We start from the raw sequence: 72089 nt of genomic DNA on the forward strand, positions 1-72089 counted from the left end.
ATACACATTATCACAACATTTGTGCCTTCACACAGGAGGGTTCGAATGAACTAACCAGCTAACTAATTGAAGCTAAACTAATTAAATAGTTATTACAAACCCAAATGAATAATTTAGCTAAACTACTTAATTAATTATTACAACAAATTAATTAACTATTCTAGCTAACTAACTATTACAACAAATCAAAATGAACAAATTATTTACATGAAAACAACATAAAAAGGGTGCTAAGCTAGTTATTCTAATTACTCCGCCTCGGGAAATCAGGAATCCTCATGCATGCACAAACTTTCCATCCAAAAAAGCCACTGTTTCTACTGTCAAATGCCTCTGTTGCACAGTAGAACACTTGCACTAATTTTCACCTCAGAACCAACTATGTTATTCTTCAAAAGTACACTGCTAGATTTTGCACTAGTGGCCGGCATGCTAGTAGTGATGGCCTGCCGGCCACAGAAGGTGGCCAGCAAGTGGCTTGCCAGCCATTGATGACTGGACTTTCCTGCTGAAACAGAGAGCAAATTGAGTAGGAACAGGGTATTCTCAAGGGTTTGTTTGCATAACTCACCCCTCATTATCATCAAATAGCTCAAAAGAATAGTAAGTTTGATTCACAAACCACCAATAGATACAATTTCATTGCATGATGGCTTATGAAACAAGTGTGTAAGTTCAATGAATACAACAAAATAAGACTCTCAAAACCACCTCCCTATCATAAAAGATCAAGGGAAGTAGTTGACAATGAATCTTGAATCGTTTTCATCACTAATGAGTATAAAACGACTCAAGACTCAAGGGTTCAATTAACGTCCGATTGAACCCTAACCAAATTATTATCTTGCACCTTTTTATTCACCAATTTTATTACTCCATTTTAGTTACCTTTCAATTCTTTAATCAATTAAGTCCAAAAGTGAGTTTAAGTCCTCTAATGGAAAGAGGGCTCAAACCAAGTGTTGCTTTAGGCATGAAAGAGACATCATACCATTGGTAATGAACCTCCAAAGGGATTAAACCATTAAGCATGACACCTTAATCTCATGCTTTAAACAAGCAACTAGTTTAAACTAACTTTCAAAGCAAAGCAAAGCAAAGCAAAAGCCAAGAAATGAGGGAGGTTGCAAAAGTGATTAGGGGTGAAACAAGTATGGAAAACCATAAACAAATGTATTAACTCGAATAGGTTGGTGGCTAAAGCCTGAACCACCAAGCCTGTGAGGATAATCACACTATAAGCATGCAATACAAGGCTCAAATGCAATGAATCACTAAAAACAGTCCTAAAATAGTACTAAATAGTCCTAAAACATCCTGGAATTAACTAGAATAATAAGCTAAAACATAAATCATGCTAGGCTAGTAAGCAAAACACAAGGAGGGGTGGCTAACCCCTCTAATTTTGGACTTCAAAACAATATTTTAACCACTGAAATAATTCTGAAAATTAGTGTTTAAAAGCTCAAAAAAAGATAGTGTAAAGATGGAAAACACAAGGGTAAAGGCCTTGAGAGCAAGGTGTAAAGAAAGGTGAACCACCCCTCAACCCTTATTGGCCTTAAAACCCAAGTTTCAGCCCAAAAATACAGAGTTTATACAGCCCAAAAACAGTAGGAAAAAGAGTGATTAAAGCAAGTAGAGAAGTAAGGCTTTATACATCTTGAAGAGAAGACCAATTCTTGGCAACAAATCAAAGCAAATACACCCTCGAGAGCTCAAACAAGGCTCAAAAGTACCTCAGCTCAAAGATGGAGAGGTTTGATTAAGAGTGTATAGGCAAAAGCTTGCAAAAAGCTAAGAAATTGTAAGAGAGAGAGAGAGAGAGAGAGAGAGAGAGAGAGAGAGAGAATTTTTGCTCTAAAAATTCCAACCTTGAAGATAAAAGGGGAGGCCTCCTATTTATAGAAAATCATGCAACTCCCTCAGAAATATCAATACATACACGTGTAAGAAAGTACATACATCTGTGCCAACTGCCGGCACAGTTGACAGAAAAATATCTACAAAAACACATTTGTGGCCGGCAACCAGAAGCAGTGGCCGGCAGGCCACAAGAGGTTGCAGGTTTGAAAATCTATGGTGTTGGTCCAAAAATAAGGCAACAGGTGTGTAGGGTTTAAAAGGCTCAAAACTGTGACATTCCGCTGAGGACTTCGAGCACTTAAACGAGCATATATACTCATCATTGGGTGTGCAAGCGCTGACGTCCAAGTCGCAAGGGCGGTCAAAAATTGGGTGTCTACAATTAGCAACTGTGTTTTGAAGTTCAAGAAGGAAAATAAATATGAGTCATAGGAGGTGTTTGGCATAGATTATTTTGGCCAACTTATAGATTTTAGCTTTAAAAAAATTATTTTGGACTGTTTGGATAAATTTATTTCAAATAATTTTTGATTTAGCTACTTATTTTAACTCAATAAATCTAACTCTAAGAAATTGGTCACCCCCTACTTTTGATTGTCAGTTTCTGTCGTGGACATGTTAATTTATAATTATACCTTTAGTGTTTTTTTTTTTTTTTAATATAAAAGATCCAAAATGGACCATAGATTATTATTTTTTAAAATGGGAAATGTGTAATATGAGTAAATAACAAAAAATAAAAATTAATTCAATTTATAACTAATAAATGTTAATTCAATTTATAATTAACAATGGGTAAAAATGCATTTACACATCAAAAAATTATTTTACAACTTATTTACCAAACACTATTTAACAATTTAAATCTATAATTAAGCAGCTTCACCAAATAGAACAATAACTTATGACTAAAGCTATAATTTTATAATCCGTTAAGTTATAATTTATAATTTGTTCTAACAGCTATACCAAATACCCCTATAATTTAATAAGATTTACTGTAATTTATCCTAAAATAAATTATAAGCAACTGATTTAAGTTACACCAAACAGCTTCCATGATAAGAGAATTTGGGACTTACATGGTAAATTCGGAGAAACATTTTAGGAGTCTTAATTTTTTATTTTTTATTTTTGTTATTTGGGTAATTAAAATTTGGAAAAGAAAAATCAACAAATTTTAAGCAACCTTAACAACTTAGGTCACGTTGGTTTGGTTTTATAAGATAGAAGAGATTAAAAATATGGTGGAATTAACTGAAAAAATTATTAATATGGTGGTATTAGGTTAGAGATATAGGATAAAAAATGTTTATTTGTACACCATTAGATTAGTAATACTATATATAATATTAATATATAAAATTAATATTTTTTTAAGTTTTAGTATTTTTTCCCTTACTCAATTTATAGTCTCAAGGCTTCCATGGCTTTGTTAGTCGTACTACATGGGGGGTTATTAGTACAAGGGAATAGTTAATCATCTCACTCATGTTCTCAACAAAACACTTTTTAAGTGAATTTCACAGACTATTAATTCAATCATCTTTCTCAAATAGTCAAACAAACCTAACCTTAGGATAATTTCGTAATTGCACATTCCATTTCAATTTTTTTCAAGTGATTCTACTTATATCACTACTTTACCTCTTTACACCCTCCATATGAGATTTTCCCCCCTCCAATTTTACCTATGTGTGAAATTACCTTTAAGGACAAAATACTAAAATTAAACATATTTTATTATCTCTTTACACCTCTTAGTCTTCAATGCCTACTCCTCTTCTTCCTTTCTTATTTTTTTTTCTCTATTACACATCTATTTTCAAAAAGTGAGAATCATAGTGTTTTGATCATAAAAGAAAGTAATGAATGAAAAAATAGTGGTGAAGAACCATGAAAAAAGTGAAATATTGAGTTTTTTTTATTATTTATTTGGTAGATTTTTGTTTCATTTTTCTGGACTGTTCTTCGACTTTTGTTCGGTATTTCGAAATCGAACAAATTAAAATAGTCCAACATTACATTGCCGAACAAAAAATATATGTCTGGTAACCAATTGCCGAATAAAAGGCACATTTCCGATAATCCAAGGCTGAATGTTTTTAATTTGTCCAGCTATTCATTACCATGTATCTCTAGTTTTATTTTTTATATTATTTATTTTTTTGATTGAAAGGATTATGATTATGCTTATACTCATTGTAATAATGTAAGTATTGTATCATTAGTGGACTCCAGTCATAAATTCATTACAAACAAGATTTGTTAAGCTTTTTTATGAATACGATTTTTTTCTTATTTTTAATTTGTATTGAGTTTTATTAATAATTTGACATATAAATATATTTATTATTTTTAGATTTTTAGTAGTAGTCAAGTATTAATTAAATGGGTTTCTGACGTTGGGAATAATACTAGATTTGATATTGTTATAAAGACATCAGATGTCAAACAACTGGATTTGTTTTCATCACCCACACGCTAGTGGATGGGAGAAAACTTATACTACTTGTATTCATCAATTCCGTGCGCTTGTCGATCCTGATGTAGTAACTATCGAAACCATCGATATAGACGAATTGTGATAACATGTTTGATTGATAGATGCAAACAATGACAGATTTTATGGATGTTTATACACTTGATATTTTTATGAATATTTTTATAGATACTTTTTATATATGGTTTTATGGATGCGTATTTGATTTATGGATTTTTTTTATATGCTTGAAGGAAAAAGTAAACATTTCAACATATAGCGATAAGTGGCTAAACAAATCTATTATAATTTGACAACATAACATTAGAGTAATCTAATTTATATAGCAACATATCACCGAATAGACACTTCACAAGTGATCTCGAATTAATTTATTGTTATCATCCAATCGAACGGCAACATATTGCTTGGAAAAAAAGTTTGTTTGGTAACATGACATTGGATTAATTCAAATTTGTTAGCATTGTATTAGCGAACAGGCCTGACACAAATTAAAAATCATTTTTTGGAGAAAAAAAATGGCTCTGTAAATGTATAGCAACAAAACGTTGGAGAAATTTATTTTTTCTGGCAACATAACACCTGAGGAATGTAAATTGTTTAGCATTGTGTGACCGAACAGGCACTTCGTTGTGGGCTCCACTCAGTATCTTCCCTGCATCTTTCTCTTTCCCTTTGTTGCGTCTTTCTCTGTTCTCTTATTTTCCCTTAAAAAACTATTAGTGTAAAGAGATGAAAGAGTTTTGAAGAGTCTTACTTTAGGGTTAATTTTGGTAATATAATAAGGCCTCATTTGGGAATAGGTTATTTTAGTAACTTTTTTATTTTTTTAGCTAAAATATGAGGTATAAAATTAGTATGTTCGGAATGAATTTTTATAGAGAGAAAAAAGAATCATTAACTTTTTTATATATATTGTTGATTTTTTAATTTTTTAATTTTTTGAGTGACTTTTAAAATTTTAAATTAAAATATTAAGTTGTCAAACGAAATCTAAAGTGTAATAAAAATCATATTTTGCTTTCGCCAATCACAAAACAGCAACAGAAGTGTATGTAACGTACTTGCTGAATAATACTTCGTTACTCGAAAACGGTGGCTCGAAATTGGCTTGAATATACAAAACAACGTCGTTTTGTATTTTTATTTTTTTTTCTTTTCTTTTTCCTGGTTTCAAATACAAACAGACAGAGGGAAGAGAAGAGAAGAGGTGAGAGAGAGAGAGAGAGAAGAGAAGAGAAGAGGAAGAGAGAAGAGGCGATGGTGGTGATGGCGGAGGAGGAAGAGAAGGAAGATCGACGGTGATGCCGGTAGGTATCACCGATCGCCTCCTCTATTTTCTCTACTTTCTTTTTTCTTTTTCTTTTTCTTTTTCTTTTTTCCCCTTTCTAGTAGATCTGAATCTGGATCTTGATCTTATTGTTGATGATGATGATGTGTTGATGAAGATGTTGTTGTTGATGATGATGATAATGTTGATGAAGATGTTGATTCTCTCTCTCTGTGTATTGATGTTTGTTGAAGATGATGATGTGTTGATTATCTCTCTTTCTTGTCTCCTCTTCTTATTCTTATTCTTCTTCTCTGCTGCTGCTTCTTTCTTCACCTTCATCTTCTTCATCTTCAGTAAAACGGGAAAGAAAAGTGAAAAAAATAAAAAATCACAACAATCAGTTTGTTTGGTTTGAGTTTTTTGAATTAAGTTTTTTAAAAATTGAATTTTTTGGTTTTCGTATTTTTTTGTTTTTAGTGAATATTTTTAAAATTTTAAACATTTTTTTTTACCTTTTTAGATGCACCTTACTTAGATGTATCAAAAAAGTAAAAAAATTGTGAATTTTTTTTAGAAAAATTAATAAATACATAAAAATACAAAAAATGTACTGAATTCTTGTATTTATTTTTGTATTTTTGGTATTTAGTGAATTTTTAAAAGGTTTTTTTTAATTTTTTTTTACTTTTTAGATATATTTATGTTAGGTATATCTAAAAATTAAAAAAATTGCTCAAAATATTAAAAAAATTAAGTAAAAATAAAAAAACACGAAAAATAAGAAAGTAAAATTTTCTGAAAAGTATTTTTAAAAAGTAGTAACCAAGCAATATGAATGTCATTTTGGACTTGGGGGCCTTCGAGCAATCCATTTTTCGAGCTACCAACCGGAGTTGGTACTTGCTGACCAATCAGAATCAACGTGTGACTTCAACTTTTAACTCGGTGACGTAATCATCGGTCACCAACACAAACAGTACCCGGCGAGTATCTTTAATGTTTCCCCGCAAGTTACACTACACTGTAAGCGCAACTTAGAACAGTCCGGCGCACACAATCCCGCGAGCTCTAAACCGCCTTTTTTCTTCAGGTTTCGAAATCCATGCCCACCAAAATCGAACCTCTCATTCCTCTCTGTTTTGTCTTCGAAGATCGATCAAAACCCTAACCCTAGGCGAAAATTATCGTCGTCTTCAGGTTAGCAACTAGCTATTACGAATTTCAAATTTTCGTTTTGGGTCTGTAATTGCAGGTAGTTTTTGTTTGTGGGGTTTGCCTGTAAATGTATGAATTATGGGTTTTGTAGTTCAGATATGAAATGATTGAAGAATTATTATGATTTGGGGTCAGTATGAGGGACATCAAGCATTTGCCTGAGGCTGTTCGCAGCTCGGTTCGTTCTGGCATTGTCTTGTTCAACTTGACCAGAGTCGGGGAAGAGCTGATTTTCAACAGTCTTGATGCTCGTGCAACCAAGGTAAAATTTTGAAATGTATTTTTATAAGATTGTAAAATGTATGAATTTGAAATCTGAAAACTGAAATGAATTTGGAAAAATCAGAAGTTCCAAAAAAAAAAAAAAAAAAACTGAATTTAGGGTATAAATGGCCATGTAACTGCTGTAGGGATATTTTGGGAAAACCCAAAAAATGAGACATCAATACCAACTCACGCCTTCCCTTTATGATAGTATAGATAGATGTTGGTAGATAGACATAGAAGATAGAAGATAGAAGATAGAATATAGAAGATAGATAGATAGATATAGATAGCAGAAGAAGATAGATTATATCTGTGTGCATATGTAAATCATGATTTAGCTACAATTTTGTTTGATAACTCAAACGTCTTGATCTTTTATCCCTTTTAGAGGAATAAGATTTCTGCGGCGGGCGTTTATTTTATTAATGGCAAAATATTCAACACCTACCTGGACAATTGGTAGACTCTTTGATGACAAAATATGCCTAGAATAAGCAGTTTATGTTAACCTGTGTAGTGATCAAGTTGGTTTTTACCCTGTGCTAGGATTGCCCATCCTTAGAGCTAATAGGTTGAATTCAGGAGAGTTATACTTATTAAGGAAAGATAGGAGTGGGGTACCTCTTTGGAACATGGATCAATGTGAAACCAAAATAATTTCCACTTCGTACTTTTTAGTACTTTTGATGCCATGTGTTGCTTTAATGTCTATTGAAGTATTCACTTTGAAACCCTTTCAATAGAATTTCTTTTTTCAAAGGGTCTGGTTCTATACTGTTATAAATAAGGACAACCGATGTAATCAAAGGATGTAGGCTATATAAAAGAATCATGTGACCTGTGAACCTAACCAACCCAATGTCTGGTTCCAACCATGGGGTTGTGTTGGGTTCATTTGATCATGGGAGAGGCTCGGCTTGGTTCTGGGTTCATTCCTTGAGTAACCTGAACAAAACCAAGATCCGCTCCTGTATGTATTTTGTTAAAAGACTTGTATGATGTACAACTGTAAATGTGATATTTTCAAGTTATTAGTAAAAAATGTTATCATCACATATAAGAGAATTATTGTAAAAATAGAATTTTCAAATTACAATGGACATCTATCAAGCCTTATAAAAATTTACTTATAGCTTGAATTGTGGGTTACCCCGAACGACACCAAGGTTTCTTGGTTTGGTTTAATTAAGTTCCATTTGTTTTTTGACATCCATTTGTTGTTTGGTTTAATTAAACAATTGTATAGATGAAAAAAGGGGTAATTACATTTCACTCTCATGTGGTTATGCCAAAAAACATAGCGCCCCTTGAAGTTTTAATTTGTGATATTAATTCCCCCTAGGTCAATATCAAAATGAAAAAAATGACTATTTCCATCTAAATTAACAGTACCAAGGCGTGCCGTGTCAAATATTGTTTTAATTTTAAATTGAATTATTCAAATTTTGAAATGATATTTATGCCTTCTTTCCCCCAATTATTCCTTTGTTTAACCTTAAACATGCCATTCTTTAAGCTTCAATTCTGCCATTCTGAAGGGCTCAAAGCTGCATATTGGCTAGGGGTGAGGAGGGAGAACATGGTTGGGGGGAATAGGGCAATGATTGGCTTGGGGTGGGGGGCGAGGGGAAGGGGTTAACGACTAGCTTAAGGTGTAGGAGGGAGTAAGGGGGCAATAATTGGTTTATGGTAGGATGAGGAAAGAGGTGGTGGATAGAGATGAAGCATGCAGTGGATTAGGTTGGCTTAGGGAGGAGGGTAGTAGGGGACATGGCTAGCTGATTGGCCCTAGTGCAGAAGGATGATGATGGTGGGGGAGAGGATAGTTGACTATGTTGTCATGGGAGGAAGGAGGACAATGGTGGAGGAATGGTAACTGACTAAGTTGGGGTGGGAGGAGGGAGGACAGTGGTGGGTGAGGGGGAAGCCAACTGGTTGGGGTTGTAAGAAAGGAGAACAGGTGGAGAAGTTGGGAAAGGAGGCAATTGATTGGTTGGGAATATGAAGGAGGTAGATCAAAGGTTGGGGAAAAGGGAAAGGGGCAACCAACTTATTTTGGTGGGGAGCAGGGAGATTGGGGGTGGGTGGAAAGGGAAGAGGTCAAGCGATGTGGTGGTGGTGGTGATGGGTGTAAACTACAAACTGAGTTGGCTAGGGTATAGAGCTGCTGTCAATGTTGTTAGTGGCAATGTCAAAGGTGAATGATAGATGATGAAGTTGTTGTAAGAAGAATCAAAGGATAAGGTAAGGTGGAGGAGGGAGAATGGGGGTTAGGAGAATGGGGAAGGGGGAATGAGGTAGCCTATGTGGTTGTGGTGATTTTGGGTGGTGGTGATGAGTGGTGATAGTGGTTTTGGGTGGAGGCGATTGGTAGTGGTGGATGGTAATTGTGATTTTGGTGGTCGTGGAGGGTGTTAGTGATGCCAATGGATGGTGATGGTGGTGAGATGAGGCAAAGAAAGATAAAAAGAGGATACAAGCAAAAGAGAGGATATAAGCAAAAGAGAAGAAATAAGAGGGTTATTTTTGTCTTTTTAACTATTCTATCAACCATTCATTTTTTCAATATGGTATTGAACCTAAGAGGGTTGTGTCACAAATTAAACTTGGAGGGGGCACCCTGTTTTTTGACCATTATCCAAACATAAAATAAATTGATTTTGGTATATGTTATACAATAGTTCTTATATAAGGACGTGATTACATTGTCTAATTGTAAGCGATATAAGTACAAATCCCATCAACCATAAAAGTATTTAAAAATCATAATATATTATCCTTTGATATTCAAAAATGGACCTAAAAACCCTAAATAGCATAGAATGAGAAGAAAAAATAAGTTGAAACCTTTTATTTTAAAACCTAAAACATTTTAAAATTGTTTATACTTGTTAAAAGAAAGTTAAAAAAAAAAAAAAAAGTTGTGGAATCGTTGTGTCCAATTGGCTTGTCTCATACCATATTAAACCATGTTTATTTTACCAAATTAGCAATAGATAATTCATGGGTGCAAGTTACTTTAGCCTTAATCATCTAGATGTATTTTGACATTTTTCATATTGGATCCTATTAAACCCTGTGATCACTAAAATAACAACAAATCATGATTAAATATTGATTATTTTTGTACTAAACACTTTGAGAAGTTGTATTATGACATATTTACAAAAAAAAAAAAAAAAAAAGAAAAAGAAAAAAAAAGAGGAAAATGAGGTTGCCATTTGTGGGGCCTGATAGTTTCAAGAGTCACATGAATTGAATTGTGAATGGTCATATTTTGATAACAAAGGTTTTCGGTTTGGTTTTGGGTCCTAAAAATGATAATTGAATAGGTTGGTTCAGTTTTGGATTTGGCACTAACTCGGACCAAATCAACCCATGCACACCCCTAACAAGAATTGTGTATCCCTTTAGTTGAAATTAGACCGTTGCTAAACCACTACGTAAGTTTTACCATTATATAGTTGTTCTATGCATGATTTTTACATTTGGTTTTTTTTTTTTTTTTTTCACTGAGGACTGATTTGTTCTTTCAGGTATCTGTTGCAGTTGGTGTTGGGACCCACTACATTAAAGTAGTGGACAATGGTTAGTTGTATTTTCCCCCTTCTCAATAGTTAACTCACATTGCACCCTGAGCTCTCTAGTTTATTTTTTGCATTTTATGTCTGTTTACTTGCAGGATGTGGTATTACTTGGGATGGGTTGGTGTTGTTGGGAGAAAGATACGGTAACTGAATATCTTTCTTCTTCTGAAAAACTTTTATTTTGGCTGCTGAGATTCTTGACACGATGCAAACAAGTAGATCCATACAAGCTTGTTGGATGCATGCCCAACTATACATGTCAGACCTTTGTTCCATACCCTTAACCATGTGTTGAGTGTCCGGCATTGGTATTTTGCACATTTAGAATAGTCCATGTAACATAGGAAATAATAGTGAGGGATAAGAATTTATACTTTGTTGATCATAGGACGTGTCATAAATCTTAGAGGGAACCAATCTCGCAATTTCAGATGTAAAAATTCTCAATATGAATTGGGATTTTTAGCAAAAACCTGTTTTAAGTCATCATGGAACACCTAATAGTGCTCATTCCAATAGGGACACTTGCCTTAAATTTTGAGTTTCACATACTCTTTTGTTGTCCTTGTTTATTTATTTTTTCTAGATGGAATGCATGTGAAAATCAACTAATAAGCTAACGAGTGTGTTTTTTTTTTGGTTGTGTGTGTGTGTGTGTGTGTGTGTGTTTGCTTGTTGGATGTGGACATGGAGGGGATACGGCAATTTTTTGTTTATTTATTTATTATATATATGAATATAAATTTAGAATGTATAGATACGAGAAGCATCGATATATATTTGGGTGTATTTTTATTTTTTATATTTTTATTTTCCATTATTTTACTTTGACCCCAAATCATCTTTCTAAAATTATAAAAAAATAAATAAATCTACAAAGGTGTCTTGAGACATGTCCAAACACAGGACACGTGTGTTCATGAAGAATCCCCACATGCCCTACAAAAAAAATAATAAAAAAAAAAATTTGACATGCCACGTGGTGCGTCGGACACAAGGACACACATCCCCGTCGTGGCACATATGAACACAGCACCAATCTTGGAGTATCTGTGCTTCTTAGCTGCCTATATATGGCTGTCTCGTATATGAATGCCAGTTGGAATAAAATTCTCTCTTCTTTTAAGAAAACTGGTCAATCCCATGTGTTGGTGAAAAGAAAGAGTATATCTATTGCACGACCCATAGCATTTCTTCTGTTGAATATGCTATTATAGAACATTGAATAAGCACAGGGAAATCTTATACATTGGAAAGTGTGGCATTATTTTACTTTTGAAAGTATTGATGACTGATAGCCTACTTCTTAGTTTTTGGAATGTAGGTGCTTAGTTGGACTGTTTAACCATTGCTATCATGTGGGGATAACTACAAATACAATTTATTTATTGACCATGTTATCTAATGATTTGTGTGTTTACTATGAGACCAGCAACGTCAAAAGTTGATCAGCTAGCTAATACTAATGCTATTAGTGGAAGCTTTGGCTATTGAGGAGAAGCATTGAGCTCCATTTCTGATGTTTCATTGTTAGAAGTCATTACAAAAGCTCATGGGAGGCCAAATGGATATCGTAAAGTCATGAAGGCATGGATTGTTCTTCAATGTTTCGAATTTAATTTTTCATTTGTCAATTTTGAGCGTCTTTACTGCCATTTTTCCTAGTATCCTGGTGGTTGACTTCCCATCATTCTTTTCAGGGATGCAAATGTTTGTATCTTGGAATTGATGATGGTAGGCAAGATGTAGGCACAACAGGTAAAAATTGTTGTGTAGTCACTATTGGCAAGCAAGTCATTATTATTTCTCCCATTTGGAAGATCTGTTTGTGCTTTTTTTGCCTGTTGTTTTCTTCTCTTTCTCGACTCTGTTAAATGTTTGATAACAAGTTTAAATAAAACAAAAATTGGATTCGTAAGTAACAAGAACCTGCACAAGTATATTATGGTGGAGAGCATTATTCTGTTTGGTAGAAGGTAAGCAAATAGATTGGAGCTGGTCTTATGTGTGCACAAGTAAAGTTTGCTTCTTTAGCATTACAAGAACAGCACTGGAACTTCACCTGAAAACAAAATGATAAGCCGCTTTTAATCACCGTTCCTTTTCTTTGTTTTGAATTGTTTGGAACAGGGAGTTTCTGGCTTAATTAGCTCAGTGTTGAAAATGAACAAATTCAGGATTGGATCAGCCTTCCAGAAATTCCACTTAGAAGCCTCCTCTTAATAACATCTAATTAGCGTCTTTCTAGTGTCGCATGACTGCTTTTCATCACATTATTGTTTCCAAATTTTATATAAATAACTATTTTTGTTTTAATCTGCCATAACATTGTTCTCTTCACATTACATTGAGAAATTGTCCTTTATAAAAGGTTACTTTGGTAGATTGTCTAGTGAAAAGGAGAGATGGAATTTATAAACACACTTTGTGTCAATGCCTTACAAGTTTGTTTAAACTGATCAGCAAAGCATCAATGTTTGCAGCGTGAATCCATTTTTGTAGCTTATTTTGAGGAAGTCAAACAACACAAAAATCAAATCAATGGGCAAGAGTTACCAAAGTACTGTTGGATTTGTCCATTAAAATTGTAAAGTTGGGTCACTTTGTGCTTCTTGTATGAACTACTCTGAGTATTTGTCCCAGTTTTCTTATATCTTTCTTTCAAATGATATTGGCTTTTAAGAATGCTAGAGTGTATGTGAATTGTAGGCTTGTAACTGCTTTATATGGTGAATAAATTTGCCTTTCCTTTTTCCTGTTGATTATGATGCAGATAAGCTTTGATTTGTTTTCTAAGAATAGTCTTGGGTCCTTGCAGTCATTGTTCGGGATTTATTTTACAACCAACCAGTTCGGAGGAAGCATATCCAATCTAGGTTCCTCTTACTTTGCACATATTTTGCTTTGGGTTTAAATTTATTAATGATAGCCAACTACCTTAGCTGATATGATCATTTTACTCGTGATGATGTGCACTAACTTGATTTGGTTGTGATTTGCATAATGAAATTGGAAGCCCGAAGAAGGTCTTGCACTCAGTCAAAAAATGTGTTCTTAGAATTGCGATTGTTCATCCAAAAGTATTCTTCGAAGTTGTTGATATTGAGAGGTGTTCCTGCTCTACATTTGTCAATATAGCACTTGGAGGGTCATATATGTGTTTGCTTACATTTTGTTTTACCTGCATGCAGTGAGGATGAGTTGTTCTGCACGACTCCTTCCTCATCTCCTTTGTCACTGTTGACGAGTGGTTTTGGAATTGAGATTTTCAGCTCTCTACATGAATTAAATGTCTCTGATGGTGTATTAAAGCTTTCTGGATATATGTCTAGTCCTCGTGATACTTCATTTGTGAAGGTATACTTCATTTGATGATATAACTATTTAACTGTTTTGATATGCTTTACTGATTCCCCACTGTCAATAGTGCTAATTGAGGGTCCTTTGTCTTGCAGGCCTGTCAATTTGTCTGTATCCGTGAAGTTGATTATCTTGTTAGTGTGCAAAGGTTATATTGCACTAGATAGATTAGCAATTAAGATACTGATAAAACAAAAAGATCGGCAATTGAGATAATTGAGAATTGTGATTTTCTTGACCTTCACTTATGTAGACATCAACTCTCTTTATATCTGCAAGGGCCCAATTCATAAACTGCTGAATGAGTTGGTCACTAGGTTCAACTCTTCGGATCTGCAAGAGGCTAACATGAAGTTACAAAATGGGAAGCGAAGTAGGTCTCAAACATATGAAACATACATTTTGAATTTAAGTTGCCCAAGATCTTGGTATGATATAACTTTTGAACCATCAAAGACTTCTGTTGAATTCAAGGTAACATTTCTTCTTGTTTGATCATGAACTGTGATATATATAATTAGCTAATTGATTGAGAATTTTCCTGGCTTATGAAGTTTGTTTGCCCTTTGTCAATTAGATTGTTTTGAGTGGAAAAGTGATTTTTGTCATTTCTCAAAAAGTTGAAATATTGGAGACTTCAGTAAAATGTGCCTAGAAACGGAAAAGGGGTTGGGGGGGTGGTGAATTATGTTTATTAGCCCTATTTTAGCCTTTTAATCAAAATTTACCACAGTAAATAGCAATCACACGATAACACAGATTTTACGTGGAAAGCCCAAAAGGGAAAAACCATGGCCACAACACCCAACAAAAATCCACCAAACGATGATAGAATACAGGACACAGTCGAGAAAACTTACAACCGTATACCTAGGTTTATCTACAACTCTAATGACTTGTGGTTACTCCACGAGCATAGCTTGACTCAGTCAGCCTTTTTGATCTTCTGGACACTACGAAGCAACAGCCTCGATCTCTATTCTTGAACGGATCCAATTACCCAATCAACTCTGTGTGCAAAACACAACAATGCAAAGATATGTAAGGTTTTTGGAAAACTATCTCGAGAAAATTCTCTCACAATGATCAAAATATTTGCTCAGAATTTTTCTAGTGTTTACAGAATTTTGACTGTGAAAAAACAATGGTTGGGATATAGAAAACCAAGTTATAGAGGTGTTTATATTGAAACTCAACTTCCAAAGCCAATTTACGAAGGATTTGTGAAAACTAGGGTGGCAATCGATCACAACTAATAAGGGATCGATCACTTTCAAAGTGAGGGATCGATTTCACAGATCACTGTTGATCGCATGCTTCTGTTGAAACAGGGATTGTTTGGGGATTGATGCTTCTGTTGAAAAAATTTCATTTGTGCATTACACTTGATATAGCAGTATATATACATATATTTTCCTTCCTTCTGTCAATTTTGGATGATTGGTGTTGTTTCTTCCTCCTTGTGTGTGATTCATTCGCCTAAATGCTGTAGATGGCTTGTCTACCTCATTCTTCTCACTTACAGTGTGCTAGTATTTCCTTCAGGGCTTTAGTCTTACTAATTTAATTTGTTTGGTTATCACTCTGTTGTGAAGTAATTTAGGAATCCAATTGTTCCCTTGATCCTCTCTCTCTCTCTCTCTCTCTCTCTCTCTCTGAGGATTGGTCTCCCATTATTAATTTTATTGAAAAGGCCATCACACACTTGTGGACTGAAAAATTTTCTCATGGTAAACTGCTAAATTTGTGAATAATCTTTTTGCTGTCTGTTAACATTATTTTTGTTAATTCATTTCTTAAACTTGTCTTGACTTTTGATATGTTTCAAGGAAATTCCTCCAGCCGTGGTACTGTTATGTCAGAAGAAGACAATACCTGGAGGGAAGGTGATGATGTTTCATCACCAGAAAAAGGTAGGATCTATATTTTATTATTAAATGTCTTGCTTCTGATGATTCTGTATATGGAGTTTGAATACCCTGATCTAGTTGTTTCAATAGTTACATTCCTCAAAACTATTTGGAGAAGAGAGAACACATTTCCAGAGTAACAAAATTTCATGAATGATGTTTATATAGCTTGCTTGTGAACTGGCAAAAAATCTGTTTGGGTAAATTATACTGTTGGTCCCTCTAGGTCCAGTGAAGTTTTCACTTCGGTCCCTGTAGTTTCAATTTCATCAATTTAAACCTCATACTTTCAATTACGTTTCAATGTGGTTCCTCTGTTCATTGTGGTTAGCATTTTGGACGGAAAAAGGCAACATGTGGAAATTTTAGCAATTCCTGCACAAAAAGAAAAATGAATAGGTTACACCTGTGGTCCTATAGTTCTTTTGAATTCTACTGTTGTCCCTCTAGTTTCGCACATGTTTTCCATCCAAAATGTTAATGACAGCTGACCACATTGGTACGGAATTGAAAGTATGAGGTTTAAATTGATGAAATTGAAGCTATAGGGACTAAACTGAAATTTGGCTCAAACAAGGAGCAAAGGTGTAATTTACCCGATCGATTTCCTTCATGTGTATCCTAAGATTTCTTTTGTTGCCAAACATTGGCAGATTTGCCAGAAAAATATGAAATTGCAAAAAGGAGGTGCAGGATGTACAATCACCGTGCTTCTTTTGGCCTTCTCTCCCCCCAGCTGGAGATGCCAACTGAAGAAAGTGACCATATGTTTCACTGGAAAGACAATAGATTTTCTTGTCAAGATGCTTCAGAACACCAGATCAGGTTGGGATCTTTGTATCAAACTGACTACTCATTCCAGTTGTGTGATGGATTGCTTGCCCCATCCAGAGTAACTGTAAACCAAAAGAGTGCTAGCTATCTGCAGGCAACTGACCATAATATTTTCTCTTCTGAAGACCATTTCTTGGGGAATAAGTTCTTTGGGGAAAAAAGATCCAGTGAGCACACAGACTATATTTTGGGTTCTAGATTGGAGGATGCACATTTCAATGTGGATGCCAGCATAAGTAATGGATTTAATGGGAGTGCATTATCTCCTGATTGTTTTGAAATAGGTGATGATGTGGACAAGATCAGCGAGGATCTAAAGCCCTTTCTGCATAATTGCTCCTGTAGGAGAAGCCTTCCAGTTGATGGGGCATCACCTGCAAGCTCTGAAGGATTTGACTTTCGGATTAATGGTTTTGGAGCCAAAAGAAAGAGTCTTGAACCTAATGATTGGGTTTGTGTTGGAGAAATTGATGACAATAACCAGAGGTTTGATTTCCTTCCAGGGACTCTATGGCAGGATGAGGCAGCAAGTGCTTGGTCTTCCCCCGGACCCTTGTCTAAGTGTGACGTGCTTACAGGTCTGGATTTTTTGTCAAGGGATTCAATAGAGTCTTCTGCAATAGGTGGAGAATGTTTAGCTGGAGAGAATGACCTTCCAACAGACTCAATTGCATGTGTTGGAGAATTTTTCTCAAGTCGTCAGCCTCTTAAATCTGAATGGTCTTCTGTAATGTCAGATCCATTATTTAGGACCAAATCTCAGAATGTGGATAATTTCTTTGATGAGAATGCACTTGAGAGGCGTATCAAATATGACAATAGTTCTAGATATGACTATTTAGCGGAAAGGGTTGTTAAGGACCGTGGTTTTTATTTTGATGATTCTTTGCGAAAAAGCTCAAGCCAAGAAGACTTCTCAACAAGTTTTGCAAACATGTGCTCAGGTTTTGAAAGTTGTGTTCGTTCCAAGGAAGATAATTGTAGATTTATCCAACAACATAATCTAGATGATGTTCTCTTTTCAAAATGTCCTGATATATTTATTGATGAAACAGAGTGGTTATGTTTAGACTCGCATGGTAAATATAATGCCAACTGTTCTGCAGTAACGTCACACCATATTTCTTCAGCAATTTATGATGTTATGGATGAAGGCCTAAAGGATCCGATTATATATCAACAAGAAGGATATGTTTGTAAGAGAAGGCCAAAAAGAAGCCATTCAACTCCACCTTTTTACAGAGGCAAGAAAAAATTCTTCACCTTAAATACCCATTTGGCCATGGAAGCAAAAAAACTCAAAGCCCAGGCCATCAATAATGCCCCTACTTCACAAGGTGTTGCTTTAATACAAACTGTTTGTAGGACTTGGTGGTGGTGCAAATAAGCTAGACCAGTTAAGATTTATGTGTATTGTGCAGAAACGAGTGGGTTGAAGCATCCTCAACAATCATCTGGTGAATGTCAACTATATTCTGAGCCAAATTCTGTGGAAGATCCATTGATCTACACCAGGTATAATTACTTTTAGTATTTCCATGTCAAGCTTAAAATGCTAGATCAAATCTGATAGTTGCTAACTTCACTGAGGTTTTGCTTTCAGACCGGATAAGAAGAAAGCACATGACATGAAGGACATTAAAAAATGTGATACGCAAAAATCTGAGGATCTTAACATTTACAGTAAGGATTTGGTTGAAGGTAATGCTGTTGTTATGTGTTGGCAAAAGTTACGTTTCCCATTGATCTATGGGAGAAGCTACCATGTTTTTTAGGCAGGTGTCCATCTATTATGATTATGGTAGTATTATGTAGCATCGTAAGACATAACTGACGTTCAAAAATTTAAAATGCAAAAAGTCAGAGCGCCTCCACATTTACGGCATGGATTCAGTTGAAAATAATTCTGTTATGTGTAGGCAAAAGTTATGCTTCCCATTGATCTATGGGTGAGTACCAGAGTTTTTTAGGTAGATTTCCATCTGTTAAGATTATGTAGCGTTATGTGGGATTGTAGATTGAACAGTTAATATTATTTTGCCTATTCTCCCACAATATGGAAGCATTTATGAATCATGTATTATAGAATGAAGGATTAGTTACCTTTTTAGTCCCCAAAGAATGTGATGTGTCATTGTGATCCCAAATTTTAAATTGTGTCAATTAAGGCCTAGTTTGGGAACAAGCTATTTTAGTAACTTTTTTGCTTTTTACGAAAAGATGTGCAGAAAAGTAGAGGGAGTGATATGACAACTTATAGTGACTTTTTGACCAAAATAGTTACTCCCCAAGTGAGGCCTAAGCCCTCAATGTATAAAAAGTGTTTCATTTTGGTCCCCCAACTTAACTTTGTCTGTAGACTTCATTAAATTCAGGGGTAAATGCAGAAACTCAATTAAAAAAAATACACTTTTAGCTCCCAAAGTAGTGATTCGTGTCATTTTGGACCCCCATGTTTAAATTGTGTTAATTTACTACCCAATTTATAAAAAGTGTTTCAATTTGGTCCCCTAACATAATTAAAATCATAATTACATATCAGCTAAAAACAAAAAAAAGAACCAACATCTTTAGAAGGAAATATTCCTGCCATCCAACATGTATATATATGTTGCTTCCGACATTTGCGAGCCCTATAGATGTGTGTATAGAGAAATTAGGGTTTAGGTTTTCATCCAAAAGAGTAATTTGTTTGAGGGACAAAATTGTAATAAAAAAATTAGAAGATGGCTTGGGCACTGAGAAAATGAGGGGTGTGCAAATAGAATTAACTGGACTAAAAATGTATTTTTATTAATTGAGTTTCCACATTTACCCTTGACTTTAACAACACTTCCAGATAGAGTTAGGTTGGGGGACTAAAGTGAAACACTTTTTTATACATTAGGGACAAATTTTAGACATTTGTGACCAAATGACAAATTGCATACTTCAGGGACTAAAAAAGTAAAAAACCCTAGAATAAATTTAACTTTGTTTTTTTTTTCTTCACCATTATTTGATTATCACTTTTGTTGCTTATCACTTTATACCTTCATCATACCCATATAAATGATATACTTCTGATTTTATGCTCTCTTAACCTTCAGACTGCACATTGAAGGAATCTCATGATCCATTAGATTCTGGGCTAAAATGGCAGAAGAGCTGTCTACGGACTGCAGTTGAGTACCTTAGTGTTTTTTCTTTTCTTTTTGAAATCACATTCTATCATGATTACCAGTTTGTCAAAAGAACTTGGGGTTGTCAAGTTATGAAATTAGTGGTTACAAAGTGATTTTGTTTTCTATACAGAGGGGAGACAAATTACATAATCTTCACAATGAGAGTAATATACTTGATGTCTCTTCTGGGATCTTGCATCTGGCTGGTGATTCATTAGTTCCTGAATCTATCAATAAGAATTGTCTGGAGGATGCCAAAGTTCTCCAACAGGTGGATAAGAAGTTCATTCCAATTGTGGGTGGTGGAGTGCTTGCTATTATTGACCAGGTTTAAGCACTGCTCTTCTTTCTTTCTTTTTTTCTTCTTGAGATCCATCTCTCATGTTTTTAAATTTTTGAAAGACCGTAGCCAAATGATATATTTAGGTAGTGTTCTATTCACTGGAATAGAATGGAATGGAATTATCATTCCATCAAAATATCCATTCCCATGTTTGATTGACTAAAAAATATATTGCAAATGGAATCATCATTCATCATTGTAATGGACTGATCATTCCATAGGGGAGCCTAAGGAATGATTATTCCATTCCATTCCATCTTATTCTAGTGAGCCAAGTAGAACATTAGTTCACAAGTTAAAACATTATGCTATGGACGTTGTAATTGTGGACTATTTAGTACCTCTGTTACATGGACTCGCTGGTTTAGGGCAGAGTACCGTGTCGACACGATACGACATGGGTGCGGGTGTGAGATATGTGTCAGATTCGGCATGGGTTTCTTGGACATGGCTGACATGAGAGGAGAAAGAAGGGTTGTTGAGAGAAACTTACAGTGGAGCAGTGGTAGCAACAGGGTGAAGATCTATGTCGATTTGTGTCTCTGTGTCGTCTTGTCTCTGTCTTCATCTATGTCGATCTCCTCTTCTCTCTCTCTGTCTTCTCTTCTTCATCATCTCCTCCTCTTCTTCTTCTTCTTCTTCTTCTTCTCTCTCTCTCTCTCTCTCTCTCTCTCTCGTCGATTTGTGTTCTCTATCTCTCCCCCCTCCCGTTTTTAACATATAATAAATAATATAATTTGTTATATAATAATAAATCTAATTAAATCATATATAATAATAAAAAAAAAATCTATAAAAATCTATAAAATAAATCATCCAAATTTTATTTTTTATTTATTTTAACATATTTTGTTATTCTTTATTTGTTATATTTTTTTTATTTATAATATATATATCAATTAAAAATAAAAAAAAATAAATTATATAAATAAATTAAAAATATTATCAATAAAAATAATACACAAGATAAAAATAATAAATATATTTAAAAATAACTATTTAACTCATCTTTATATAATAAATATATTTAAAAAATAACTATTTACCGTATTCCCGTACTCGTATCCAAATTTGGATCCATATTTATGTATTTTCAATTTTTAATTTTGAAGTATCCGACCCCTATATGTACCTGCACCTGCGCCTGCACCCAATATCTACACCCTAGTCCGTGTAACATAGTTTAGTACTGCTTCTCATGATTCTCAGTCGAGGCCTATTTTATCTCGGCAGAATGTTCAATGACACCAATTGTTGAGATGTACATAGCACAGGAAATCTTAGTAGTGGATTGAGGACATGGAATGGTTAACAGTTTCTCATATGAGAATCTTGTAACTGGGAAATCGTGTCAGCATTAGCCAGTAGATGCCTGGTGGTATATATACATCTACATGCAAACATGTGTGGGCTTGATTCGTGTACATACCAACACACATAATCATATTTATTGGCTTAGGGTTTTGGAGTCTGCTTCCAGCATTTGGCTGCATTTCTTATTTTGCAAGTGATTGTCTTTTACAGCACGCTACAGATGAAAGGATCCGTTTGGAAGAACTACGTCAGAAGGTAAAATGCTTTTGTAGTTCAAACTTTTTAAAATGACAAATCCAGTGTGACTAATAGACTAGTGAAATTCGTAGGTGCTATCTGGAGAAATGAAGACAGTCACTTACCTAGATACTGAGCAAAAATTGGTATTTCCATTTCACAATATATGTCGGGGTTCTATTACAGCCCTAGATGCTGTGCCAAGTTAAACATTTATCTGAAAATGTTTAGATCTTCACTATTGATTTTTATTGTTTTCGAAACTGTAAACAGGCCCTGCCTGAAATAGGGTATCAGTTGTTGCACAACTATGCTGATCAGATTCAAAATTGGGGTTGGCTCTGCAACATTCGTTCTCCGGGTTCAAGGTCTTTTAAAAAGTAATTTTTCTGTGTTCTGTGTCTAGAAAATCTTTAATTAGTACTGTTGATCTATGTGTCAATCATTGTGTGAATGACCTTCAAAGATATTAACCCCATACCAATGTTGGTGAACAAGTCTGTCAGATTTTTGTTTGTGCTGATGACTTTGGAGAACCTTTTGGATCTCCTGCTTCATATCTTTCGTTAAGGATTTGCTGGGATGATTTTTTTTTTCCCCGCTAAATGGATGGTGTTAGAGAATGCATGATATATTGCATTTGTCTTGTTATACAATTCATCTTTTAAATTCTGAGATTTTTTTGGTGTACACCCTTTTGTGTTTTTACAGGAATCTGAATCTTCTACATTGGCAGCCAACTATTGTCACACTTAATGCGGTGAAGAACATTCCTGCCCCTCTCTCTCTTTCTCTCTCTCAGCCATTGAACTTCTTTTACAAGCTTAAATTTTTTATTTATTTATTTTTTTTCTTGATTGTATTACTAGTTAGTCTGTCAACTACGTACGTATACATGCATATATAGAGGAAAATATTATTGCCAGAGAAGTTATTATTATTACTTCCATAGACATACACATTGACCAACCAGGTGCTTTAAATGTTTAAGTGTCCTCAATGTTGTATATTTACTCAAGATGTATAACATTATTGACATAGTTCAGAGATCCGCAATCTCTATTTTGTCTCATTATTGAATATCACAATTACTTTAATGTGCAGGTGCCATGTATTGTAGGAGTCAATTTGACTGATGTAGATCTCTTGGAATTTCTTCAACAGGTAATGCAGAGAAGTTTTTACAGTTCCATTTCCATGATTTTTCTGGACTTTATTGATTCATCATTCATTATCTAAAATTTTCCCAAACTATATTTGTTGATTTTCTCACTCCAGTTTGTATTTGTGATCAACAGCTTGCTGATACAGATGGATCATCAACTATACCGCCATCCGTTCATCGGGTCCTTAACTCCAAAGCATGTAGAGGTATAATAACCTCAATCTTTAGGAAAAATGCTAGTCTGTGTAAAAGTTGCATTAGTTACCAATCATCCACAAATTAAGTTATTTAATGCTTTATGCGAGGTGATGCTTGTCCACAAAATATTCTCATATGGACTAGTGTCATTTGCCATTTGCCGTTTGCCGTGGTTTTTCTTTCTTGCTTCCTGATACATCTCAAATTTCCAGCAAGTTAGCAACTTTTTAGCTGCACCGGAGTTGTATTTCCTGCTCTTAAAAGGGTGAAAGCTTCTTTCTTGGGGATTATGTTCTTAATTTTGCTTATTGGTTTTACTATTTAGGTGCAACACATTGCTACCTTCAGAGTGTTCCCTAATTGTTGAAGAGCTGAAGCAAACATCATTGTGTTTCCAAGTGAGTTGACAGTACCCTAGTCTATTTGTCAATCAATACAAAAAATTGAGAGTTTGTTTTGCTTAGCTGAGAGAGAGAGAGAGATTGCTTAGCTGCATTGTTGATAATTCTGGAGAGTTTGTTTTGCAGTGTGCTCACGGGCGACCAACAACTGTCCCTCTTGTCAACTTGGAGGCATTGCATAAGCAGATAGCTAAGCTTCGATTGTGGAATGGTGGTTCTAATGAATTGTGGCATGGGTTACATCAGCATGAACCCAGTTTAGAACGTGCAGAACGTGCAGCACAGCGTTTGAGCTCTGCCAGAGGTCTGTCTTGATGAGTAACCAGTTGGTTTTCCAGATTCAGTGGTGGCTGTGGTTCTCCACCAACGCGCCTTTTTTCCTTGCCATTGTGAACCCATTCTTTCAATTTGTTATGTATAGTTCTCATTCTGACCGCTGAAGTACCAATAATATGTTGTACCAGTGTAACAGAGTCGCTTGTAGTTTGTAACGACAGTTATTTGCACACAATAAAATCACACCTTATTTTTTCACCTCTTTTTTAAAATCATTTAAGGCAAAGCTACTTGGCAGATGTGTGATCAAAACAGCTAGATATAGTTGCTTCTTCTCTTGCCCCTTTCTTTTTTTTTTTTTTTTTCTCTCTTTGTCCAGCAAATATACTAAAATTATGAGTGCTAAAATCATACATGGACTATGTCAAAATTTGAAGTAAATACCTCCAGATAACCCCATTACTGTGAATGAAGTTGGACAACAAAAAAAATAAAAATAAAAATTCCCAATGCATATCATCCAGAACACAATAGACGTTAAATCAACACAGCACGGCAGCTGGACAGAAGATATAATTGAATGAAAAAATTTGACAACCATCTTTCTCAAAGAAGCAGCAATTCAATCATCCAACAACCAGGTGGGCTTAATCTACTGCATGCTAATGATGTCCATGCAGGTATTCCCTAACGATTTACATATTTTGAAGTGCAGTGACCAGTAAAAGGATTAAAGCAGACACTATATTGATTCTTCTAATGAATAGATTGGTAAAATCAATTTCTTAAAATTTCCCATCTTCCGTTTACAGAATATGAAATGTATATCAATTCAATAATGTACAAAACACTCAGTTGAGGGAACAAAATTTAGCACAATCGCCAATCTCATAATGATGTTATATTATATCAGGTACCATTGACCAGGAACTGTCCAAGAAGGTAGATTGTGGTGCATCATAGCTCTTTATTCGAAACAGTTTAACACCATTGATTATTTTATCTACTTGGAACTTGAGTGACCGGGTTGTCAGTGGCAGCACATAACGCCTTCTAGATTGGGATTAACATTTTCACTGGTGGGTGAAGTTCCTGGACAAGAATTCAAGCCCTATTTGAGTCAGTACAAAGCGGGAGAGTGGGGGCTGAATGGAAATAACAAGGGGCAACATCTTTGCAAAAAATAGTTCCTTATTTATTAAACAATAAATCACCCTATTCAACTGCTTTAGCAATCAGCTGTTCTTCACAGAATGGGACATAGGATGGGTCCCACATGTGGGGTGTGAAAATCCTCTATGCACTATAATATGCACTTCAAGGCTCACTTGTTCTTTGTGACTTTTTAAGTTATAATCATCATTAGGTTTTTCCGAAAAGCATAGAAAGTACAAATGAGAAAACATCATTTTACCTTGAAAACTAACTCAAGTTCTTCTTCCTCACGTACAATCAGAGACAAGTTCCAATAACGAGTGACTGGGGTCACACATTCATTCAGGACAGGTTTCAAAATCTTTTCAATGGGAATGAAGCGGTGGATTATTCTCCCACTATGTGAGGAAAAAAAGAGTAGTATTAGTGAAGCCGATGATTAGAAATGACGAAAGGAGAAAAAATACATATAACAGGCAAAACAAAATATTATTCTTCGTGATTGTTTGAACTGGTGAATAGAAGGGAGATCCTAAGCATAAACTACTCTAGTGGTGCTATTGAGCAGCTAAAGGCAAGGTTGGCCATGTTCTTTTTTAGGCTAGAAAAACTGGAGAATGTTTTGGGTTATGGAAAAAAAGGGAAGGAGAGATACTCCAACCAGTGCTCTTTTGTAACTGTTGCTTCAGTTTGATAGATATGATTTTTAAGTTTAATATCACAAATATACTTACGAATGGATAAGTTCCATAGCTTTTGTTTTGTTTAAAAACAAGCATCCTAAGATATAGGCACTAGGGCTGCAAACGAGCCGAGCTGAGCCAAGAGCTCAGCTCATTTGCTTATCGAGCTCGTTTATTGAGCTCTAGCTCGGCTTGATAAGTAACTGGACTCAGGCTCGGCTCGATAAATAACTGGGCTCGAGCTCAACTCGATAAGATATTTTTTAATATTATTTATATTATTTAAATAAAAAATACTATTTATATATTATTGAATATATAAATATTTATTATATAATTTAAATAAAGATAAACGAGCCGAACTTATTCGAGCTCGGCTCGTTTATTAAACGAGCTGAGCCGAGCCTATTCATGAACAGTTTGGTTCATTTGCAGTCCCAATAGGCACCAATCAATATCCATATATTTTTTTTTGGACATTGCTATTCAAAGAACCAGCAGAGACATTCTAATAAACAGAGTGTACCATTGAACCAACTTTTCCTTTCTCCAGTTTGACACCTAACATATATTTGCAAATGGGAGTTAGATCCACTCTCTCAATAAATGAAAAATTCTCATACATAAAAAAAATAAGAAAGTACCTGTTGTAGTGAGTTTCAAGCTGGACTCCAAAAGCTGGCATGATTATGATGGACTCTGAAACATTAAGACATAAAACAAAGTGAACAGGTAATGAAAATACCTCCCCAAAATGAAACAAATAAACAACTAGCTTATCTTGCGGGGAAGTAAAAAAAAGGAAAAAATATAAGGGAAGCTAAGTAACAGCCGCAATCTTGCATCATAAAAAACCAGCTATCAACTGCACGTAACATAATGAAGATATAATTTAGGACAACAAGCATTCTTATCCTCATACTACTTGTTTGGGAATTACTCTAATTTGTTTGTAGACTATCTTTTTTTTAGGGGGGAGAGAGAGAGAGAGTGGATAAATATCAGAGAATGTTATCCAACTTGTTCTCATAACCACTTTTTAATAGTCCACATATCAAAAACATAGATACAATTCAGAAAAAATGGCCGGTGTAATAGTCTAAATTTGTGGAAAAAAATATGTAATTACCAAATGGCTTGTGTTTTCAAGAATTAGAGAACCTTATGCTGTGAAGACCAAAAGAGAGAGAGAGAGAGAGAGAGAGAACCTTATGCTGCAAGACAGTATACATGTTCACAAATGCTCTTTCCCTTGTAGGCTTGTATGGTATATGTATGCTTGTTTATGTTTGTGTTTTCTTTGTGTTGCTTAGAAGGATAATAGAGTTATCATTAGTCAATTTTAAAAATAGCAGACAAATATTATAAATAATACACGTGCTGCTCAGCAATGTGTTTCAATATGTCCTCAACAATTAAATACTGAAGAATATAATTTCACAAAAGTTGTGAAATAGACAGGATAATACAAATGAACTTACACACAGTTTTGAAGCAAATAAAGATAGACTAATGTGAGCGCCTAAATTGGTGATGGACAAGCCTGATTACATATGATCTGTCAATAAGTTTTAGACATGTCAATTCTTGGTAGGGAAACCATAACACAGAACTCTGCAGTTGTAACTTTTTCAACAAAGTGCAATATGTTAATTAAAGGGATTGGTCCAGCACTTCATGTTACATGTAAAAAAATTGTTAATGTTTTTTAAACAACTCAGCTGACTCTCATATCTTGATCATATGGTCCGAATAGTGCAATAACTTTGGCGAACTAAACCATTTTCACAAGAAAATGATGATAGACAAGGAGAATGCAGGATAAATAAACTTATGATAATGACAAAGAAATGCCCTCTGCTTTTGCAATGCCTCCAAACAAGGGTAACAGTTAGTGTCATCATCCAAATTAACTTGAAGCTATTACTAATAATATAAACCAAACAAATTAAATCCTGCAAACAGAAGTTCAGAGCAAAGAAACCCTTTTTGCTAGCTTCTCACCTTTCTCAACAGGCTTCCAAATAAATTGTTTGACAAGGAATGCACTTAAAAATAAGCTCCAAAGAAGTACATGAATTGATCCATCCTGTTGTTTGTTGGATCATCAGGTCAGAGTTTATCACACATAACTCGGGTCTCATAACAAAAACATTTTGTGATATTCTTCAAATAGTACACACACATACACACTCCACAAGTAAAATCTTGTAAATCATCATTCCGGCATTAAGATAAATTGAATATCTTTAGCAGAGTTTCCAAGATTTACATGTATGTTGATGATACCCAGAAATTTAAACACCCTTTTTACTGTTATAATTTCCCAAGATTGTTGCATTGCATCAAATAGGTACACCCATGAACACAAAACAGTTGCTCAAACAAAGTAGCAACAAAAAAGCTTTCTTTCACTAAACCCACAAGCAGAAAGTGAAAACTTTGCACTATTAGATATGAAGAATAAAAAATCAGCATAGAATATATATTATCAATATACTATGTATGTATACCTGTAGGAGAAAGAGAGAGAAGGCAGTTGTTGTGAGAAGAAGAGCAGAGAGGTATACAATGAATGCCTTTGCACTGCTTTTTCGAACAACAACATGGTGTGAATTGAGGGTTTCTAGTGATCCCTTATGATTGTCATGTATATATGTATATTTTGCATTCGCAACACAGGACTCAGCTGCCATTTTTAAAAATTGAAGCTCACAACTTTAGGATGCATTCGGATCAGACCATTGCTGCATATCTATACCTGCTTTCAAGGGTTCATCCCAATTGTTGAGAAATTGGATTTAGGGTTTATATTTTTAGGAAAATTATATTCTTTTGATATAACTTCTGATTGACTATCTCATCTATTTCTAATTTGTCCTTTTTTTAAAAAAAAAAATCTCAAACGGTTGTTAATTTATAATTATTTTAAATTACAATTGTTACATTATTGGATGATAATGATAATGTAATCACAATTGATAAATTTTTAGACATCCATTTATGAGAAAATTAGTCTAAAGTCTCTCTTCCATTTTTAGTAGTGGAAAATATCCACAATATTATTTTTTGATGTCATCCCTAAACCCACACCCATATATCATACCAGAGAAATTTGACTCTCTTCTGAAAGAACAAAGCTCTTCTTCGATGCCCAACTCTTAAAATCATCAACCCTAAACTCAAATCCAAAAAAACCCTCATCTCTCTCCTCTATCTCTCCTCTCAAAACCATTACTAGATAAAAACTTCTTCGATACCCCCCAATCATCAACCTCATCAGCCGGAAACGACCCTAATTCTTGGTTCGAATCTCCATTCCTACGCGGCTTTACTGTGATTTCGAAGACTCATCGCCATATGATCTGAACCCACCGCCAAGCCTAGACTGGTCGAGCACCTCGGCGGTTCGCTCGCGTGGACTGGTAGGAAACAACATCAAATATACGTTGCCGCCATTGTTTCTCTCTCTCTCTCTTTGAAATCTCAAACTCTCTCTCTAGAATCTCTTTCTCCCTCTCTAATAGCTCTTGTTGTTTGAGCTGCGTATGTATGTCGGCCATTGGTAGTGCGAAATGTATGAATTTGAGCAATTTATTTTCAGTAACTTTTCAAATCAATAGAAGACGTATTTTCTCTGTGTTTTAGTCTCTGGTCCAGAATTTCATCTAGTTAGTACTTTACTTTGGTTGTGTACTATTAGTATATATATATATATATTACACATCTCATTCTTTCTTTTCTATTCAATTGATAAAGATTTAATTGGTAAAGGATTTAGAATTTTTTCTGGTTTCAATTTTCTCTGGTATAAGATTTTGAATTTTCTTTGATAAAGGATTCTACAAAAGCAAATAATTTTGTTCAGGAAACTTTTAATTTTCTCTGGAGAGAAGGGAAATTTTTCTGGAGGGGAAGGAAGGCCAGAGAAATTCTCTAGAGAGTGGGTTAGAGAAATTTGAAAGTTTAGAGAAATTTTGTTTCTTGGTTGTACTCAGTTCTCTGGTACAAGATTTTGAATTTTCTCTAGTAAAGGATTTGAATTTTCTCTAGTTTCACAGAGAAATAATTCTATAAAAGCAAATAATTTTGTTCATAGAAATTTCAATTTTCCCTGGAGAGAAGGGAAATTTCTCTGGAGAGGAGGGAAGGTCAGAGAAATTCTCTGGAGGGAAGGTCAGAGAAATTCTCTGGAGAGTAGGTCAGAGAAATTTGAAAGTTCAAAGAAATTTTGTTTCTTAGTTGTACTCAGTGTAATAATTTTGTGCATGATCTGTCTGGTGTGCACATTTCTCTTTGCATCAGTGTTGATGGTGGTTTTGTTGTTCCCCCCCCCCTCTTTTTTTTTAGTTAAAATCCATAGCTGTTAGTTCTTTACATAATCTGAAATTTTTTCTAGAGAGAAACAGAGAATTTCTCTGGGTCAGAATTTCTCTGGATAGAATTTCTTTGGGAAGTCTAGAGAAATTATCTGGATTAAATTTCTCTGGATCAAATTGAGGGACCTTAGACATTATGAAAAGATTAGATGTCATTTATGCTATAAAATCTTAATACCAGGGACCCTAAAAAAAAACCCCCTTTATTTATTTTATTTTTTTACCAAATTAATATTTATTATGTGTTTAGATAATGATCATGTAATTTGCCCTTAAAAATTCCTAAGCTATAGAAACCGTTAGTATAATTTACCTTTAAAAATATGTAATGAACCGAAGTGTAGGTTTCGTTTGGGAAGTGGGTTGGGTTTTTGGACTTTTTGGATATTTTAGTCTGGGGGTAAAAAGCCTGATTTTGGAAGGACTTTTGGCTTTTTTAATTTTTTTGTAAGATAAAGAATGTAATGATTATAAACTGAATGTGATGTTTTGTCTTATTGAGTTAAAAAACCTATTTTATTTTTTATGACTATTTTAGCAAAAAAAGTCACAAAATCTTCTTCCCAAACATAGGCTTGTAATTTTCTCCAATTGATTCATGATTAAGGAAGGTTAAGAATGCAAATACCAAATACAGATATTCAGAAAGGGTAAATTTTAGAAGCCACCCCTTATGAGATATCAGTGTAGCATTTTGTGTTTGACTTACATGCACATAGTCTTATCGCTCGGGATTAGATCAATGAAAATATGGAAAAGGAAAAAGATCAAATCAAAATGAAAAATGTTAGGAACCACTTTTACGAAGATTGAAAATATGAAAAAGGAAAAAGAATAAATGAAAATGAAGAATGTATTTGTGTAGTGAAGATTGAATTAATGAAGTGTGGAGTTCACATATGAAATGAATTTGAGCCATTAATTTATTTTTTTAAGTAAATTTTGAATTGATAAAGGTGAATTTGTAATATTATTGAATCAAAATTTATTAACCATATCCAAATTTTCATCAAACACCACTTATTATATTTTTAATCTATGGCGTTTACATACATAAATTTCTTATGAGATTAAAAAAAAAAAATACAATTACTTTCATATTTTTAACTTAATTATATTAATTTTTTTAGTAAAATTAAATGGGTTAAATTAACACAAATAGTGAGTAGATATTAAAATATATAAAAATAAACATACATTTTAGTTTAAAAAAGATGATAATATTATTTTTTTATTCATACAACTAATAAATTATAGATTAATTTTTTTTAATTATTATGTAAATTAAAATTTCAAAGGATATTAATATAATATAATTATATCGACTAACTATTTTTTTTTTTCAAATTTGGAGTGGTGTGTGTAAGAAATTATCAATTATAATATTTTCTACGAAATTAAAAAAAAAAGTAGCTAAAAATATTTACATAAATAAATAAAAAATATATCAAGATAAAATACAATTTCATCAATCATTTGATTATATCATTTAGGTAGGGTTGAGAATTTGGCACGGAACTCAAATACAGGTAATTAAAGCTTTATGATTGATCCTTTTTTATATAAACTTGATTATAACACAACACAATAATACGAATAGTAAATAGATTGTGTTTAGATTGAACATACATAACTCAAATATAATATGTTTGACCCGTATAATAATTTATGTCAACATGTTGATATGAACCCACTATTAATCCGCAAGTAACCCAAATACTACTTTAATCTAGTAGTCAATGCTTTATGCTTAGCCATTAAATTAAATTTCGGTATTTCAAAAAAACACTTGTTTTGTTTTTAAAGATTTGTTGAATATTTGGATATTAATGTTCAGAATTCATATTGGGGTTAAGAAGGATGGATTTGGGTGTCAACAGTTGACTCACATTCAGAAGCAACCTCTTCAATCAAGTCATGGCTCCAATTTAAGCCATACATTCCCCACACAGGTTTGTGGCCAGCTCTTATGGGGTTTTCATTTTAGGTTAAGTGTTGATTACTAACTAACCAACCACTCCAAGTAGGCAAGTAATGCAATAGTTATATCATTCACTCAAAAGACTCCCCAAAGCATATTACTAGATTTCAATATTCAACCAAAAACACAATCTCATGATCAAGAGAAAGGAAATTTATCAAACTCATATATTCATTGGTGTGGTAAAACTATACGCATCTTTAATATATTGCGTTCATATGTTTCATCAACAAATAGTAATTTTATGTAGACCAGTAACGTTAAATCACAGTAGTTTGCAGTATAGTATCAACTTGTCATGCTATAGTCATCTTCCTGCAAATATGGATTGTAGCTCCCTGACGCTTCCATCTTTCCAATCAAGTGGTCGATTCCTGCAATCATCAATGAACAGGTAATTAAAAGTTATTTACCAAACTCGGGTTATTTGAAAACTTGTTTCTCACATTTATGTTGTTTTTAACTCATTTCCTAAGCCCATGTTACTTACTATTTTCAAAACACGGTTTTATGAAATAACTTAGGTTTGAGAAATAAGTTAAAACCACCTAGCATTAAAAAAATAAGATACCAAACCATATTTCTTAAACAATTGAAATAGTACCAAAAATAATAAGTATCTCCATCATGCAAGATGATATCCTTGTTGTACTTGCACTCAATGTAACAAGAGTTACTGAACGTCAAAAAAGTTAAATCAGAAGCATAATATATCTCACGGTGTAAAGCAGCAAAAAGTATGGATAAAAATATAGAATCTCACTTTAGACTATAATTTTCCAATTGAAATAGTCAACTAGCAATGTGGCCCTTCTGTCCATTTTCTGTTAAATAGGCTGACAGAATTTCCAATCTAAGGTTCACATAAGTAGCTTTGAGGGCAAATATAGAATTTCAACGAGTGAGGGACATGAAATTTTCCCTAGGCTGACAGAGAGAGGCCTACTTGTCTACCCTCACCCTATGGATAGACCGCACCCATCTTCTCCCCCTTATCCCAGAAATTCAATCCCTTCCCTACTACCCACAGCCACACCAACATCCCTTTCTCCACCACCACGAACTTCGAACTTCCCACTTCCCCTCTGTCCCAATCCCAACCTAAGCCACCACCATTGGCCCAGCTTCAATCTCACATGGCCCAAACCACTGACCAAAAAGAACCACCGCACCATAGCCCAATGGATTGATTTTCAGGCATGACAAGTGAGCCAATGATTATTGTTTGTTGTCAACACTAATGGGTTGCAATCGGCACCAACTACTCTGATTTCTGCCGCCCCCCTAGCTCTACAGTTATGCCATTGGGGTCATTGATAAGCAATCCTAGACACTGAAGTAGTTCCTATTTTGTCCATCATAGAGTAGAGGAGGAGTAGAGAGGGGAAATGGTGGGATGGGTTGTTGGGGTGGATTGGGAGGTGCATATTAGGGAAATGGGTGTGGCATTGGGTGTGGAGTTGAATGAGACAGTGAGTTTGAATGCAAAAGGGATAAATTGTAACCATTTGTGAAATACAGAGACAAAAAATTACATTTTTACCCTTTAAAATGCACATGAGGGTCATGTGCCATTTTATGTCACACTATTTAACGGAAAAACGTACGGAAGGGCTAAATTGCTAGTTGACGAGAAGAGAAAGAAATTGACTGTTTCAATTGAAAACCGAAATACTAAAGTGGGATCTAGTGTAAAGTGCAACGGTGCAAAGTGTAATTTACCCATGAAAGTAATATTGAAACGAGCAAAAAAGATTTTTAATTCTCCTACCGTTCTTTTCTGAACCTATCTAAAAGCTCTCTAATCTAAATATCTCCACATGGAAGTATTACAGAACTTTGTCAGCACATTTCAATTTATAGTTCTAGTAACTCTCCCATTAATGATCACATGAAATTGTGCTTCTATAGCCTAAAACCTTTCAAACAGTAAAAACTATACACGCCGGGAGAGTACGTAATCTGAATATGCAAAACAAACACATTTGACATGAACCTTTGGCATGTTAATATGAATGACAACACATTAAATAAAGAAGGGACAAATTCAATTTAAGAGGCAGGATATGAATACGGAAAGATATATATAAATCAAAATTTGAGTAAAGAAGTGTTGCAGACAACAAAAGTGCCACAGCCAGAACTAGATTTCATTCAAGAATAATGTGCTACAATGACAAAACAAAAATAAATAAATGCGAGAGAAACAAAGAACAAAAGAAGTGCATAGCCAGAAATAGTAATTGCGATATAGCTTGTTAAGTTGACTTGTAAAGAAAGTCAATGCAATTAGAATGTGTTGAGTGTCTATGCATGTGTGTTAGTAACTGATAACAAGTAAAAAGGATGAATCAAAATTGAACAAACTGTAATATAATCACAAACATGGAACTTAAAAAAAAAAGAAAAAGAAAAAGAAAAAAGAGTAAAAAAAGAACTTTGAACATGAATATAACATTTTCTTAATTACTACAACTACTATATGCATCAACTTATATAAATAACAGTTCAGAGCATGAGGTCCATCAGAATCAATCTGTGTTGCATGATTGGCCAGTAAAAAGAAATCAAATGCTCAAAGGATATACATACTTGGGTTCGATAACATGCTATCATAGAAAGAAATTTGTCCCAAACTCCTTTCAGGTTTTGAACTGCCATTTGATGGAAACATGGGCTCTCCTTTATTGGACTTTGAATCTAAAGAACGCATCCCAGAGCTTATTTCAGGGTTTTGGAAGCACAAATCCTCAGCCCTTGGAGCTGGGTTATGTTGAGACTGGAAATCCTCTGGCTTTGTCTTCTTTTCATCAGGTGATTCAACCTCTGTCTCCACTTCTGATTCTGCATTGTTTGGTGCTGCAACATGCTGCTTCCTTTTTGATCTAGCACGCCTGTTCTGAAACCAATGATAGACATTTGACTTGGAAATTTGGCCGTGTTGAGACAAATCAGAGGTTATGTCTTTGATCTTCTGCTTGCTTGGTGTCCCATTCCCTTGGTCAAATAAACGTTCAAGAATTTGAAGTTGTACATGTGTTGGAGTCCACCGTTGTCTGCCACTAATCTTGTGGCCAACAGATGTCATTAAGGGGTCACAATATAGATTTCCCAACCTGGCTCCTGAGAGAGCAAGAACAAGATTTTTATAGCAAGTTTAAAAAAAAAATCTTAATATTTACCAAAAGAAAATCAGTCATTTTATGAAAAAAGAGGAGAAAAAAACACCATGTTAAGAGTTTCCTCCCATCTTTAAGATCTTTATGTTAAGAATAATGTTAACAAACACAACTTCTATTCAAAATTTCTATACAAGATGTGTGACTCATCGTGGTCTTCCCATTCCAGAAAAAAGACACTTCATAATTTCAAAAATGCCACTGCCACTGCCACATTATTTTGGATGGGATTTGTGTATGAAAATTCTGTTTGAGCACCATTTTCCTTATGGTAAGGGAGAAAAGCGGGAGGAAGGATCTATAGCATTTTCTTCATTTGGTAGAAAGGAAAGAAGGGAAAAAGCAATTTTCCTCCAGCCGTGATGAAGGTTAAGCCCCTCTCTTCCTCTTCTTCTTCTTCTTCTTCTTTGATATACACGGGTTCTTTCTTTCTTTTTAATGTTTTTGACATTCAAACATCATCGTTCCTTTGATATGCACGGGTGCAAATAAAATTAACCCTTTCTATCACCTTTGCTTTCCTTCCTAATCAATCAAACAAATAGGAGATAAAGGCAACTTCCTTTCTCTAAGGATGCCTAGCTTTCCTCCCTTCCAATTTTTTAATCCCTTGTAATTGTAACAATCAAAGCATAAATACACAAATATCAACCAATTAACTTCTCTAACCAAAGCCTAAAGAACAAATACAAGGTGAAATCAACTAAAATGAGTTTAAAAAAAATACGATAAACAATAATACCCACTAAGGATTATATAACCAAAATATATAGTTTTTTCAGAAAAAGAAAATCCAAATAATTGGCATGAGAAAACTAATATAAACAATCGACAACACAATTAGAATATCATCATTCAAATAATAAAAAAAAATAGAATATGTAGAAAATAACATGATGCAAATTAAAAATACAAAAGATTAAATTACAATGACCTTCCTGAGATTTGGAGAAAATACACCAAACTCAAAAATTTTGGTATAATTACATTGGATTTCCTTGATATTTTAATTCAAGGAACACTAAACTCATTTTTCATCAATAATCCGTTAGTTGTATGGATGAAAAAAATAATGTTATCATCTCTATTACACTGAAATGTATATTTACTCTTATTGTCCTTGTGTCTTTCTTTGCACTATTTGCATTAATTTTGGATCATTTGGCATTACTAAAAAGGGTTGGTGTAATTTAGCATTGCTCAGTGTAATTTACCCAATACAAAAAGTCCAACCCTAGTAATTCAAACCCAACCCAACCCAACCCACATGCAAAGTCAAGTAATTGAAATTCAAATATTACTAGAGTTTTTGGGTTTTGACCCTTGTTCTTTGTACTTGTTTTGTGTTTGAATAAAATTATACCTTACCTTCAAAAAAAAAACCAAACATACTGGCTAAAAAAACCTAAAATAATAAAAATTGTACAATATTTGACGAAGAGGGGAAACAAAGAAGGCTTGAAACCCACCAAGAGGAATCACTGGATACAAAATGGCCCAATCATATAAATTCACGATATTTAAGCATAATCACCAAAGGATTCTGAATAAAAAGAAGTAAGACTTAATTACACATAACTCCCAAGACGATCACCAAAAACTCAGTTTGATCCAAACAAAATTTCACCCCATTTTTTGTTAATTGTTTGAAAATGTGTATTATTAATCAACAATTGACATCATTCCAAACAAATTTCAAGAACTAGTGAAAACAATTGTGCAATAAAAAAAATTAAAATAAAAATACCAATATATTGATAAAAATATGGAATTATTAGGAAATTATTAAAATGGAAAGGAAGGGAATGAAAAGAGGTAACTGACACGAACAAATTAGGTAAGAACTCAAATTCTTTGACCAATAAAAAGATATATTAAAAAAAATGAGAATATTTTATATTACATAATAAAAGAAAAGGTAAAAATTCCAAATAATTTATTCAATTCATAATTTGTTTTTTAATTATTGAAAAATAAAAATAGGGTTATGTTATGTTATGTTGTTCATATTATTGTAGAGAAATGGAAAAGCAGGAGAAACACGAACAGCACAGAATTATAGAAAATATAATTAATATTAATTTTTGTAATTAATATATTAATTAGTTATATGGGTTTGAGTTAACCCTTCTTACAATAATTATATTGATTTCTCTTAAAGTTATGAAAATATAATTAATATTAATTTTTGTAATTAATTTTATGTCCAAAAAGTTATGAATATATATAATTCAGTGTAAATTTTAAAAAGAAAATTACAAATTAATGGTAAAAATTATAAATATTAATAATTAAAATTCTAATTTTTTAAAATAATTGTAAATAATTTTTCAAATGACCATTTAATTGTAATTTCTCTTAAAATTATAATTTTCCCATGTTGTCATAAATCGATCTTTATTTTGTTTCACCCTTTTTGGACTATCCTATGTAGGGGTGCACTCGGACAGGTTCGGTTGGGTTGAGAGGTTCTCCAAGCCTAGCCTAAATTGTGCTGAGACCTGCCCAGACTTGAATTGTAATCCGAGGTTGCCTGTCAAAACCCGACCTGAGTTAAACCCGAATTGTCCGAGTTGCCCGAATTATAAATGAATTTCATTTTTTTGTTTTTTTGCAACTACATTATTAAATTATTAAAATTTGACTCTATTTATATATATTTTTATTTATAGAAAATTATTAATACCACAAAAATAAATAATTTATATAATGTAAGAGAGATGCCGCTATAATAATCCTTACAATTTATGAGTGAAAATAAAAAAGTAAGATTTTATGTTATTTGTATAGATAATATATATTCACTTGATTTAATAATCTAAATTACTTTAACATCATGTAATTCGGTCTTATGAATTTTTACGCAAATCTGTACCGAATTTGAAAATATCTTTATCCAAACCTTAAAAAAAATTCAGATTGGATTCGAATTGCTCGGGTTGAACCCGTCTGAGTTGTACCCCTAATCCTACGACCTCAACAAAAAAAAAAAAAAACAAACAAACAAAATAGAGTAACTTACATTAATTATACCTTTTTTTTTTAAGATTAAAAAGACTCAATTAATACAAATAGTATGAAAATAAAAATATATACAAGATAGAACATATATTTTATGTAAAAGAGATGATAATATTATTTTTTCATCTATGTAAGTAATGAATTCTTGATGAAAATAGCTTACATGTATGAATTAAAATTTTAAGAAAACCAAATATAATTACTTCAAATTTGTAAGACTTATATTTTTTTCAGACATCAAGGGAAGTAATATAATTTACCCAAACAAATACGGTGGTTCACAATCTTCTACTGATCTGGGATTGTCCAGCAAACTGGTCCAATACAAAAAAATAGTTAATGTATCAAATAATAAACTCAATATACACTCAAAAGGAACCCCAAACCAACCCATATCCTATATCACAACCATCCCCAATGAAAAAAGATATGCAATATTTTGTTGACACTCACCTACAATAACTAACACTACCTGTGAGGAAAGAGATCCCACATTGCGAGCTAAAATTTTCAGCACTTTCTGCACCCTCTACCACGGTCCCTTTGACCATCAGAATGGCCACAACACAGAAGAAGAGGCTTTTCTATGCACCGTTATGACTCTGCATATCCTTCACTATTTCTTCAATCAGATATCCGGTAATCTGGGATTCCATCTCTTTCCCCACAGCATCAATGTCATCATTCATCAACCCTGACCAAGTGGTGAACCCCAGATCTTCGGCCACCATATCATCAATGCAGTAATGAAATTTCTCTGTTGGAGGGTATAGATGTGCACGAACAATCTCCCATGCACGATCCAATAACTTCTGTCCACGTGGAGGAAGTAGTGCAGGACCAATAGCCTTTCTGAATCTAGACATGGCCACAGGTGGTCCAAGTACAACTGAAAGTGCTTCATTTAACAAATCAAGCAACAACTTGTGATCTCTTCTGGACCCTTCATTATCCTTGGTCATTTTCTTGTAAGACTCTTCTACTGCTTCAAAGATGTCGTTGGTTATAGGCTTTGCTAGTGGGTCCCATCTTGATAAAACGTTGTCAGATGAACCATCGTACAGACCTGAAGCAACAAGCAAGTCTCGGATGTAAGCTTCTGCTTTATCCTCTAACTCTGTCATTTCAGTTTCCAAGGGCTGCTCTTCGGTGACTGTCTCCTTGGGGCCATCAGCATCGAGTTCATTCAGTTGCCTCAGGATCACTATCCTTGTTGGAGCAGAAGATATATCCAGCTTCTGGTCGGAATTAATCAGAGATGGCTGCTCAAAATCTCTAATTAGGGTTCGGTTCCTTGAAGAATATGATCCCTTCTGCTCAGATGGAAAAAGTTCCTCCCTAAATCCATGATGTTGCAACCCACTTTCACATGGGCTTGCTTTTACTGCATGACCCATAAAATCTATAGGCTTCTCACTTGCTGTAATTCTTCTTGAATTTGAATATAGAGCAACCTTTTCCTTGTTGAGGGCTTCTTGAGCAAGCCACTGGCTAGGAATTCTGTCAAGTTCAACACCCTTTGAGCATTCCCTGATCCTTGCTGCTTGACATGCTTCAAATTCTTTCTTAAACTTCTGTAGTTCCTCCTCTTGAGGATGTTCTCGCAACCTTGGCTTTTTCAACTTCATGTGAACATGCTGACTATCAGGATCTTTGTCCTTGTTATGTTGAAAAGAATTAGACTCCATCTGTCTAGAAGAATTTGAGTTACAATGGACATGGCCACCTGAGCCTTTTTTATTCTGTTCCTTCTTATGCAAATTGGTTCCTGGCTTTTGATTCTTTTTTCCATCCTGCTGAGCTACAGATTTTGTATCGAATGATAACATATCCATTCCCATCAGACGGGCCACAACACTCGGTACATTTTGTCTGGTGTTTGGTCCTTTGGACATTTCTTCACTGATCAACATCTTCATTGAAGACTCAGTTGGATAAGAGTTCTCGCACCACTCATGTTTGACTTCATAAGAGTACTGAAAAATTCGTATATAGAAATAAGAATCAAGAAAGACACCTGCAGAGAGAGAGAGAGAGACACACACACACACACACAACACACATGGAGAATGATAGAACAGAGAACATTGACTATTGGAACTTGGAACTGATATTAAGAAGCACTCCTGTATCATGCTACAAGGATGAGTAACGAGTACAAAACATTTGTTCAGTGTAGAAAAAATAAAAAAAGCAAACAAGACAAAAGTTCAATAATAACAAACTGTTTTATACAAAGATTTGGATTTAAATAATGTCGCTGACAAAAAATATATACATGGGAGAAGATTAACAAACGTATCAAAATAGAAAGAATTTGAGTTCATTGAGAAAAGGGTTTCTTAATCTACCAACCAAAATAGACAGCGCCAACAGAAATTAACCTCTTCAAAGATGATAAATATCATCAAAATAGTGACAATTATTGATAGAAAAAAAATTTCCAAACCTGGTGCGATTTATCCAGAGAGTACTATAAAAACTCAGGAATTGTTATTTTAGTATTTTTCTACTAATATAACAACATTCAATTTTACTTTAACAATAACCATTTTGGCTTGAACCCTTAATTTCTTGTTTGGAAATTTCATCCAAGTACAATTTGCACTGCACAATGGTAATTGTAAAAGTTTCAACCCCAAGTTTTATTTTATTTTATTTTTGGTGAGCCATCAAAGTGTTTGTAAAACCTCAAAACAAACTTCCTTCCAACAAGAGCTGTTGCCCAGTTCTTGTGAGCCTACACTAATAAGAATCGGGTCAAGCAATCTCTTAAAATGAACACCATGAGCTAGAGCAACAATAAATCCCTTCTTTCTGAAGAATGCAGAGAGTAAACTGCAGTTTGAACACTTCAAATACAGTTTACATCAAAAGCTAACATCCTATCCTCTCTTAGTCACAAAATAACGACAAGAAATAGTAAACCGTTCAAAGGTTCCACCCCATAAACATAGTATAAAGCTCAAATAAAATAAGGTAAGCGATGATATTATTACCGGGATATTGTCTCCAACAGCGTAATAGCTCTGCAAAGTTTCTACTGGAAGCTCCAGGCTGTTTCGAGGAGCCTCTAAGCCTGTATAGTTGTATCAGCATCATTACCCTACTAATTTAAAAAGCACAAAAGGGATTCAAATGGAAAAATGTGTTTCAACTTATTCTCTCTTGCCATAACCAGGTGAGATGAGGTTTTCTTGTGGTGGTAATCATTTTCTTACGAGTGCTTCAAAGTGCATCATCTAATATGACAATATTGTGAGTCAAATTAGTAGTTAAATTGTGGTTCTCCTCCCTGAGAAGCAAAGAGATTTGCACATCCTTTTTATTCAAAGAGTCTATAATCACCTTTACCTTGGTTAAGTGTTATAGGTCAAACTCAAGCTGACATCATTCTGATACCTATAACACTTAACCAAGGTAAAACCATAGCTATTGTTCTATAATCACTGTCAAAATCAATTAGCTACCTTTCATGGTTTCTAGAAATTCAGAATTGAGAAGTAGTCAATTGACTGAATTTATCAAAGTACATTAACAAAAGTTTTGATTAAAATCAATTGTCAAAATCAATTAGCTACCTTTCATGGTTCCAAGTTCAACAACCTTTGAGCATTCCCTGATCCTTGCTGCTTGACATGCTTCGAATTCTATCTTAAACTTCTGTAGTTCCTCCTCTTGAGGATGTTTTTGTGACCTTGGCTTTTTCAACTTCATGTGAACATGCTGACTATCAGGATCATTGTCCTTGTTATGTTGAAAAGAATTAAACTCCATCCGTCTAGAAGAATTTGAGTTGCAATGGACATGGCCACCTGAGCCTTGTTTATTCTGTTCCTTCTTATGCAAATTGGTTCCTGGCTTTTCATTCTTTTTTCCTTCCTGCCGAGCTACAGATTTTGTATCGAATGATAACATATCCATTCCCATCAGACGGGCCACAACACTCAGTACATTTCGTCTAGTTTTTGGTTCTTTCTTCTTCTTGTCTTTCTTTTCTAGCTCTTTCTCTTTGTTCTGTTTTCAAGAAAATGTAGGAAGATTTAGTTTTTAGATAAGATAGTGGTCAACAATTTACTTAAAAAGATAGTTCTGAAACCGGTTTAGACCAGCTGATACGGGCTCAAGTTGACATGGTTGCCGGCAGGTTAGTGTTCTATATAGTATAAAATTTTTAAGAAGAAAAAATGGAGTCTCTATTCCCACTCCACTTTGCTCTAAATACTATTTGAAGCAAAGTGGAGTGGAAATAGTAACTACGTATAATAAGAACAAAGAAGGAAGCGTATTTGGAGTCGTGGAGTGGGAATAGCGACTCCCAAAAAATCAAATATATATATATATATGAAACACTATTACAATGTTTCTTGTTCGTTGTACGCAACATAATTTGAAAACAAGTTAGTGTTTTTAGCAATGTAAATTGTTAGGTTTTTCCATAATTACTGTAGAGCGAAGTACCAGATGCTAAATCTGGCATTCTCAGTTAATGATCTGGTCTACAATCTCAAATCAATAGGAGGCTGCCCTGTTTGATTGCTCTGTTGCTGCCCTGTTTTGGTGTTTGATTGTTTGAATTGATAAGCAAGTGACGGTTTTTTTATATTGGTATGTTGAATTTTCACAGATTCGACGATGCTGTGACAGTGGCACAACAAGCAGCTCAACTTGATTCAAATAACAAAGAAGTGAACATGGTTGTTAGGAGGACACGAGCAACAGCAGGGGCTCAATCAAAGGAAACGAGCTCTTCAGGTTACAAAGATACTCAGAGGCTTGTGTTGCATATGGGGAGGGGCTTGACCATGACCCCTACAACTCGGTCCTGTTGTGCAACCAAGCCACTTGTAGGTCTAAACTCGGTCAATTCGAGAAAGCAATTGAGGACTGCACTGCTGCCCTTAATGTGCGCCCCTCTTATAGGAAAGCCAGATTAAGAAGAGCGGAGTGCAATGCCAAGGTAACTATTTAGTGGGCGCTATGTCATTGAGATCAGATCTTTTATTTGAATCTCTCATGTCCCCATATCCCAAATCACCTCTCATGAAAAGAAAAGAAAAAAAATCATGGGTTTTTGTGGAATTAGGCACAAAATTTAAAGCTTTTTGTAAAATTACTCCCATCCAAAAGATAGTGTCTAGGGGCAGAGCCAGAATTTGTCCAAAATTACTCTCAAAATTTGAGACTGGTTAAACATTTTGGGGGTAGACCTTGCTGGCCAGCCCTTCCTCTGCCCAAAATTCTGTCTCCAGATCAAGAACAACAATTTTGGTACAAAACTTACTTGGTCTTAAACATGATGTGTTATTGGCATTTATACAATATGATGTGTGAATTAAAATGTTTGTTTTGTGTGAAAGCTGGAAAAATGGGAAGCCTGCCTACAAGATTATGAGGTGATGATTAAGGAGACACCGGAAGACAATGAAGTGGAGTGCACCTTGAAGGATGCCAAGGTACAACTTGAGAAACAAAGAGGCCAAGTCATGAGCGACACGAAGGTTGGTGGTGCTCATGACATGGTTGCCATATAAAGCAGTGAACATTTTAGAGACTATGTAGCATCGTTTGGTAAACACACTTGTTGTATTTTACATGATGGTTTTCCCAAGTAGAAACATTTAAGTTGTTTCATTTTAAGGATACAGGTTAAAGCCACACACATGATAATGTGTAGGTTTATATTTGTATATAAAATAGTTGAATGATTACACGATCTGTAATAGTCAATTGATCATATTTTAGAGCGACACTGTGGTTAGGTAATTGATGACTATTTCTGTTCTGTTAACTGGTTGTCTAGAGATGTTTTAGATCAACTACAACATAATTCAAATATTTCAAAATATGTGATGGTGACTAGGATACGAATATAGCTTAACTAATAGTAACCTTGTTAGTTTTTACTTTTACAATTGCGATCGACTTGGATTTAATATTTTATAATTGTTGTATAATAATTTCGTTATTAATACTATCAAATATGAGTAATATTTGAGATCATAAAAAAATATCATGAAATAGTTCATGAAGATTTTTCACTCTTAAATTACATATATAATAAAATACCACACACTAATTATAGAATAAAAAATCTTCATCATGATATTTTTTTTTTACTTTTAATGTGTTCAAAAATTTGTTATTTATTTATTTATTTATTAACTCTTTTTCGTAAATAAAAAAAAAAAAGTTAAGGGGACATTTAGGATATGTTTGGTTTGGATTTGTAAAGTAATTTGGGAAAAAAATTTTAAAAAATTTGTTTGATTTTAACAAAATATCAAATCATTTCAACCCCTCAAATTCCAAAATTACTTTCAAAATATACGACCAAACAAACAAAAAAAATTTTAAACTCTCACCCAAAAACAATTTTTAAAGAGAACCAAACCAAACATACCCATCAACTCTGAACCATCAATCTGGGTTCAGTCTCTGAGAATATGTAGGAAAATTAGCCTTTCTAAAGCTGCTTCATTTTCCCTACATTTTCTCAGCAACCAAACATCGTATTGAAGAGGGAAAAAAAAAAAACGAACCATGGTGGGTTTGAACTCTTTCATTTTCTGCAACTTCTTGAGCTCCGTCTGAAGCTTTTCTCGCTCTTTCCCCCTTGCTTCAAGCTCCTCCTCCTTCATCTTCAAAGTCTCCTCTCTTGCCTTCAATAGCTCCTCAGTTTGCTCCTTCTCGATCCTCAACTGTTGAATCTTTTCTTGCAACTCCTCAAAAGATTGATTTTGTTGTTGTTGTTTCGCTTTCGTCCCTGCTTTCTTAGCTTTCTTGGCGGATTGAGGCTGTGACAGGCTCTCATGGTTTTCGAAAGTGGTGGTGGTACTGGTTGGGATGGTGGTGGTACAGAAGAGGGGGAGGATGCCGGAGTACCAAAAGGCGGCAAAAACCTTATTCATTTTTGAGAGAGAGAGAGAGAGACAGGCTGTGTAATGGCGTCAAACAGTGATGTGTGTTATGAAAGAGAATTAGGCAGAATGTAGTAGTGGTGTCACCAAAAGGCAACCGAATATGACTGTAGTGGTGCAATATGGAGGGAGAGTGATCCGCGGGCTATCCTAATTTCTTTGAAACAAATAGTATCCTAATTTATCATAATTTCCATTATTTGGATCATTTTTATTTTAAAATTTATTAGGTAAAATTATTAGGTAAAATATTTATATAAAAAATTAGGGTAAATTACACTAACACCCCTGAAATTTATGTATTTATGTTTATTACAATTCTCCATTTACATTTGAAAAATTATGCTAACTCCCCTGTTAATTTAATTTTATGTATGATAATCATTACGGTAAGGGAGGAATTGTTATGTAACTTTAAATCTCAGGGAGTAATCTATAATGAAACTTTAAACTTTAGGAAAGGGGTGTAATTTTCAAAAGATGAGAGAGAACTATAATAAACATAAACCTCAAGGGGTGTCAATGTAATTTACCCAAAAAATTAAGGGTAAATTACATTGACACCTCCTAAGGTTTATATTTATTACAGTTTCCCCTCACCTTTGGGAAATTACATCTCCCTTCCTGAGATTTAAAGTTTCATTACAGATTCTCTCCTTCAGTAATTTAATTTTTTTAAATACCAATTTTGCCCTCGCTGGGTAAATTACATTGATACCCCTCACATTTTAGAAATTACAATGTGTTTGGTAACGTTTACGTTTTCAGTTTATATTTACAAAAATTTTATAAACTAGTTTTTGTTTATTTTTTGAAAAACATAAACTACAAACGCATTTGGTAATTGGCAAAATGTTTAAAAATTTAAAAAATATAAAAAAGAGTGAGAAATGGCAAGTGGTGGCGAGTGGCGGCGGAAGACGGTGGCGGAAAGTGGTGACGGTGGGTGTTGGGTAGCTGGTGGTGCTGGGTGGTGGCGAGTAGGTGGTGGTAGTGGTGGTAGGTGGGTGGGTGACGGTAGCAGGTGGTGGGTGGTAGCGAGTGGGGTGGTGGTGGTAGTGGCGGGTGGTGGGTGGTGGTGGCAGGTGCGTGGCGGATGGCGGATGGTGGCGGCTAGGTGGTGGTGACAAGTAGGTGGCGGGTGGTGGGTGGTAGCGAGTGGGTGGCGGATGGCGGGTGGTGGTAGGTAGTGGTGGATAGGTGGTGGGTGGTGATGGTGGGTGGGTGGGTGACGGTGGCGGGTGGTGAGTGGTAGCGAGTGAGTGGTGGTGGGTGGTGATGGCAAGTGGGTAGCGGATGACGGGTGGTGGTGGTGGTGGTGGTGGTGGTGGGTGGGTGACGGTGGCGAGTGGTGGGTGGTAGCGGTGGGTGGTGGTGACAGGTGGGTGACGGGTGGGTGGTGGGTGATGGTGGTGGTGGTGCTGCTGGTGGTGATGGTGGGTGGTGGGCGGTGGTGGTGGTGGCGAGTGGGTGACAGGTGGTTGGTGGTGGTGGTGGGCGGCTGGTGGTGGCAGTGGTGGATGGTGATGGCAAGTGGGTGGTGAGTGGTGGTGGCAAGTAGGTGGCGGGTGGTGGTGGCGGGCAGTGGATAGTAGCGGCAGGTGGATGGCAGGTGGGTTGTGGGTGGTGGTGGTGGTGGTGGTGGTGGCGGCGGCGAAGAGTGGGTGGTGGTGGTGAGGGGGTGGCAGGTAGGTGGTGGCTGGTGGGTGGTGGTGACGGGTGGTGGCTGGTGGTAGCAGGTGAGTGGTGAGTGGTGGTGGCAGATGGTGGTGGGTGGTGGTGGCGGAAGACGGTGGTGGAAAATGGTGGCAGGTGGTGGCTAGTGTCGGGTGGTAAAAAAAAAAAAACTCAAAACGGAAACACATTTTTTGTGTTTTCATTTTTTGGCCAAATTTATAAACCGAGACCACTAATTTATAAATCAAAAATTTTACCAAACAAGTTTTTATTTGAATTTTTTAAATTTTTATAAATATAAACAGAAAATAAAAAACGTAAGTATTACCAAACGAAGCGTTTGGTAACGTTTACGTTTTTTGTTTATGTTTATAAAAATTTTATAAACTGATTTTTGTTTATTTTTAGAAAAACATAAATTACAAACGCGTTTGGTTTGAACAAAATGTTTAAAAATATTTAAAAATATAAACTAAAAAATATGTTTGTTAAAGCCAAAAATATTTATATTTATTATTTATGACAATGGGATCACACATATTATAATTGAAAAAAAATTAATTGAAAAAAAAAATATTTGAAAAAAAATTATTTGAAAAAAATGAAAAAAAAAATTAATTAAAAAAATAATTGAAAAAAAATTATTTGAAAAAAAAATTGAAAACTGAAAACGTAAACTCATTTTTTGAGTTTACGTTTTTTCCTCAAATTTATAAACTGAGACAACCATTTATAAATTAAAAAAAAATTATTTAACAAGTTTTTATTACAGTTTTTAAAAATTTTGTAAATATAAACTGAAAACGGAATGGTTACCAAAATAAAAAAATAAAAAATTACGAATTAAACCCTAAATCTTAAACCTTAAAATAAAAAAAAAATTAAGAATTAAAATAAATAAGTAATCATTTTATATAGTTGATTATTATTTTCTATTATAAATTATTATTATATATATTTAATATTGGTTTCAATTTTATAATTATTTATATAAATTAAAAATTATATATGTTTGATGTGAGTGTGAGTGTGAGTGTGAGTGGTGTGTGTGTGTGTGTGTGTGTGAGAGAGAGAGAGAGAGAGAGTGTGTGTGTGTGTGTTTGTGAGTGCGTGAAGTTGTTTGGTCTATTATTGAAAGCGTGGTTTCTAACCACGCTTTCTTTACAACACAGCTTGATTAAGAAAGCGTGGTTAAAATCCACGTTTTCTGGGAAAATATATATATATATATATATATATTTAAAAAGCGTGGTTAAAAACAATGCTTTATTTATAAATCAAATTTTCTTAAAAACGTGATTTGTAATTACGCTTTTTTAATTTACGATTTTACAAATTTTATGCGGTTAGATTACAAAAATAGTGAAAGCGTGGTTTCTAATCACGTTTCAGCTTATTTTGGAAAATCTGTCAAAATTAAACCTAATTTGAGAAATAACTTGGTATTTTAGCTTAATTAGGGAAAAGCCCCTGCCCTGTGGCCATCCCTAGTTGTGGCCATTTGCAAATGATTTGATCCATATTAGGATGTTAAAAGAAACAGCAAAAGGCCAAAGAGGACAAGCGTGGAAATGGTAAGAAAGGACAAGATTGTTTATAACTGAAGAGAATTTAATGGAACATTTCTCTAATGACAACACAAAAATAAAATAAAACGGTTTGAAAATGGTGAATATTTCGTTTACCATAACATTATCATTCAAAGGACTCCATGCTCTTCAAGATAGCACCTTCCCTGCAAAAGAAGAATTGTACTGAATCAAGACACAACAGTAACCCTTCAAGCATTTCTATTTCTTCAAGTAATGGAAAAATAATCATGCCAGCTGATTGGTGTAGCTTTGTAGTGTGCTATCTATAAAAAATATATATAATTTTTTTTTGGTTGTTGTCAATTCGAGTAAAAAGTGCAGCATCACAACAATAGAAACTATACTAAACATTAACGCTCTATTTGTTTAGGCAAAAAATATTTTCCACAGAAAATGTTTTCTAAAGCGTTTTTGTATGTTTGGTTACATCGTTAAAACTAATGTACTAATGGTTGTATTGGTCGTGGTGGAGGAGTAGAGGTAGAAGCCGGTGGCCGTGGGGGTGGTGATGGCGACGGTGGTAATAGTGTGGTGGCATTAGTTTTTCACCATTTAAAAGTGGACACTTTGGGACACGGAGAAACTATTATTGCCCAGCTCTTGACCATGGAAAACATTTGTTGTTTCTACCAAACGCCAAAAAATACAAAGAAAAAAAAACATTTTTCAAAAAATGTTTTACGTCTAAAAAAACAGAGGGTAATAGAAAGTATAAGACATCAACAATAAACTGGAAAACAGAGCATTCACAAATATGAAATGGGATATTAATGTCAAGGAGGCATTACCAAAGGGCTCCACAAGTTTCTTATACATGAAAGCCACAGGGACTCCCCAAAACCACCAAATCAGCAAAAAAATATGTAAAAACCTGTTGGGTAACCATGCAACTAAACACTTCAGCATTTTGTTCAGGGAAACTTGTAAATATTTTAAGCATCAAACTGTTTCCAAGATCACCTTTAATATTGTGAGACCTTTCAAATATGAATCATATGACGATTTCACCTCCTTGCTGTGCAATTCCTGAACTGCAAGTTAGTTAAAGCTGTTAGATTCCATCCATACGATACATCCAAATTGAAAAAACAACAGTGAACTAGCAGGACATACAAATTACAACAAGAAGAAAACTACAGAAAGATAATGCAACTCTGACAAAAAGGCTAATGACTCAGACATGGCATGCAAAGCTTAACCATTTGAAGCATAAATATGTACCACGTCTCTTTTGGTAGCCTCTCTTTAAAGCTAATAAAGAATAATCAACTCAAAATTAAAGAATGGCCAACTTCAAAGACTGCAGCTAATGACAATAAAAATCCTGGCATTTTAGATAAATAAAAGTAAGAATCAACCAATAAGAGCACATGGTAAGGAACCAAGGATTCAAATTTTAAGGCAATATGTTGACAAGCTGAGAAACTCTCGAAAAGCAACTAAACATTTTGATTCTCTCCATACGTACTATCTCCTTCAAAGAAAAAACAAAAGAAAACAAAGGAACCAGAGGTGACCAAAAAAATCACAATCAATCCACTTTGCTACCACTGTTTGTTAATACAACACCAGTTGCTCCCATCACATGCTTATCTCTCACCAACTCTCTTTTTTTAATAAAGTATCTCTCTCATCTTAGCAACTCACCTGTTATTTGCAAGCAATCGTCCATCACAGAGCTCTCCCCGTGTCAACATTTTCCATCACTTCTGCCTCTTGCTGCAAGCCACTGTCTTCCTTCTAATATGCTCTCGGTTTGCAAAAAACAATCACTGCCTTAAATCATGCTACTCCACTTACCCTTCCTCCTCTCAACAAATAAGGACCTTTATCTGATCACAGTGGGCTCCCACTGAACATTTCATTTGAAAATTGTCCTCTTGCTCGTAGATCCTGATAGACCAGCTTCATACCTTTGCAAAGAGAAACCTGGCTGATAGAGCCCAATCAGAGACCAGCCCCTTCATCAATATTGAACCTCATTCATGAAGGCTATCTCATTGTCACCAATTTCAAACTAGGCCCATTCCTTGAGTAATATGCCCTAAATGATCACCTCAAGAAAATTCCATAATCACTATGGCAACTCCTTTGACCATACCTAGGGCGCAAGGCTCCTGCTTGCAACAGGGTTTGAGAGAGATGGTCCCTTTTTTTTTTCTTTTTTTTTTTGGTGGAGAGGCTGATTTCCATGATTCAGATCTGCACTACAAAGTTAAGGGAAAATAGCGCAGCTCCCATTCACAAGAAGGTAATAGGTAAGTATTCTGACCCCTACTTTTTAGAGAAGTCGAATTTAGAGACTCAAACCTACACAAGGCTAAAGAAAAATAAAAATAAAAATCAAACCAAACTAAGTCTTGTGTCACAATCAAGTGGGGTCAGTCACATAAATTCTTTTTCACCATCTTGTTCCGTCAAACGCTATATGCTCAATTAAATAAAATAAAAAATCATATCTTCCTTTATTATAGCATCCCATGTCAATTTAAGTCTTTTCCTCCCCCTCACATTGCCATTTACGGTGATCATATCACCTCTTTTGCATCTACAAGTTTTTGTTGTACATGATCAAACTATTCTCTCAACATATCTTTAATTGGTGCTACTTCTACCATTTCATGAATATGTTCGTCTCTAATTCTATCTTTTTTGGTCTTACCACACACATCCATCTATACATCCTCTTCTGCTTGTGTCTTGCTTAGTGTTTTATCTTTTACATAGGTGGTTCCAACCTTGGATGCAGAGGAGGGTTGTGTGTTGAGTAACCTGATAGTCAACACGGAAAAGTCCCTTTTAGATCCCTTATGAGCATGAATCCTAAAAAACTACAAAGAAATGCTTCCAATAGAGAGCGTGGTAAAAATAACATGCTGAAAAATTTACGTACTTTTTGCAAGGTCCTTCTCCTTAGCTAAGTAGCTTGTGCAAATGTTGAAGTCCTGTGATCAACAAAGTAAAGCAAACCCTTTTAGATCACATGTTCCAAATAATGTGCGTTCTATTTATCATAAAATCATCTCTTTAAACCCCTTCTCCAACAAAAATGAAAAACATCTCTTGCCTGTGTCATTGAGCAGTAATAGAAGTGTGATCAAGACGGTTGCATCACATAATTAGCATTCTATTCAAGAGTTAGATCTCAAAAGAAAAGCAAATGTTTTGAAAATTGCTTCACAGAAAAGAAATTCACATATTCAAGCATGAACTTGTTTATCTAGCAATTATTGTAATAAGAGAAATATTCCCAACCACGTATAATTAGTTTGCTGACAAGAGCACGTTTGGACCTCCTGATGAATCAACAATACTCACAAGAACAAGACAAGACCTAGTATCTATCAAGAACAATCACATCTTCACCTCATATCTCTCCAACTACCATGAGAAATTTTGAAAATGTGATTGTTCATTTCTTTTTCCTTTTCTGAGCTATATACTAAGACGACTAATTAATCATCTTGTCACCTTGTACCTTCATAGTCTAAGCATTGTTGATTGGATGATCCTCGCCTGCATTGTTATGCACACTACTTGCATTGTTATGCACGTTTCACTAGCATTGTCATGCACCCGCACTTTGCTTGCGTCGTCACGCACGTTTCACTTGCATTGCTATGCACTTTTCCATTAGCATCATATGTGTCCACGCTTGATATAGCGTTGAACATGTGTTGCTAACTATATTGTACCTGTTAAATTTCTTTCTTTTGCAGACACGATATTGTATGTATAGTTCATTTGAGGCTGGTGCGACCAGACAATATTGTATGTACGGTTCATTTGAAGCTGGCGTGACCAGACGCACCAGACGGTATTGTATGTTCTCTGCGTGAGACATAGCAAGAATTGTATAATTCTCTTACATCCTTTCTGCATGTGATGTAGTTTGGTTTGAATTCGCTTGCTTAAACTGTTGCATTTATTGTGTATAACTGCTTCATTACAGTTTTCTTTGCATGATCATGCACGCACTTGGGTGGTTGTTTTTGGACCTCCTCTCATGATTTCAACATGGTTTAAGTGTCCCCTTCCTCACACGTTTTTCAGTGTGTTTGGAATTTATCTCAGGTTGTGTCGTGCACACACTTGGGCGGTTGTTTTTGGACCTCCTCTCACGATTTCAGCGTGGTTTGAGTGTCCCCTTCCTCACACGTTTTTCAGCGTGTTTGGAATTTATCTCACGTTGGGTCGTGTACACGCTTGGGCAGTTGTTTTTGGACCTCCTCTCATGGTTTTAGCGTGGTTTGAGTATCCCTTTTCCTCACACGATTTCAGCGTGTTTGGAATTTATCTCAGGTTACGTCGTGTACACGCTTGGGCGGTTATTTTTGGACCTTCTCTCATGGTTTCAGCGTGGTTTGAGTGTCCCTTTTCCTCACACGATTTCAGCGTGTTTAGAATTTATCTCAGGTTGCGTCGTGTACGTGCTTGGGCGGTTGTTTTTGGACCTCCTCTCACAGTTTCAGCGTGGTTTGAGTGTCCCTTTTCCTCACACGATTTCAGCGTGTTTGGAATTTATCTCAGGTTGCGTCGTGCACGCACTTGGGCGGTTTTTTTTAGACCTCCTCTCACGGTTTCAGCGTGGTTTGAGTGTCCTTTTTCCTCACACGATTTCAGTGTGTTTGGAATTTATCTTAGGTTGCGTCGTGTACGCGCTTGGGCGGTTTGTTTTCGGACCTCCTCTCACGATTTCAGCGTGGTTTGAGTGTCCCCTTCCTCACACATTTTCCAGTGTGTTTGGAATTTGTCTCAGGTTGCGTTGTGTACGCGCTTGATTTGTTATTTTTCCTCCCCTCGTGATTCCAGCATGGTTAGAGTTTGTCACCATCTTCATTTGCTGTACTATCTGCATTTCATCGCACTGTTTTGTGCACCTTACTTGCATTGTACATGCATTTTATCGCGCTATTTTGCGCATCGCACTGTTTTATGCACCTTACTTGCATTGTGCATGCATTTCATCGCGCTATTTAGCGCATCGCACTGTTTTGTGCACCTTACTTGCATTGTGCATGCATTTTATCGCGCTGTTTAGCGCATTGCACTGTTTTGTGCATTCGCACTTTCTTGTGCACTGTTTTGCGCATTGCACTACTTGGTACACCTTACTTGCATTGGCTTGCATTTTATCGCGCTATCTTGCGCACCTTATTTGCACTTGTTAATGCATTGCATTGTCATGCACCCCTTTCCGCATTGTTATGCGTCACACTTAGGTTGCATTGTAATGCATCCCTTACCGCATTGTTATGCGTCACACTTAGGTTGCATTGTCATGCACCCCTTTCTGCATTGTTATGCGTCACACTTAGGTTGCATTGTCATGCACCCCTTTTCGCACTGTTATGCATCATACTTAGGTTGTATTGTCATGCACCCCATTGTTATGCACTCTTTACGCGCGTTGTCACGGTCGTCTCGCCTGCATTGTTATGCACACTGCTTGCATTGTTATGCACGTTTCACTAGCATTGTCATGCACCCACACTTTGCTTGCGTCGTCACGCACGTTTCACTTGCATTGCTATGCACTTTTCCATCAGCATCATATGTGTCTACGTTTGATGTAGCGTTGAACAGGTGTTACTAACTATATTGTACCTGTTAAGTTTCTTTCTTTTGCAGACACGATATTGCATGTACAGTTCATTTAAGGCTGGTGCGACTAGACGATATTGTATGTAAGGTTCATTTGAAGCTGGCGTGACCAGACGCACCAGACGGTATTGTATGTTCTCCGTGTGAGACGTAGCGAGAATTGTATAATTCTCTTACATTCTTTCTGCATGTGATGTAGTTTGGTTTGAATTCGCTTGCTTAAACTGTTGCATTTATTGTGTATAACAGCTTCATTACAGTTTTCTTTGCATGATCATAAGTTATGTTCGGCTTTGTGCATGTCTTTTGCATCTCGCCCCAGCCTGCGGGCGCATCTCTTTATTATCTTGCCTGTGTGTCTAAGTCTTCGGCCTCGTAAAAAATGGGTCGTCTCTGGGCTTTGACATTCACTCCCTTCACTTATAACTTCTGAGTTCTGTCAAAGAGGGGCAACTGTAGACACCCTATTTTTGACTGATCTTAAGACTCAGACGTCATCAATTGAGCACTTGGTGATTGTGTATGTCGTGCTCGTTCTGAGGTTTCGGAGTTTTTGGCTGAAAGCCTTGCCTCCGGGCCTCTGAACTCTTTGTGCTTTGGCTCGGTTTGTGGACCAAATCTTGTTTTCTCTTCCTGGAGGGAGGGAGAGGTCTTGTAGACCATCTCTTTGTGGTCGTAGACCACTTTTTGTGGTCGTAGGCCACGTTTCCCGTTTAGAGACTAGTTTTCGATTTTTGGAGCCTTCGGCCGCGCGCCTTGTCTCGGAACCGCTTAACGTTCTCCGTTCGGCGTGATTTTTGAACCATGCCTTGTTGCCTCTACCTAGAGGAACACTGTGGTTCGGGAGACCACTTTTGTGGTCGTATACCACTTTTGATGCCAGTAGACTAGTTTTCGAGGCTTTCGGCCGCGTGCTTTGCCTCCCGATCTCTCGTCTTACATCCGTTTTGGTTTTTTTTTGGTACAAACCTTGTTTTCCTTGTTTGGAAGGTGGTACAAGATTGGGAGATCATTTTTTCCCCTTGGAGACCACTTTTCCTCCTGCCAGCCAGTTTTTTGGTCGGATAACTGGCTTTCTTGGTCTTTGGGCCACCTTTTCTGGTCGGCCACCACACCACTTGCTTGTTTTCAGTGTGTAGACTTCTCCTACCCCTGGCTGACCAGTTTTTGTTATGGGAGACTACTTAAAGTGGTCGGCCGACCACTTAAAGTAGCTGGCCGACCAAGTGGTCGGCTGCTTTTTGTCACCTTTTTTGAGATATTTTTGGCTAGCTGGCACAGCTGGAGAGCACTAGAACCATCCTCCATATGTATGGAGGGATGGCCTTGAGCCTTAGCTTCTTGAAGAAGCTTTAGCTTTTGTTCTCTATAAGAGGGAGGCTCATCCTCCCTCCTCCAGGTTAAGAAATTTGTGGTTTGAGATATACATGCACACTTGTATCTATATCTCTCTTTTGCTCTTGTTTTGTGCCTTAAAGTGTCATTTTATCTTACTTTTGCACACAAACACACACTCAAACACCATCCTTTTGTTGCTGAGGTGCTTAGGAGCTGGTTTTGGTGTTCTTGGGTTGCTTTGAGCTTGAAAAACCTGCTGGAGTTGCAGCTTTAAAGGTGGTCTTCAAGGGTGAGTTTCTAACCCTTAAACCCCCCATTTTTGCTTAAGCTTTTAGCCGTATTTGCATGCTGATTTAAGCTTAACTTTCTACTACAAAGAGTTCTGTTTTTGCATGCTTTAAATGTTTGTTTAAGGTCACTTTTCTGTTGGGGGTGATCTACCCCCTCTTAGGCCTTGTTAGGCCTTGTTTTGAGCCATCCCTCTAGGCTCTTGCTGTAGCCTTTGCATGACCTTTCTACCACTGAAATCCAGAGGATTTTCAGCGGTGGAAAGGTGGTTTTGAAGTCCTAAATAGGAGAGGGTCATCCCCTCTCCTTGTATTTTGAATACTTGTTTCATATGCTTCATGTTTGAGCATGTTTGTTAAGCTTGTGTTGGCCTGTTCTTAGCATGTATTTGGGGTTATTTCAGCATTTCATACCACTGTTTTGGTTTGGTTTGGTCACCCCTTGCATGCCTTGTACACTTGTAGTGTAATCGTCAAAAACTAGTCTTGTATGCTTCATGAAGTAGCATGTCATTCTAACTCGATTTGAGTCCATCTCAGCATGTTTTTGGTGGTATTTTACCATATCATACCTCTGTTAGGGTTTGGTTTGATAGCCCCATGCATGCTCCATGCACTTGTAGTGCAATTCCATGAATTAGCCTAATGTGTCTCATGCTTTGACATGTCATTCTAGCATGCTTTTGGCTTAACTTCAAGAAGCTTTTGTCCATGTTTTAGCATGCTCTAGCTCTGATTTTGGTTGTTTTTGCCATGCATGCCATGCTTTGTATAGCTATAGTGCATTCTAGCTTGTTAGCTTTGTGTATCGAGTCCACTAACATGCATTGCTTGGCCTATTTGAATGATTTGGAATCATTTGTTATGTTATTTCAGTGCATGTTTCATGGCCATACACTTGCATCTTTCACTTATTCAATGCGTTGGAGGGTTGGTCCTTTATGCCTTAAGAATAGGTCATTGTGTATGCCTTCATGCCTTAGCTTGCGAGCCATCATTTCAATGTGTTTTTGGTATCTTGCCATGATATAACTCTAATTTTTGTTGGTTAAGTCATCCCATGCTTGGTCTTAATAGGTGTAGTGTAATCCACCTTATTTGCCTTGTATGCATCATGCCTTATGCCCTTCATGCTAGCTTGCTTTGGCTTCCCTCCATGCATGTTTTAGTATCATTTTGGCATGATCTATGACTGTTTTGGGTCGCCTTTGCCATATCCTTCATGCTTTGTATAGCTGTAGTGCAATTGGCCTTGCTAGTTTTGCGTTTTATTGACTCATGTATGCTATCTTTGAGCTATTTAGATGATTTGGCATCATTTAATACTTCATTTCAGAACTTATAGCATTGCCATATTCCCACTTCTTTCATGCTTCGAATGCCTTTAAGTGTTGTGCATTGTTGCCTTGCTTATGGCTTAGCTTGTATGCTTGTATGCCTAGGCCTTTGAGCCCCTACCTCAGCATGTTTAGGTCTTTGTTTTGACCTATTTCAGCTCTGTCTATGTTTGGTTCATGCATTTGTGCCATGTATTGCACCCCCCCCTTTGTGGTCCTCTTTGTTAGCTTTAATGCTTTAAGGACCATTACATGTTTTGCTTGTGTTGTCTGAATGATTTGGCATCATTTCTTACCTTATTTCAGTGCACTTAGTCTTGTTACACTTCTGCATTTGTCACTCCTTGAGCACTCTTGAGAGTTGTGCTCTTAGGCCTTTTTGATAGGCCATTGCATGTGCATGCTTGTATATGCTTCATGTGCCTTAATTTTATCACCATTGGCCACCGATTTGGCATGACTGAGGTCTACCCCCTTTTGGTTTAAGTCCATTTAGCATGTTTATTTACATGTTGTTCGCATACTTATTGTTCATTGCATTAAGTATGCCATCTTACATTGCATTGCGCATGCCATATGGTTATTTGCATTGTGTATGCCAAGTTGTTTCTTTGCATTGAGTATGCATGTTCCTAACATTGCTAAGTTGCCTTTGTAGCATTGCATTGTGCATGCATGCATTAGCATTGTTCGCATGTCATTAGCTTTGTTAAGTTGATCATGTCACATTGCATTGAGTATGCCATGTTGGTGTTTACGTTGTGTATGCCATGTTGTTGCATTGTTGTTTGGATTAAGTGTTAATCCGAGCACGAGAAACGAGGGACGTTTTATACTTGAAGTGATGAAATGTGCCTCAATTCTCGGTCGCCAACGCTCTTGATCAAGCACGATAGAGTTTTAGGCTTTATGTGTTTACTTGTGCATTCATTTCATATTGAATTGTGCAACTTCGCCTCTTGGCCATCATGCATTGAAATGTGCGATTGGTGGCTCGAGGGTTGAGAACTATACTCCCTTGAGCTCATGAAATGATAGGGAGGGTGGTTGTGCACACATATCTTGCAAATACATTGACATGCCCTTTCTTGCTCTCTGTTGCAGCAAACTGGAGAAATGCAGCAACAACTGGTCGGCCAGCCAAAAAAACTAGCTGGTCGACCACTTTTTCTGGTTTTCAACACAAAAGCGGTCGGTCAATGGCTGGTGACATCCCTAGGTGGTCGGCCAACCTCCCACAGGTCTCCAAGGTGAGTTGGAAGCTTTCTGGAGCTTGGTGCAAGGTTTTGAGGACAATTGCAAACAGAGGCAAATTGGGGCATCGCGACGGATTTCCGAACGAGACGACCGAGCATGCATCCAGTCTTCTCCCTCTGAGAACCTCTTGTTTTACTGCTTTATTTAGCTTATTTACTTACTTAGATTAGGCATTCGTTTTATACATTAATAGTTAATGCGTTTAGCTATTTCAATTTGTTTTGTAATAATTAGTTAACTAGGATTAGTTAATTAGTTTGTTTTGTAATAATTAGTTTAATTAGCTTAGATTAGCTAGTTAGCTTCTTATTCAGTCCCTCCGTCGAGATGGCACAATGTTGTAATAAGCGTGCGCGTGTGTGATGTATGTCTTCCAACCCTCATTTCTTTCTCCCTTTTACTTAACCGCTTACGATGGTTAGTTTTAGGGCATATTTTGTTTAGCATACCTCATGCTCACATGCGTGCATCCATTCATCTGTCTTGCATGCACCGGGCTCGGCGCATCATTCTAATTGCATTGTATTTTCAATACATTTGCTTGAATACGTGTTCAACAGCATGTTATCAAGTTGCATTTCATATGCCATCTTAGAATAGCCGAGCCTATTTTAGTTGCATTTTTGCATATGTTGCATTAACCATCTTAACATGAACTAGGATCATGCATGATTTCTAACTAGTTCTCTGTTTTGGCTTGGAGTACACAGTGAGTGTTTACGCTTTAGCATACTGCATGTGTGTTATTGACTGCCATGAAAGCATGCTTGCCATGAGGCTAACTGCTTATTTGCTATAACTGCCTAAATGCCTGTGGGTGAAGGTTGGATTGCTTGAATTGGAACAATTCATTGAAATCCCCGATTTATCCTACTTGCGAGTAGCAAACTTCAAATCATTTTCACAAAACGAACATGTATTGTTTTGTTCCAACTTAGGCGATCTAGTCTATACTTGTATGTTGTGCGCATCACATAGTAATTCTAGATTAATAACCGGAATAAGAACACATGTGTTTTCAAAAACAAAATATCATGCTTAGTATAGACCGATCTTTGATCGGGCGAGCAGGGGTGCTCATTGCATGACCTTCCCCTCTCGTACCCAAGTTCCCGAGCCGAGGCAACTTTGGTGATGACGGACACGTGGCTTTAGGCACGAGTCAGGGTTTCTTAAATTTCTTCCAAAATAAAATATTTAGGTGGCGACTCTGTATCTGGCAAAGCAATCCATGTTTGGCACTTCTTTATTAAAAATCAGTTTTTCAAAACGATTTGCCGGATTTGAACTCTTTGGTGATTTATCGATCTTACATTGCACATTGTGAGATTAGATTCAGAACCGTGACATGGGCGCGTGGAGCTCGGGAGTCCTCGGGCACGTCTACACACGTAGGCGAGGGAGCAGGGGTTCCTGTGGCGGGCGAAGTGACTCGGGCGACCAGGGCCCATACTAGAGAAGCTCCCCCCGTTGAGCAGACTACCCGTTGGCCGGAACTTCCCACTGTGCTCACGTGTTGGCGGCCGACTGGGACTGCTTATCAGATTCCGATCGAGCCGGCAGAGGCTGGGCAAGAGTATGTCGGAGTTCGAGGCACGTCTTAGGTATGGACCACACTTTACAATTTACACCTCACACTTCTATTTTAGATATGTTTAACCCAGACATTGATCATCCAAATGCACTTGCAGGCACCCACAAAATATACAGGGAGCCTCATCGAGCTGGTCGCTTCTTTGATGGGCATGGTGCAAAGGAGTGAGATGCTGCTTGGTCTCTACGGCATCCAGGTAATTTCTAGCAGTTCAGCATGCATTTCATTACTAACACTGTTGTGCATCACATTATCACATTTCCACTGATACACCGGTATTTCAACCATAGTCTTTCCCAAACTGCACTGATACATTGTACTCACACACTGTACTCATACTGTATCTGATTTCTGCATGATACTTATTCTGCATACTATGCCTGTATCTGATACACACACTGTAGCTAATATGTTAACAACTATTTTTTTCCAGATGCTATCTACACCGATGGCACCAGCGGCAGTAGCAGCACCAACACTGGCAGCACCTCCTCCAGCAATAGGGAGGAGAGAGAGACAGGCCCCAGCACGCAGTCAAGATGTGAGTCGCGGTCGAGACAGGGATAGGGGCACCCGAGGCCAAAACAATCCTTCAGAGCCCATTTTGAGCGATGATGATGCTGAGACTAGTGACTCCGATGAGGCATTAAGTTGGCATTCTGAGTCATCCGAAAGTGGAGGTGATGATGCTGGCTCGTAGTCCGAGAATAGAGGTGACGCCGAGGCAGACTTTGAGGCAGGGAGCGAAGATGATACCGGCAGAGTTTGATTCTGACAACGGTGCCGATGGAGATAGTGCTCTTGAGTCCCTTCTGAGGAAGAGGACGAATAGGGCCTCTCAGGCCTGAGATAATCGGCGCTGATGTTTTTGTACTTTTTGCTTAGTTTCTTCTTGTTTGGTAGCATTAGCACATGTATAGCTTCAGATAGGTTTTATTTTGTTTTTGAAACTTGTACGCCTCTTTTGTAAAAACCATGATCGGAATAAAATCTCGTAGTGTTTATGAAGCATATTGTCATTTTTGCATCATGAACACCATATTTGCATGAAATGGAAATGGAATTGAATTTGCCAAGAGAGAGCTTGATTGAAACAATGTTCTTAATCTGGTAATGAGTTGACCAACAATCAAAATACAAAATACAACTCGATAAACAAAGCAAAAACAACTCAAATACAAATAAATACACTTGTTAAAACCAAAAAACTTAAAACAAGATCTCAAAACACAAAGATCGAGACAAAACGCATGCTGCCAACACTGCCTAGCACACAGGTGGACAGTAGGCCAAAGATGGGAGCTGCCAGCCAGAGATGGGATTTGCCGCCCAGAGAAAGTGCTCTGCCGGCCACAGGAGGTGACAATGTAAGTCACTTCGAGATTATTGACAGCTAGCTTCCACTCACAGCCTTATCTTCTACAAAAGGTTCTGCTTCGTGATTTCTTCTCCAAAACGTCATTTCAGCTGCAATTTCCTCCACAAATAGAGATATTCCTTGCCGAGAAGCTCACGGATTGGATAGCTACTTTAGACGGCATGGAAAGGTAAATTTTCGGGGTTTCAGCATAAATGTACTTTTTCCGTTGAGCCGTACTCCACTTTGTTTTCAGTTTCTCCATGCCGTGGCCCGATGCTAGGACCCAATTACACATGTCTTTCATTTCGGGGCATAAGAAATATGCCCGACACTTGAAGAATTTCAGGCATTAATGAAATCTCAGCGCGATGAGAAAATCATGCCTCAGCCCTATTTTGGCCACGCCCAAGCTTTGAGACAGATGTGTGGGCTCACTCTGCACGAGACTCAGTCTTTAGCCCACAACAGAGAGCTAGACATACTCAGCTTGATTCATCGATTTTCTGACATTGGTGATAGAGACGACCTTCTCTGGCAAGGTTTTTGACAACATGCTCTCTGCTTATGTATACTTGCTTATTTCTTTCTTGCCCCTAGTTTTGCTAGATCTAACATTCGGTTGATCAAAGTGGCCCAAGGTTTGAAAGAAGATAACAGTTGCATTAGTTTGGCGTTGGCCGAGACCTTGATGGGCTTAGATGTCTTTCATCGGTGAGAGATGACCAGGTTCGCGGGGAGTCCACTACTTCTTTAGTTATTATTTCCCACCATTTCTCATATGTGCTTCTCACATCACTTGGCACTCATGCTCTATTTTTCTCTCAAAGCCCTTTTTTTACTTTTCTCTCAACATACATCTCTTTATTCTTTAATCTCTCTTATTTTTCAACCATTCCCAGGTATGGCTTATAGATAAGTTGAAGGTAGTGGACTCTTGCCCTGAGTACTCAGCTCGAGATTGTTTCTTCTGCCACCGACTAGTGGATTTCCCCAACGAGAGATGGTGGTGCAACTGGATGTGCAGTAGGTCTACTGCTGACATAGCTTAGCGTTGCCCCTAGCTTAATCTGACCGAGATGAATTACAGCATGACTTGGCAACATGGCATATAATTGATTGGCCTTATGCACTGCGTGTTCTACTTCCCTTTCTGGTTCAGACGTCAGTTGGGCATTGATCAGACCAGCCCAGAGGAGAAGGTAGAGTACCCGGTTTCATTCCCTATTCATGGTTCACACTTGGCTAGGTACCTCACTGCCTGGAAGACGAGGGAACTTCTGGGCCCTACCCCTAGTTTCAGTTATGTCCTTTCTGGCGAATGTTTGGCTTGGCTCAAGGATGAGGTACAAACTGGGCCCACTTTGGCCGAAGCTTCTGCGAGCACGAGCAGAGGACACAGGAGCACCTGACTCACCTATGCCCCTAGTTTATTGCTTTAACCTTTCTTTTCAATTTTTTTCAATGTAAAAAAGCAACTTTGATTTGTATTGGAGAGTTGGAGAACTTTATGTTGAAATCAATGAAATTAAAGTTGTGAGCACTAAAAATTTTCCTTTTGGTCAAAAAACGGTCTAATTTGTAAAAGACAAAATTTTGAACAAAATCAACTTTTATTAAAACATTTCAAAACCATTTTCGAAAAGGAATACCACCTGACATGCATAGAATCAATCCTCAAGATGTACAACGCTAAATTAAAAGATCATAAATACCCCTGCTTGAATACCATTGCTTTGCATTATAACCAGCTCTTTTTTCCAAAATGAAGATCACAACCAAACTCTTAGATGATGGACAAAGATAACCTGAAAAAACACATGGACAGGACGAACTTCAGGATGAAGTTGCCCACGTATCCCAAAGATGAGAATCAGGCCTTACGTAGTTCGGTTTAGGTTTACTCGAGTATTGACTCTCTCTTTTTACGCTCTAACTTTTGCCAAAGTCGCCCTTTAGGGTTTTCAACCTTGTGAACTCAGTTTTTCTTTATTTCTAATTTTTCATGCTCTAACTTTTGCCTGGGTCGCCCTTCCAGCTTTTCGGTCTAGCGAGCCTCTCAGGGATAGTATTTCTTCAACTTGCCCGTGTTGATCGATTGTGAAAATTTTAGGCCATCTAAGTCCATGAGAATAATAGCTCCACCCGACCAGATAGCTTTGATGATGTAAGGACCAGTCCAATTGGGTCTAAACTTGCCCCTAAGGTCATGAATGGGAGCTCAGTTGTCTTTTAGTACCATGTCTCCTTCTTTGAGTTTCCAGGACTTAACTTTCTTGTTAAAAGCTCTGGCAATTCTGAGCTGGTAGCCCTGAACATGATATAATACTTTCAACCTTTTCTCATCAAATAGTATTAACTTCTCAAATCTGCTTTGTTGCCAGTCCACCTCTGCTATCTGACACTCAGCCATAACTTGCAGCGACGGGACTTCTATTTCAATTAGCAAAATGGCTTCCATCTCGTAGACGAGAGAATAAGGAGTTGCCCCTGTAGACGTCCGGATTAAAGTTCTGTAGCCCATAATGCGAAAGGAAATTTATCTGGCCAGTCCCTGTAGGTCTCAACCATCTTCTGCAAGATGTTCTTGATGTTCTTGTTGGCGGCTTCAACGGCTCCATTAGTTTGTGGCCTATATGTAAATGATTTATGGAAAGCCACATTGTATTTCTCTAACAAGTCTATCACCTCTTTCTTAAAGTGGGAGCCATTATCTGATATGATCTCGTTTGGGACTCCATATCGGCAAATAATATTGTTTCTAATAAACTTAGCCACATGCGATGCTTTCAACACTACATAGAACTGAGCTTCCACCAATTTTGTAAAGTAATCAATCGCTACCAAGATATATTCATGCCCATTAGATTCTTTTGACGTGACTGCGCCGATGATGTCGATTCCCCAGACTGAGAAAGGCCATGGCAAAGTCATGTTGTACAGTTTTGATAGCGGGATATTCATGCAATTGGCATGAATTTGGCATTTGTGGCATTGCCGAACAAAATCAATACAATCCTCCTCCATGGTGGACTAGTAGTAACCTTGTCTGAGAATCTTCCGGGCTAGCATCACTCTGTTCATATGTGCCCCGCACTCTCTTCCATGGATGGCCTCCATCTAGCACTTTGATTCTTCTTCTTCAATACAGAACTTGTGCATTCCCAGATAACCTCTTTTAATAGTTTACCTCCATAGATGATAAATTGGACGGCCACTTGTCGTATTCCCCTTTTGTCCTTGGCATTTGGTCTTGGTGGATAAATCTCATTTTCCAAGAAGTTCCAAATATCGTAGTACCAAGGTTTTTTGTCTTGTACCTCATCTATCTCGGCAATAGTTTTATAAGCCGGCGTGTATTTCTGCTCGATAATAATTGGACGCATTCGGACTCCAAGTGGAATGTCTACCATAGAAGATAGAGTTGCTAAAGTATCAACAAACCTATTGTTCTCTCTTAGTAGATGTGTGAAAATCAGCTTTTCAAACCTAGGAATCAGAACATCCAGGGTCTGGTGGTAAACCTTCATCTTTTCTTCTTTGACTTTCCAGTCTCCATTCGCTTGAGAAATAACTAAGTTCGAGTCCCCGATAACAACTAATCTTTTTGCCCCTAATTCTAGGGCGACTTCTAAACCAGTAATACATGCTTCATATTTTGCTTCATTATTGGACACCTTGAACCGGAGTTTGAAGGCTAAAGGTATATGGGAATCGTCGGGTGCTATCAGAACACACCTATCCCATAACCGTACTGATTGGGCACTCTGTCAAAGTACATCGTCCAAGTTTCCTCCTCAACTTGTAGACCGGCTTTATCTAGGAATAAGTATTCCACTGCCTCATCTCCTTCTACCGGGTTATCTGCCAGGAACTTCGCTACAGCTTTTCCCTTGACCGACTTGCAGGTGACATATTTAAGATCAAATTTGAAGAAGAGAAGCAACCAACGGGCTAGTCTACCCGTAAGCGCTAGTTTCTCAAAGAGATATTTGGTGGGTCTAATCTTGAAACCAGAATTACAAAGTGAGCTAACAAGTAGTGCCTCAACTTTCTGGTAGCCCATACCAAGGCTAGGCAAGCTTTCTCCAACGGAGTATAACAGGTCTCGTATTCTAGCATTTTCTTGCTCAAGTAGTAGATGGCTTTCTCCACCTTATCTTCAAATTCCTGAGTGAGCATGCATCCCATGGTCGTGTGTAGACACCCCATTTTTGACCGTCCTCAAGACTTGGACGTCACCGTTTGAACACTCGGTGATCATCCATGTTCGTGTTCATTTTGAGTTCCCAGAGGTCTCGGCTACGCGCCTCGCCTCAGGATCTCTCAACTCGATTGTCTTGTGCTTGGTTGGATCAAACACTTGTTGGTTTTTACTTTGGAAGGTAGAGAATGGCTTGTTGGCCATCCCCACGCCTCACCGGCCATGGCTTGAGGCCACCGGCCGTGTCTTCTTGCCACCGGCCATTGGTGATGGCCGGTCGGCACTTTGTGTTGTCGACCGACCATTTATTTGGCCGATGGACTCCTTTTCTGGCCGGTACCACCTTTTTGCCTTTTTCAGGCATTATGCATGCCAGTTGTGCCAGTTGGAGTGCACGGACCTGTCCTCCATACACGTGTATGGAGGAATTTACACCATTTGCACCCTTTTGGTCTAGCTTCTTGAGGAAGCTTAGACCTTTGTCTTAGCTTCCTCAAGAAGCTTGGACACCCGTCTCAACTTTCTAAAGAAGCCTTGGCCCCTTTGCCTTAGTTTCTTTGAGAAGCCTTGACCCCTTTTGTTAGCTTCCCTTGGAAGCTTAGGCCTTTGCCTTGTCTATATAAGGGAGCCTTCCTCTTCCTTTGAAGAGGTTCAGCAAAATCAGAGTTATATAGCATATATACATTACTCTCTCTCTATATCTCCCTCGCTCTCTTCATTTGTGTGTGTTAGAGGGCTTAAAAGGGTGTTTTGTTCTTAGTTTTGCACTAAGGCACCTAGTATTACACCATACTTAGGTTATTGAGGTCTTGAGAGTTTGTTCTTAGAGTTTTGAGCTGGTTTTGATCAGAAGAAGGGGCTGGACTTGCTGTTTTTGAAGTGTTCTCTAAGGGTAACACTATTGCTTTATATTCCCCATTCTTGCACTAGATTTTAACCCCCTTTGCATGCTGTTTTGATCTTTGTGTATAACATATAAAAGTTCTATTTTTTTGTGTTTAAGATATTTCATTAAGGTTATTTTGGTGTTGGGGGTCGATCTCCCCCTCTTAGGCCTTGTTTGGCCCTTTTTGTGCTTTCTTTGTTGAGCTTTGGGAACCTTTGTGCATTGGCCTTCTCACCACTGAAATTGTGAAGAAGAGATTTTGAGGTCTTTCATAGGGGAGGGACACCCCTCTCCCTTTGTGTCTCATTTGTTTATGTTTTTGGCTCATAAGGGTAGCATGCATGCTTAGTTGTTTTTGGCTCCATTTCAGAGGTTTTTGGGTGATATTTGGTCATAATATACCTCTGTTTTTGGTCGGATTAATGCCCCCTTGCATGCATAATATACTTGCCTTGTATTCCTCTATTTTGCCTAGAAATGCATCTTGCCATTAGACCATCATGCTTGCATGTTTTTGCCTAGCTTTGTGAAGCTTTTGGTCATATTTCATCATGCTTGAGGTTTGTTGAGTATTGATTTGATCATGTTTGCCATGTTTGGTATAGCCCCTTTGTATTTTGATTTGTGAGCCTTGAGTGTGTGGGTCATTAGCATGCTTTACTTAGCTTATTCTCATGATTTGGCATCATTGGAAACCATATTTCAGTCCATAATCCATGCTTGTGCACTTGCATTTGGCTCTCTTTCTGAAAGTGTTGTAGTTTTGTGCCTCAAAAGTTGGTCATTGTGTATGATACCATGTTTAGTCTTTGGGTTGCCATATCAGTGGGTTTTGGGGGCTTATTTTGCATGTTAAAACTCTGATTTTGCATTGGTTAGCCCATGCCACGTGTGGTTGGGGTGGTTGTAATAGAGTGCCCTCTTTGTGGCCCTAAATCCCCCTTTGTTTTGCATCCATTTCTTAGCATGTCTTGACCATGATCTATGCATGCTTTAGTCTTGTTTTGGAGTTCCTTAGGACTGCTTTAAGTCATTTTGGTCCTTTGGGGTTTGGTTGACATAGCTATGGTTTGGACCCCTTTGTTGGCCTCAAGTTTTGGTCATGGTTGCATGCCTTACTTGCATGACATGATCGATTTAGCGTCATCCTCTATACATTTTCAGAGCTTAATATGGTAGTCAAGCATCCATGTTTGTCATCATGTGAGTGCTCTTGAAACTTGCCTTTCATACCTTAGCCTTAGGCTCATTGGTTTGCATGTTTATTTTGCATGATTGGCATCATCATTTTAGTACTTTTGGCCACTGTTTTGGGGTGTGGCTGAGGTTCCTCCATCTTAGTGTAGATCCATGGATCATGCATTTGCATCTTGTAACATGCTCATTACATTGTATGATTGTTGCATCCTTGTAGTTAGTGCATTGTTACATGCTTATCACTTTGCCTAGTTGCCTATCTAGATTGCATTGTAGCATTGCATGCTTGGCACATTGCACACTTGCATGATAGGTTACATTGCATTTGGCATGTTTTGTACCTTAGCATCATGTACATACTTGAGCCACGTTGCATACATGCATTACATTTTGCTTGGTTTGGGGTGTCAAACCAAGCATGAGGAATGAAATGTGTTCGTACTCAAAGTGACGAAACACGTCTCAATCCTCGGTCGCCGATGCCTTTGATCTCAACATGATAGGGCATGTAGCACTCATGCATTTTTGTTGCATTCATTTACATTGACTTGCAAGTTTGGTACTTTTGGTCATCATGTATCAAAATGCGTGATTGGTGGCCCGAGTACCGAGGTCCACACCCCCTTGAGTCCATAACATGATAGGGAGAGTGGACATGCACACATTTGCTTGAAAATTCCATGCCATGCCTTGTCTGTCCTCTGCTGTTGTCAAAACAGGATTCTGCAGGAAGATTTGGCTGACCGGCTACCTACAGTGCCGACCGACCAAAAATAATTAGCCGATGGCTCAACAATTAGTTGATGACCATTTATCAATGGCCGGTGATCTTATGCCTTGGTCGGTGGCATCTCACAATGCTCAGGGAGCAATTCAGAGGCATCTCCAGGGTTTTCACAGTCCTCAAAGGTATAGGACAATGCAAACAGAGGCAACAATAGCATGGCAGCGGGCTTCCGGGCAAGGCAAATCGAGCATGCATCATCCACGCATTCCGAGGCAGAGCTGCGGCGGTCTCTTTTAGTTTCATATTTAGGCTATTTTTGTAACTAATTTGTTAATTAATTAGAAGTTTTGTAATAATAATTAGCTAGGATAGTTGGTTCGTTATTCGGTCTGTATTATTCTTTCAAACCCTCCGAGCGAGGGCAATTGTGTAATAAGTGTGTGTGAGTGTGTGTATGTCTTCCAACCCCCACTTCTCTCTCCCTTTTACTTACCTGTTTTCAATGGTTAGTATTAGGGCATATTTAAATTAGCATACCTTATGTTATGCATGCGTGCATCCATTCACCTGTATTGCATGCACCGGGCTTGACACATCATACTAACTGCATGGTATTTCAATTCCAAGTTGAATACATGTTATCTGTTGCATTTCATATGCCATCTTTAGGCTAGCCGAGCCTGTCCTAATTGCATTCTGTATGCGTTGCATTAGCCATTGCTAACATGAACTAGGATCATGCATTTGATTACTAACTAGTTTCTATTTTGGCTTGGAGTACTCGGTAAGCGTTTATGCTTTAGCATCCTTGCATGTGTGTGAATGTTGCCATGATAGCATGCTTACCATGAGGCTATGTGCTTATATGATATAACTGCCTAGTTGCCTGTGGGTGAAAGTTGGATTGCTTGAATTGGAACAATTCATCGAAATCCGTGTTTTAGCCTACTTGCGAGTAGCGAACCTCAAACTATTTTCCAAGCAAACGGATATGCAATGCTTTGTTCCAAATTAGGCGATCTAGTCTATACTTGTGTGTTGTGCGCATCACGTAGTAATTCTAGGCTAATAAACCAGAATAAAAGCACATAATGTTTTCAAAAAATCGATATCATGGTTAGTAGAGGCCGATATTTGATCGGGCGAGCGGGGGTGCTCATAGCTGACCTTCCCCAATCGTACCCAAGTTCCCGAGTCGAGGCAACTTTGGTGATGACGGACATGTGGCCTTAGGCAACGAGTCAGGGTTTCCTAAATTCCCCCAAAATAAATATTTAGGTGGCGACTCTGTTCTGGCAAAGCAGTTCATGTTTGACACTTCTTTCTAAAAATCTATTTTCCAAAAAATGATTTACCGAATTTGGACTCTTTGTTGATTTATCAATCTCACATTGCACATTGTGAGATCAGATTAAGAACCGTGACAATTTGAGTCCGAACTGTAGTGAGTCCCAAACGAACAAATCCGGATTTCCCTCCCGGGACGTTCGGGGACGTCTATATCGTGTCTGTCACTGAGAAATACAGAATCAAAGGCTTCCCCAACTCTGGTAGTGATAACACAGGTGGATTCTGGAGGTATTGTTTAACCTGCTCAAAGGCAAATTGACATCGATCATCCCATCGAAATTTTTTCCCTTTTTTCAGGAGACCAAATAGTGCTTCACAAGTCAAGGTTAATTTGGAAATAAACCGTCTTACGAATTGCACTTTACCCAGAAAGCGTCACACCTCATTTTCAATCCTTGGTGGTGGCATTTTCTAGGATGGCCTTGATTTTGGAAGGATCTACTTCGATGCCCCTCTGTGTGATCAGAAAGCCTAGCATTTTCACTGCCGTTACGCCAAAGGTGTATTTCTGTGGGTTTAACCTCAATTTATATTCTCTGATCCGTTGAAAGAATTTCTTCAAGGTGGTGCAGTGACGTTCTCTTTCTTTGGACTTGACAATCATGTTATCCATGTACACCTCTGATAGGTAGCTTCAGCATTTTTCAACCCAAACGGCATAACCTGGTAGCAGTAGGTCCCCCACGGCGTAGTGAATGCGGTCTTCTCCACGTCTCCGGGTGCTATCAGAATCTAGTTGTACCCGAAAAACCCATTCATAAAAGATAGCAATGCATGTCCCGCAGTAAACTCCACTAACTCATCAATGTGCGGCAAAGGGAAGTCATCCTTCGGACTGGCTCAGTTCAAGTCTTGGAAGTCCACACACACCCGGATTTTACCATCCTTTTTCAGCACTGGGACGATGTTGGCCAACCAAGTCGGATACTCAGATACTAACAAGAAACCTGTGTCGATCTGCTTGGTGACTTCTTCCTTGATTTTCAGTGCCCAATGAGGACGGATTCTATGCAACTTCTACTTGATCGGTCCAGGCCTCGGGGTCAAGAGGGATCCGATGCTATACAATCTCAAGATCGATTCCAAGCATGTCTTCATAGAACCACGTGAAAACATCTTTGAAATCTTTTAACAAAGCGACTAAGGGCTCGCACTTCTACGAAGACAACATGGACCTGATCTGGACCAGACGAGGATCCTTCTCAGTACCCACATTAATAGCAATGATTTCATCAGCATAAGGTTTAGCAAACTTCTCCTTCTCTCGATTAATCAAGTTTTTCAAAACCAGCGGGATTTTTTCTTCTTCGTTTTCATTAAAATTTTGAAAATCTTGGTCAATACAATAAACCAACGGCATAGAGAAGTACACAGAATTCGTAGAGTTCTCATTCAAAAGGTCCTGATCTTCAGTTACAAACTTAAAAGAAAAGCTGAATGAAGACCTAGGCAGGACTTTGGTATCCAGGTTATCACCTCCAAAAATATCAGACTCAGACTTAGAAGAACTAGAATCTGATCCCGACTCCACAGACTCAGTGGAATTAGATTCTAGTTCATCACCCGACTCAGAACTAGACATATAGCCTTCCTCTAACTGGCAGATAGGAAATGATTGGGTTCATACGCGGTTCCTTCCCAATCATGGAAATGGTAAGGTTATCTCCCAAGTTCTCTGAGTCAGTCGTAGGATCTGTCAGGAGACAAGTCAGTGCTGCCCCTACTCCAAGTTCGCTACTGTTTGAGTCACTTTTCATGTTCTGCTCAGCTTTCGCACTTGGTTAAACCCTTTCCTCAGTATCACTATTCTGCAGCTGCAGGTCAAAAAAGATCTCGAACCCCTGGACACGCTGATTCGAGCAATTCAACCAGGGCTCAGGAAAGCCGCAAAAGGGAAAATCTTCTCTCTCCTGAACAAAATATCCATTCAGCGTTCCTTGTATTGGCCTGTGGATGAGCTCATAGTGTTTCCCAGCTTGCTTAGCCCTGGCTCTGCCTCTGATTTCTTCTCTTTTCCTGATCCAGTCCTCTTTGGTAGGTACATAGCCCAGACCAAAGGCATGTGGGTTGTGCGGCACATCTGTCAATGCTGTGACACCTTTCCAGCCACTTCTTCCGAGTTTTATTCCTGGCACATGTTGCAGTTTGTTCATGAAATAGATAGACTAGGCGCTGACATATATGCCCTCGTCTGCAACCAAAATGGTCTGCACTACCCGGGATTTAGCCAGAGTGAAGCCTAAGAGGAATACATCCTCCTCACTATGGGTGATCTCCAACACTGGCGTAGTTACCTTCGGCGGCAGGTGAATGGATGAATTTCCAAAAACAATAACCACTCCTGCCCCATGAAGGTACTTTAACATCTGATGGAGAGTGAAGAATACAACTTTTACATGATGCAACCAGGGCCTCTCTAACATCAAATTGAATGTAGCCGGTACATCCAGG

The 72089-nt window shown here is 36.9% G+C and overlaps 4 protein-coding genes across 10 annotated transcripts; 1 reads left to right on the plus strand and 3 right to left on the minus strand.

Moving 5' to 3' along the window:
- Positions 1–6508: 6508 nt before the first annotated feature.
- On the plus strand, positions 6509–24171 carry LOC145789730 (DNA mismatch repair protein MLH3-like). Of its 3 annotated transcripts, none has more exons than XM_082867048.1 (26): positions 6509–6839; positions 6949–7119; positions 10661–10712; positions 10807–10854; positions 12144–12298; positions 12412–12469; positions 13530–13587; positions 13728–13820; positions 13903–14068; positions 14167–14182; positions 14325–14545; positions 15732–15801; positions 15901–15984; positions 16635–18152; positions 18237–18330; positions 18419–18516; positions 19905–19978; positions 20110–20307; positions 21847–21891; positions 21966–22019; positions 22147–22253; positions 22585–22633; positions 22978–23037; positions 23172–23244; positions 23562–23634; positions 23764–24171. In XM_082867048.1, the coding sequence occupies exons 5-25, from the start codon at positions 12293–12295 to the stop codon at positions 23594–23596; spliced, it is 3177 nt and encodes a 1058-aa protein (XP_082723174.1). In that variant the 5' UTR covers positions 6509–6839; positions 6949–7119; positions 10661–10712; positions 10807–10854; positions 12144–12292; the 3' UTR covers positions 23597–23634; positions 23764–24171. The 3 variants fall into 3 exon arrangements, with proteins under 3 accessions (XP_082723174.1, XP_082723175.1, XP_082723176.1); XM_082867049.1 differs by having other exon boundaries at positions 12187–12298; XM_082867050.1 differs by having other exon boundaries at positions 6555–6839; positions 10807–10828.
- A 469-nt stretch (positions 24172–24640) lies between these two features.
- Positions 24641–28625, minus strand: LOC145789209 (uncharacterized). Of its 5 annotated transcripts, XR_014327984.1 has the most exons (8): positions 28265–28625; positions 27756–27840; positions 27233–27309; positions 26960–27059; positions 26396–26450; positions 26278–26312; positions 25328–25466; positions 24641–25005 (listed from the first exon to the last, which is right to left on the minus strand). XR_014327984.1 is itself a non-coding variant. In XM_082867059.1 (5 exons), the coding sequence occupies exons 1-5, from the start codon at positions 28445–28447 to the stop codon at positions 24967–24969; spliced, it is 501 nt and encodes a 166-aa protein (XP_082723185.1). In that variant the 5' UTR covers positions 28448–28625; the 3' UTR covers positions 24641–24966. The 5 variants fall into 5 exon arrangements, 1 of the variants encoding a protein (XP_082723185.1); XR_014327985.1 differs by lacking the exon at positions 27233–27309; XR_014327983.1 differs by having other exon boundaries at positions 27233–27840.
- A 3774-nt stretch (positions 28626–32399) lies between these two features.
- LOC145824275 (WUSCHEL-related homeobox 8-like) lies at positions 32400–35199 on the minus strand. Its single transcript, XM_082923898.1, has 2 exons — positions 34704–35199; positions 32400–32485 (listed from the first exon to the last, which is right to left on the minus strand). Exons 1-2 carry the CDS (start codon positions 35197–35199, stop codon positions 32400–32402), a joined length of 582 nt encoding a protein of 193 aa, XP_082780024.1.
- Positions 35099–45274, minus strand: LOC114313376 (uncharacterized). The gene is made up of 5 exons (XM_082867052.1): positions 44854–45274; positions 41893–42328; positions 41311–41390; positions 38784–40287; positions 35099–35234 (listed from the first exon to the last, which is right to left on the minus strand). Exons 1-4 carry the CDS (start codon positions 45220–45222, stop codon positions 38896–38898), a joined length of 2277 nt encoding a protein of 758 aa, XP_082723178.1. The 5' UTR covers positions 45223–45274; the 3' UTR covers positions 35099–35234; positions 38784–38895.
- Between the last annotated feature and the right edge of the window lie 26815 nt (positions 45275–72089).

This window comes from Camellia sinensis, chromosome 4, assembly GCF_055761805.1.
Source record: "Camellia sinensis isolate YWXY chromosome 4, ASM5576180v1, whole genome shotgun sequence".
Lineage (NCBI taxonomy): Eukaryota > Viridiplantae > Streptophyta > Magnoliopsida > Ericales > Theaceae > Camellia > Camellia sinensis.

Coding starts and splice junctions, on each gene's coding strand:
- LOC145824275 (XM_082923898.1), bottom strand. CDS start 35,199: ATGACATCTGTTGGCCACAAGATTAGTGGCAGACAACGGTGGACTCCA. Junction 32,486..34,703: donor TAGCATGTTATCGAACCCAA/GTATGTATATCC, acceptor TGATGATTGCAG/GAATCGACCACTTGATTGGA.
- LOC114313376 (XM_082867052.1), bottom strand. CDS start 45,222: ATGAATAAGGTTTTTGCCGCCTTTTGGTACTCCGGCATCCTCCCCCTC. Junction 42,329..44,853: donor AAGAGTTCAAACCCACCATG/GTTCGTTTTTTT, acceptor TCTTGAAAACAG/AACAAAGAGAAAGAGCTAGA. Junction 40,288..41,310: donor CTGTTGGAGACAATATCCCG/GTAATAATATCA, acceptor CGAATTTTTCAG/TACTCTTATGAAGTCAAACA.
- LOC145789730 (XM_082867048.1), top strand. Junction 13,588..13,727: donor AGGAAGCATATCCAATCTAG/GTTCCTCTTACT, acceptor TGAAATTGGAAG/CCCGAAGAAGGTCTTGCACT. Junction 20,308..21,846: donor TGCTTGCTATTATTGACCAG/GTTTAAGCACTG, acceptor TGTCTTTTACAG/CACGCTACAGATGAAAGGAT.
- LOC145789209 (XM_082867059.1), bottom strand. CDS start 28,447: ATGGCAGCTGAGTCCTGTGTTGCGAATGCAAAATATACATATATACAT. Junction 27,841..28,264: donor TCTCTCTCTTTCTCCTACAG/GTATACATACAT, acceptor AACAAACAACAG/GATGGATCAATTCATGTACT. Junction 25,467..26,395: donor CTTGAAACTCACTACAACAG/GTACTTTCTTAT, acceptor TTCCTCACATAG/TGGGAGAATAATCCACCGCT.